Genomic DNA, 60,948 nt, shown 5'->3' with positions numbered 1-60,948 from the left:
AGAAAAAATAGCAATCACTGACCGGTGAACGGTCAGATGAGCTCCGTCCCCAACCGGCTGGCAAAAGCATTGATCTCGTTCTGGACGACAGCCGTCCAGAACGTACTGTTAAGGTTGGGACGGTAGCTCATGCTACCTTGGGTGCAAGCTTGCACCTTCTGCTGAAGGAATTCAAAGACATTTTTGCCTTTGAAGTGGAGGAGATGCCAGGCGTCAGCCCGGATCTTGCTGTCCACAAACTTGCCGTGGACCCCAAAAAGAAGCCCATCCGGCAAAAGAAAAGAAATCACGGCGAGGAAAGAAGTCAGGCGGCAGTTGCCGAAGTTAAAAAGCTGCTAGACGCCAGGTTCATCCGGCCCTGTAATTTTCCCGACTGGGTGGCCAATGTGGTCCTTGTTAAGAAACCGAATGGGACCTGGCGCATGTGTGTTGGTTATACATACCTCAACAAGGCGTGTCCAAAGGACAGTTATCCGCTTCCAAAGATCGACAGTCTGGTCGATTCTACAGCCGGTCACGCCTTGATGAGCTTTATGGATGCCTACTCCGGCTTCCATCAGATACCTTTGTGGAAGAAAGATCAAGAGAAGACGGCCTTCGTCACTGATCAGGGGCTATTTTGTTATACTGTGATGCCGTTTGGCTTGAAAAATGCGCCTGCCACTTTCCAACGGATGATTAATACGGTCTTCATTAATCAGATTGGGAGGAATGTGGAGGCGTACATTGATGACATGATAGTTAAATCCAAACAGCAGACGGATCACCTTACTGATCTCCGAGAAACATTCACCACCCTCAGACGGCATAAGGTTATGTTAAATCCTAAGAAATGCGTCTTTGGTGTTGAGTCTGGGAAGTTTCTCGGATTCCTGATTGATCAAAGGGGGATAGAGGCTAACCCTGAAAAGATACAGGCGGTGATAGACATGAAGTCACCCCGTTCTGTCAAGGAAGTCCAGAGACTCACTGGTTGCCTGGCCTCCTTGGGGAGGTTCCTCAGCCGGTCAGGCGACAAATGTCTCTACTTCTTCCAAGCAATCAGGAAGAAGACCAGATTTGAATGGGGGGATGATGCTGAGGCGGCGTTCTAGAGGTTGAAAGAGCATTTGCACTCTCTGCCTAGGTTGGTCAGTCCTTTGCCTAGGGAGACGTTGTACATGTACTTAGCCGTCTCAGACCATGCCCTCAGTGCCGTTCTCCTTACTGGGCGAGACGGCGTGCAGCTCCCGGTTTACTTCATTAGCCATGTTCTTAAAAATGCTGAACTCCGGTACCCCATGGTTGAAAGATTTGGCCTTGCTTTGTATATGGAATTCAAAAAATTGAAGCCTTACTTTTTGGCACATCCGGTGGTGATCTACACGGACCAGCCACTCAAGCGGCCGATGTCTACCTTGGACTCATCCGGGAGAATGTTGAAATGGGCTATTGAAATGCAAAGCCTTGAAATCACTTACGAACCAAGAAAGGCAGTGAAAGGCCAGGCGTTTGCCGACTTCATTGTAGAAATGACTCGTCCGGTGGCTCCGGATAACCTTGATCAGGTTTGGAAAGTGTATGTAGATGGGAGCTCTACAAAGTCCGGCTGTGGTGCAGGCGTAATTTATGAGTCTCCTGAAGGAGACAGATTTGAATATGCACTACGCTTCAAGTTTCAGGCCTCTAACAATGAGGCGGAATATGAAGCCCTGCTAGCCTGCATACGCATGTGTAAGGCGATAGGGGCCATGAAAATTGACGCCTACTCTGATTCTCAATTGGTTGTTAGCCAGTATGAGGGAAGTTATGAGGCTACCCATCCGGCTATGATTAAATATCTTCAGGCAGTCAAAGAAGAGACCAAGGCACTTGAGGAATTCCGGCTGAATCAGGTGCCTAGGTCGGAAAACAACCAGGCGGATGCATTGTCAAAGCTGGCATCTTCCGCCTGCCATGATACGCTTCGGTCAGTCTTCTGGGAAGTTCTTGAAAAAAGAAGCATCTATGAGGATCCCGTTGGAATTCTGGACCGAAGCTCTACCTGGATGGATGGCATCCGGGCCTATCTCTCATACGGCACACTTCCTGATTCGCCACAGGAAGCAGCCGTCCTGAAAAAGCAAGCTGCAAGATTCGAGTTGAAAAAAGGAGAACTCTTCAAGGCGGGGTTTCTGAAGCCTTTGTTGAAGTGTGTCACCCCAGAAAAGGGGAAAGAAGTTCTCGAAGACTTGCACTCGGGATTCTGCGCCTCTCACATAGGCGGCAGGTCCCTAGCCGTCAGAGCCAAACGACATTACTTTTGGCCCACTCTTGAGGCAGACGCCAAGGAATTGGTGAAAAAATGTGACAAGTGCCAAAAGTTTGGAAAACTTATTCATCGTCCGGCTACTGATCTGAAGGCCATCCACAGCCCAATCCCGTTTGCAAAGTGGGGGATGGACATTCTAGGTCCTTACACGCCTGCCCCAGGCGGAAAACGCTATATCTTAGTGGCTGTGGATTATTTCACCAAGTGGGTTGAGGCTGAGGCGGTTAAAAACATCAAGACCTCAGACGTCATTTCCTTCATCTGGAAGAATGTTATCACCCGGTACGGGGTACCCATGTCTATGGTATTTGATAATGGTCCTCAGTTTGAGACGCCTCAGCTAAAAACTTGGTTGGGAGATCAGGGGATCTCAAGTTATTTTGCATCTGTTGGCCGGCCCCAAGCAAACGACCAAGTTGAAGCTTTTAACAAACTCATCTCAGACGGCATTAAAAAGAAAATAGAAAGAGCCGGTGGCTTTTGGGCAGAAGAATTAATCCATGTCCTATGGGCCATCCGGACAACAGCGAAAGGGGCAACCGGTGAAACCCCATTTCTCATGGTTTACGGTGCTGAAGCCGTCTTGCCCATCGAACACTACGAGCCGACTCTCAGAGTCATGCTGTATGATGAAGAGGCAAACTGGGAAGCAATGCGCTTGGCATTGGATTCACTCCCAGAACGCCGGGGCAATGCCGCCTTGCGTCATGAAATTTACCGCCTGAGAATGACTAGAGCCTACAACAAAAAAGTACACAAGCGTCCTTTGAAAGTTGACGACTTAGTGTTACGAAAAATGGAGGCAACCGGTAGGGCCAATGAATTGGGAAAGCTAACACCAAATTGGGAAGGTCCCTACCGGATCTATGAAGAAGTAAGGGACGGCACCTACCGCCTGGAAACCCCAAACGGCAGGCGCCTGCCTAGAACTTGGAATGTAGACAATCTAAAAAAGTACTACTTCTGAGAAGGTAACTTTTTGTAAACAATGAGTCAATTATTGAAGATTAAGTCTTTGTTTGCAAATTTGAGTTATCGTTTGACTATCCATCCGGGTAATATTCAGGCGGATTCCCCATCTACCTAACTAAGTTCGATACTTAGTGAAGGTTACATTTGTTTATCCGCCTGGATAATGCTCGGATCCCTTGTTTATTTAAGTTGGATACTTTGTTTATTCAACTGCTTGACTATCCGCCTGGGTAATACTCAGACGGATTCTCCAATTTAAGTTGGATACTTTTTTTATTCAACTGCTTGACTATCCGCCTGGGTAATACTCAGACGGATTCTCCAATTTAAGTTGGATACTTTGTTTATTCAACTGTTTGACTATCCGCCTGGGTAATACTCAGACGGATTCTCCATTTATCTAACTAAGTTTGATACTTAGCATGATCAAATATTTGCCTGTCCATCTGGGTAATACCCAGACAGACTCGTTTGCTTAAAAAACTAAGTTCGATACTTAGTGTAAATTCAACACTGATTAAGAAACTAAGCACAAAAACGTTTAGTGGCTACACAACCGGTCTCAAACAAGACCAGAGGATAAAATGGCCGGATGGTTGCTCTTTTTATAAAATCGCCTGTCCCAACATGGACAAAGGCGTCCGGCGACACCCCTCCGGGTGCAATCGTCGCAGAGAACAGATTATCTGTCGGTTCTACGTATCCATGCAGACGGCAAAAATTGAACGACCAAATTGGTCAACTCATAGCCGTCTGACCAAAATAACCTACGAAGAACGAATAAGTTCCTAAATACCGGATGCCCATAGGCATCAGTCGGTCACCGGCTGAAGTTCTCACTTAGGTTATTTATTCCAAAAATTGCACCTCACCCCAATGGGGGCAAGAGTTCAATGGCTATAAAATCTCTACCAAGACGGACATAAGCCATCTGGATAGTGACCGAAACGCCTGTTAGTGTACGGCTGTGCACTTGGTTTGGGGCAATCACTACTATGATTGATTGACTTACAAACATATCATGCTCTTTGCAGCATCAGACGTTTTCAAGTCAATCAACCAGCTCCAATTGAAACCAATCACACAGCCGTCTAGGGGCAAGGACAGCCAGACTATTGACTAGTTAGGCAAAGAATCGCCGCATGCTTTTCATAAGATAGGCAAAAATTAAAAATTCAAATGCAAAATAATCAAAACCGACTTAGTCGGTGCAATTCATAAAAGTCCATCCAACCAAATGGTTGTAATGGATCAAATGTTAACCGGACCCCGTCCGGAAGAAAGAAATTGTTAATTAACACGGCTCCACAGCCGGTAAATACAAGAATACTCGGCACGCAGGCCGGAAAAAGCAAGTTTTGGCATACAACCGCTGAATAAAAAGAATTAAAAAAGCAAAGACTGGCATACTGCCGCTGAGGGGTCACTTCTGGCCTGCAGACGGAGCCTCTTGGTTCTCCCCCTTCTCCTCATCATCTGAGAGAATTTGGTGCGCTTCGCCGGGACCAGGAAGCTCAGGCGCGGTCGGCTCATTGTTGCTGAGCCAGGCTTCAAAAGAGGCAGGCTCTGGCTCGCCTTGCTCTCTCAAGTACACCACGTACTCGGCATAGCTGTGTGCCATTGTCCAGATGCTATAATCAGCGTCTGGATACAAGGCAGCCCAAGCAATCTTCATACGGGCGTCGTTGTCAGCATCACTCTCAGCAACAAGGCGGTTTTGCTCCGCCTCCAGGGTTGTTGCAAAGTTTTTCTGAGCTTGAGCAGCATCCTTCTCCAGCCTCTCAACCTTGGGATTCAGTTTGCCAAGGTCCGCCTGGGTCTTCTTGAGCGCCTCTTCAGCCTGTTTGGCGCTCTTGTCTGCTTTCTTCTAGGCCTCCTCCGCCCCCTTCTTGGCCGTCTCAGCATCCGTTACTCGCTGGTCGGCCGCCTTCAGATCTAGCTCCAGCTGCTGGATTTTAGACGCTTGTGTCATAATTATTGCTTTAGTTTCAAGTTCATTTACGATAGTTGAGTGGAAAGCAATATTATCAGCGTCTATGGCGGACTTTTTGGCCCTTTTTACCTCTTCCCGTTTGCGGGAATAAGGACGTTTGAGCCCGTCCACCCGCAGCATGGCCTGCAAAAAGCAGGCGGTATAAGAATTATAGGCGGGATAATTACTTGGAAAAAATAACATTGAATTGACAAGTTTCTTACCTCAGCCAGAAGGGATAGAATGCGTTCAAGATTGAACGTCTCTATCCCAGGGATATTGTCCTTATCCCTCTTCCGGACGGCATCCAGCATGGCCTTAGCGTGCTTCTGGACGTCTGGCCAGCGGGGAGATTGATCTGCACCACAATCAATACGTGATGAATGCGAAACTAAGGCAGCACCTATCTGTTGCCGACCGTCTGAGGATGACGTCTGTTGGGAGTGAGATTTCACCCGTAAAGGCCACCCCAGCTCAAGCGGGGATTCAAAAGGGTTCTTACCTTCAGAGCCGGCCAAGCGGGAACCGCTTGCAGGCGTGGTGAACCCCGCGGCTGCTGAGGGGTTGACAAGATCAAGGCACAGGCTGCCGCCTACCTTCTCGAGTCGCCCCGCTATCCGCATCGTCTTAGCCCCGGCTGAGGCGCCAGGAGTTGACGTAGAGGCGGACTTTTTTATCTTGTTAAGAATGGCTGGGGCCTCCTCTCTAGCCCGTTTGAGGTTCTTCTCAAACGATTTCCCAACTTATCCCCCCTGTGAAAATAAACAAGTCAAGGTTAGTATCCGGGCAAGACAGTTTATAAAATAAACTTAAGAAAGGGTCAGACGCTCATTACCTTGGCCCTGAGCTCGGCCGCTGCTTTCTCCGCAAGATCTTTGCGGATGGTCGCAGAAGACCGCTTGGGGGTTTTCTCCGACTGCAACATGTTTAGCGCTTCTTCTGCAAAAAGAAAGAAATTGGTCAGAATCATAAATCAATTCCGATAGAAAAATACTACAGACGGTGTGAACCCAGGCGCATACGTTTATTAAACATGTGCCCTAGCCCGCAGGCGGCTAGGAAACATTCATCCCTGAACCAGGCGCTCTTGGGAATCCAATTCTTAGGGACTTTTATTGTTTCCCCGGTTGACAGAGTTGCGTCTGTGAGGCCGAAAAAGTCTGCTTCGATTATTTTGTCAAAGTCTTCCTCTGGGATCCGGGGAAGAGCGCATTTCCTGCCCAACAAGTCAGGCTTCTTATTATACAGACGGAATTCATAATTTTCCCGTCTGGTTGGGGCTGACATCAGGTAGAACCTGTGCTTCCAGCCATCAAACTTTGAGACCTTGTCCAAGGTCATCATGTATTGCGGCTGTGTGGTTAGAGTATACCACGCTCTCCAGCCGCCTGGGCTTCTGCTGAGGTAATGCATGCTTGCAAAAGCCTCCCAGCCGGGGTTAAGCCCTTGGAACTCGCAGGTGGCAACATACCCCAGAATGTTGGTCCAGGAGTTGGGGGTAAGTTGCCAGAGCCCAAGGCCGTAGCCTCTCAAAATTGCCTTCACCGCCTGGTGAAGGGGGAAGTGAAGGCCGGCTTTGAACGCCGCCTCATAACAGCCAAAATAGCTGTTGGCGTTCTCTTGATCATCCCCCCAAGCAATGGTGCCCAGCTCAGGCGGCACCCGGATCTTATACCCGTCTCCAAGCGGGTGCATTTTCTTAAAGTTCTCTAAGTTCTCCCCCATCTGGATTCGGTCCTTGGAGGAGACGTGGATGCTGAAAGGATCGTCCTTCTCACTCCACTTTTTCCTTTCTTCCTCCTCGCTATCCGGAAAAGGGGGCAAGTCATCGCTGCTCTCGGAGGTAGAGGCGGAGCTGTCGCTCTCCGTCTCCCCCTCGCTTTGGTCTATGGGGGCAGAGGCGGCCTCGTCGCCGCCTTGGTCGCACTCTTCCAAAAAAGAGTCTGCAGGGGTTGAAGGGGCGCGCGGAGGGGATCTCTCCAGAGCCGTCTGGTTTCCCTGACCAGACGTTTCTCCCTCAGGCGTTTGGCCGCCTGAGCCTTCGCTTCTGTAATTCGGGTTCGTGGCCGTCTGCATTGTCCGAGCCATGGTGTCCTGCATAGACACATAACTGGTCGGAATCCATGGCAAAGGGTGGTCCCAACACCCCGAGCCGGCACTCCCAGTCCTAGACTCAGCCGACCCTGGTGACCGGCTGGACTCTAACCTAGGTCGTGCCGTGTGTATTGGTGATGCATCCATTTATTGCAAGAAATATGTAAAAGCGGTGAAAAAAGAAAAGAGTTGAGAGAGACAGAGACGGTACCTTTCGATTTGGTATCTGAATGTAGGCGGGACCGGCTGTATTGCTGAAGAACAAGCTTTCTTGCTCACGTCTGACTCAAACAAGTGACTTCTGCTTTCTCAAAGTTTTTCTCTCTTGGAAATTTTTGTAAACGTACAAAATTATGAGGGTAAAACAACTATATATAGAGGGTAAATTTGGGGGCATTTCCGTAATTTACCCAGAAGGTGAACAGTTACTTTGTAACGGTAAAATTACCGCCAACCGGAGCGTGACATGTGTCACAGATGCCACGTGGCGTGCCACGTCACATCTGTGAGGGGCAAATGTTTAGGGTAATTTTACCCCGCCACGTGGTCCAATCAGAGGATGACACGTGTCAGCCTCAGGATGGCCCAAAGTGGACCAATCCCTGCTCGACACGTGTCACTCCAGAAAAGAAGGGAAAAAAGTCGGCCTTCAGGCCCAAATCCCGAGAATGCCGCAAAACGGCGCAGCCCACCAATGATTAGGGTTCAGTGACCTAATCAGGGGCACAACTCCCAAAGACCGTATAAATAGGGAGATACCCCTCACTTTGAGGACAGAACGTTTTATCATTTAATACACCTGCCTTCTCTTACATCAGAGAAACACCTGAGCTTGGAATCCGAGCAGATACCCACCTAAATTTCCGTACTCTTTATTCCTTTTCAAGTTACTAACTTGATCGTCGGAGGCGGAGCACCACCCAACAGGTGTCTCCGTTTGTTTTGCAGGTACAGCTCATCCCGGATCAGTCTTCATGTTGTAACTCTCCCGAGGGACAAAAACACCCAAAACAGAATTCAAGACTAGTACTCACACACTCAACTCTCATTTATGTGGCGAGTATAAGATGTACTCGATCGCTCTTCATCCCAACCCCTTTAATGTGAACAATGCCCTCCCAAACTCACAACACTCATGTGTTTAAAAAGACATACACTCAACTTAATAGTCGACACAGAATATGTCAAGTCATTCCTTGCATTGATAGGCAACTACTTTCACATTCACACAACTCTATGCACAAAGGTCGGAAGGTCTTTAAAGCTTGTAATGTAAGGCTAGCACTAGTGGAAAAAACATCATCCGTAACGGGCAAAAAGGGGTCATCCGTAACGGGCAGCGTCCGTTACGTATGCGGCCGTTACGGATGGTCATTGTTATTCGTAACGGGCACTGTCTGTTACGAATAATGAGTTATTCGTAACGAACATTTCAAATGTCCGTTATGAATAACTCATTATTCGTAACGGACATTTCATATGTCCGTTACGAATAACCCCTTATTCGTAACGGACATTTCATATGTCCGTTACGAATAACTCATTATTCGTAACGGACATTTCATATGTCCGTTACGAATAACCCCTTATTCGTAACTAACATTTCAAATATCTGTTACGAATATTGGGTTATTCGTAACGGACATTTGAAATGTTAGTTACGAATAAGGGGTTATTCGTAACGGACATATGAAATGTCCGTTACGAATAAATCCTTTTTTGTATTAAAATAAGTCCTTATTCGTAACGGACACCTAAAACGCCCGTTATGAATAAGTGATTATTCGTAACTGACATCTTAAATGTCCGTTACGAATAAAGTTTTATTGTATATAATTTAACACTTATTTGTAACGGGCAACAAAAATGTCCGTTACGAATAACTGGTTATTTGTAACTGACAATTCTGCTGCCCGTTACAAATAATTATTAAATTAAATTTTCATTTTATTTAATTTTGACAGCATGTATTTATATATAATTAATATATATTAATTAAAACATGTTATAATAAACCTGTTCCTGTAAATAAGCAATTATACCGAACAATCTTTCGTAAAAATTAATACGACATAATATAAAAACCGAAGTAGTAACACATTACAAATAAAAACTTGTATAAATTTATCCAACATATACAACAACACTAAAAATATTACGTTGTCCTACCTAAGCTAATAGTTATGCATTCAATAAATATTTACTTCTAAAGTATTACGCCCATTGTTCTCGAACCACATTCAACTCGTCAACATCATACGGGGCGGTCCTCGGACAAAAATCCTATTGAAAAAAAAAACATATGAAAGAAGGTTTCAAATTAAAATAAAAACAATCCATAATAAAAACAATCATTAGAATAAATGTGATGAACCAAATTATAGAAATAAAACTCATAATATAGAAACAAAACACATAACATCCTTAATTGACTTATATTTTGATTTCTATGAGTTGAAATCAATAAAAAGTGAACATTTACTCACTTTTGGGAGCGTATAGAGCCAAAAAGGCTTCAAAATTGCCTAAGGGACTTCTACCTTTCCCATCTTTCATGTATTGATTCAAATTAACACAATATAATACTAAACATCCTTAATTACCTTATATTTTGGTTTTTATGAATTGGAATCAATGAAAATTGACCACTATCTCACTCTTGGGAGCGTATAGAGCCAAAAACGCTTCAAAATTGTCTAAGGGATTTCTACCTTTCCCATCTTTTAAGTATTTGTTAAAATTAACACAATATAACACATAACATCCTTAATTACCTTATATTTTGGTTTCTATGAATTGAAATCAATTAAAAGTGACCATTTATTCACTTTTGGGAGCGTATAGAGCCAAAAAGGCTTGAAACTTGCCTAAGGGACTTTTATCTCTCCCATCTTTCATGTATTGGTTTAAATTAACACAATAAAACACATAAAATCTTTAATTAACTTATATTATGGTGTATATGAATTGAAATCAATGAAAAGTGACTATTTACTCACTTTTGGGAGCGTATGGAGCAAAAAAGGCTTGAAACTTGCCTAAGGGACTTTTATCTTTCCCATCTTTCATGTATTGGTTTAAATTAACACAATAAAACACATAGCATCATTAATTCTCTTATATTTTAGTTTCTATGAATTGAAATCAATGAAAAGTGACCATTTACTCACTTTTGGGAGCGTATAGAGCCAAAAAGGCTTCAAAATTGCCTAAGGGACTTCTATCTTTCCCATCTTTCATGTATTGGTTCAAATTAACACAATGTAACACATAGCATCCTTAATTAACTTATATTTTGATTTCTATAAATTGAAATCAATGAAATATGACCATTTACTCACTTTTGAGAGCATTTAGAGCAAAAAAGGCTTCAAAATTGAATAAGGGACTTCTATCTTTCCTCTCTTTAATTTCATTTATTGGTCCAAATTATAGAAATAAAACACATAGCATCCTTAATTAACTTATATTTTGGTTTCTTTGAATTGAAATCAATGAAAAGGGAGCATTTACTCTCTTTTGGGAGCATTTAGAGCCAAAAAGGCTTCAAAATTGCCTAAGGGACTTCTATCTTTCCCATATTTCATGTATTAATCCAAATTATAGAAATAAAACACATAACATCCATAATTAACATATATTTTGTTTTCTATGAATTGAAATCAATGAAATATGACCATTTACTCACTTTTGAGAGCATTTAGAGCCAAAAAGGCTTTAAATTGCTTAAGGGACTTCTATCTTTCCCATCTTTCATCTATTGGTCCAAATTATAGAAATAAAACACTTAGCATCCTTAATTAACTTATATTTTGGTTTCTTAGAATTTAAATTAATGAAAAGTGACAATTTACTCACTTTTTGGAGCATTTAGAGCCAAAAAGGCTTCAAAATTGCCTTAGGGACTTCTATCTTTCCCATCTTTCATGTATTAGTCTAAATTATAGAAATAAAACACATAACATCTATAATTAACTTATATTTTGGTTTCTATGAATTGAAATCAATGAAATATGACCATTTACTATAAAAATGCTTCAAAATTGCCTGAGGGACTTCTATCTTTCCCATCTTTCATGTATTGGTCCAAATTATAGAAATAAAACTCATAATTTATAGCAATATGGGGTGAGTAGTGTATTGACCTCCGATCCATTTGTATGAATTTCAATTTTTGCCTAGCTATGTGATCATTTTCCCCTTAGATATGATACAATGGATCAATGTTAAACAGCAGAAAGTAACAAGCTTCCACCATAAGCTTTAGAGTGATAAATGCAAAATGACGTAAATTGAGGCACTTACTAATATAATGCAACGAGGACAGGAGCAGCAGAATAAGTACTGTTCTTTTAGAGCCTTATGTCGAGTCATGGTGTTTCCAGTAGTTTCTATGCAACATATTAGTACCTTCAAGAGCACCAAAAGATAACAATCAGAGAAACACCAAGATGTTAACCTATACTAATTTCTTTGATATGCAAAGTTTAATAATTTCTTTGATTCACCCAATTAAAAACCTATACTTCAAAGATTCTTTGTTACAAAAAAATAAATAAATAAATAAATAAAATAAAATAAAAAAGAAGAAGAAAGGGAAAATCCATTGATATCTTCATTTAAAAATAACATAATAGAAAGATCCTAAAGCAAGACTAAGCTATTTCCCAAAACTGTGAAACACCAAGATTATAATATGTTAGCAAATCACTAATGTGACGAATCTTTTAGACTCTTGAAGTCCCAAGGTTCCTTTCAAATAATCGCCACAATAAGTATATCTGCAACACGCTCGCACCAACTAGAGCAAATGATTCCATAACGGCTTTATGGATTGCTCTCTTGCTCATAGCTTTATTCACTGCATTGTCATACAGATAAGAGACAGTCAACACGATAACAGTTTATACCGACACTTAGAGATATTACTACTTGTGGCAGACCATTGTTAGGCCCACTAACAGATGAATTCAACGTCGTGTAGAAGTGACCACAAGGAATGTAGGTATTAGAAAGTACTCTAAAATTCAAGAAGGCATCTGAAATGGTTGATTTCTAAATTCAAGAGGAGATTAATAAAGTACCTAGTGCTTTTCGATTAGTCTGTGCCTCTAGCCAATGCTGTTCAAACTGAATATTGTAAAGACATTGACCGAGCTTTTCAATCTGGTCTACCAAAGGTTTCACATGCTCTGCAAACATGAACCGAAATTTGACAAACAACCATCTCACCTTATATCAGTATATTAGAAACCTCTTATGAAGCTAAAATAGGGAAAGCTGTTGTCTTACCATCCTTTGCATGTTGGTCATAGTATGTAAAATGTCCGACTTGTACATCGAAATCAATGGTTTCATGATAAGGTGACTTATTGGTGAAGCAGAAACTGAAAGGTCCTTTTTTATGAGCAGTAAAGTCGAATTTTTCACTGATCTTATCATGGGTGTCAAGGATCTGATCGCCTTCAGGTCCCTTCAGCTGCAAAACAAAACAATAAAAATGTTCCATTCATAAAAATCATATTATATGGGTATTTATCACATAATAATCAGAGTAATAAACCGAACCCCTAGTACAATTCAACCAATGGAACCACTAGAGAGTTCCATGTTCCACGTTCCAGTAAACTTATAGATCAGTCAAAGACTTTCATTGTCATTTGTTAATAAATTAATCAAACAATAATTAAAACAATAAGTAAAAATAAAAATTAATCAAACAATAATCGGATTAATACGCAACACATCTTAAACAATAATTAAAAATAAAAATTGCATCAATTTCATTGTCATTTGTTCATAAATTAATCAAACAAACATAAACCCAACTTCATCGGAATTACCACAAATTATCAGTATTTGTTAAAAAAGAAATTGATCAAATCGAAACAAAAATAGGAAAAGTTACAGACTTCATAGCAAACAAACACTCAAAATGATCATATCAACACAAAAAATCAAGCAAAAACTAGCAGAAAAAAACAACGAAATTCGAATATTAACCCCAATTTGACGAAGAAACTGAATTCACAAAATCGATTGAACATGCAAAAAAAAAAATAAAATTGACAACTGACAGTACAATCTAAACACTAATACAGAAAAAATAACGCATCAATGAAGATCTTACTTCTTCCCATGGCGGCGAAACTTGAAGAAAATCTGAGCTTCGAAAAACAAAAACCCTAAGAACGGGAACAAGAAGAAGGGGAAATTAAAAGTTAGGGTTTACTTTGAAATCACTCTCCTGATAAATCAAATTCAACATATAAAAAAACCCTAATTTCAAATTGAATATGAACAATGGAAAAGAGAGAGGAGATTACAGTTTTGGAGCGGCAGGGTTTGCCACAGGAAGAGTAGATGAGATTAAGAACAGGCTCATTAGATTCAGAGAAATTGGAGAGAGAAGTGAGCTCCGCATGTTGTTGAGCTTCTGCTACGGATTTCAAAAGAGCTCCACAATCTTCGCACTGCAACGATACGCCTGACATCCTCGTTACTCAATAGAGAGAGAGAAAAAATGGAGCTTGAGCTGAGGAGTTGAGGGATGACGATGAGCGAACGATGACCGAGCTGCTTTAATATTGGAGAGAGAAAAGGGAAACAATATTTTGAGAGAGAGAGAAAGGGGAAATTAAAAGTTAGGGTTTACTTTGAAACCTATTCGTAACGGGCAAGACTTGTTGGTTACGACTAGTTGGTTATTTGTAACGGGCAAGATTTGTTGGTTACGATTAGTTGGTTATTCGTAACGGGCAAGACTTGTTGGTTACGACTAGTTAGTTATTCGTAACGGGCAAGACTTGTTGGTTACGACTAGTTGGTTATTCGTAACGGACATTGAATTTGCCCGTTACAAATGATGTAATTGTAACGGGAAATCATATGCCCGTTACGAATAGCTTGTTACAAATAAGATTTTTTCCACTAGTGTAGGGTAAAGGGTGGAAAATATTTGGGAAAATGTGAGAAAAAAGCAATGCTTAAAGGGAGCCAAAATCCTAATAAAATCAAGGTAAAAAATAAATAATGACCAAACATCTCCAACATACTCAACTCCACCAAAAATTCACCAAATATAACGCCAATAATAATAATAATAAATCCCAATACTTACAATTTCACTCATAAAAATATAACAATGTAAAATTGAGTGAATAACAAATTTTATTTTCCAAACTTGATTTTTTTTTTTTTCCATTGAAACTCATTTTTTTTCTTTCTTTCTTTTGATCAACCTTCACTTAGAACATTTGAACTTTCAACAATTTTTTCCTTTTTGCTCTTTTTTCCTCTTTTGAAGTTCACTTATTTTTATCACTTTTTTTCCTTCTTGAAATTCTCTTTTTTTTTTTTTTTTTTTTTTTTTTTTCATATCATCATACCTTATTTTTTCAAGAAAATTAAACTTTCAAATTCATCAAAAATAGACCATGATAAAGAACAAAATAACTCCTCAAAACCCACTCAAATTGTGCAAATAATAAGCACACTACAAACTCCCTCACCTCACTCACTAATAGCTCCCCCAAGCCAAGCTTGGGACTAGTAACCAATGGGGCAAAATAGGTTTGTAATGTGGCTTATAAACAATAAATAGTCAAGGCAACAACATGGGTAGCAAGAAGGGAACAAATGTATATAGCAAGAACAATTGCCTTCGTCCTCCACAATGTGCATAATAATGAGTCATACAAACATTACTCAAAGTTGCAAACCAATAATCAAATTCATTAACATACAAGGAACTAACACACATTCCTAACCAAATCAACTAGTCAAGCACTATATTCACAAGTAGTTGGACAAAATTGATGCATGTTAAGGTATCTAAGCAATTAAGCTTCAAATAATGGCTAACCTATCCATAATGCTCATCATCATATACCAAGAATCAAAACAATTTTCAAGTATGGGGCACAGGGAAGCATGATTTACAATTCATTGGAACGTATTTTTAGATTTTTGATTTTTCAATTTGTTTTGTATTTTTCATTTTTATCAAAGCAATAAAACTAAACTAAAAGGCAACTAAACTAAACTAAAAAGCAATAAACCTATACTAAAACACTCCAAAAATAAAAGAAAGAGAAGAAGAAAGATACCAAATCCAAAAATCTCCCCAAGCCAAGATCAGACAATGTCCTCATTGGCTCGGGAACTAGCCCAACATGGCTAATCCTCATCATCCTCATCCATTGAGCCGAATCCTCCACCACTGCCACCTGCACCAGAAAATCTACCACCAAAATAGTTAGGCTGAAAACCCCCCAGTCGGTCCCCCAAAAGGTATGTCCTGGCCGTACCCATGGAAAGATGAATAGTTAGTATAAATACCACGGGTGGTGGGATCTCTATCTTATCCTTGGGGTAGGGGCTGAAACCAATCAGGGTAAATAGAATCATTGGAAATATTACCCCGACGAGCATAATCATCGTACATGGGATACATGACTTTACCCTGGTTCCTCTCTAGGTACCCTAATTGTTGGTCGAGGGAGCCAACCATCCTTCTAAGGTCACCCTGTGAATTCTCTATACATCCTAAGGCCTGACCTATACTCTATAGGTCCCAAACCATCTTAGAGTCAGTCCTAGGAGGAGATGGAGGCATGTGAGGCATACGTGGTGGTGATGGTGCTATCACGGGTTTAGGCTGGGGTGGTGGTACTGGTTGTGCTTGCTGATATATCCAATTTATATAGTGTTTTGGCTCCTTAGAGCCACTTTTATTACTAATTTGTGTTTTCTGGTGTTTTTGTAGTTTTAGTTGTATTTTACAGGAAATTGCACTTTTGGAGCATTTTCCCGGGTTTTCATGGATCAACTACGGAAGCTAGAAGGACACGACCACTCTTGAAGCCCAGGATCGGTGAGAGCCGATGATTAAGGGCTCGGTATGAGATACCGGGGCTATTGGATCGATTAATCAAGACCCGAAGAGGAAACTTAGATTGGGCCGAGGAATTGAGCCCAATCGAAATCCAAGCCTCGAAGAAGAAGACCGGGCCTGATCAGGCAAGCATACGCCCGATCGGGCGGCTGCGCGCATAAGAACTCTCAAGGAAGAGGCGCGCCCGATCAGGTGAGCGTAAGCTCGATCGGGCGCGGCACACCAGCAGCGGGCAAGGCAAAAAGGCGGGCCCGATCGGGCGCTTGTTTTTCTCAGAGCTGATTAGATTAGTTTTAATTTTTGTTTTGAGGAATGTTTAAGTACGAATTATGTACGTAATTTTGAATTACCTTCTTCTTTAGATTTTCTCTCTCTACTTAGGATATTTCTCTCTCTTAAATTCTCTCTCAACTTTTGTTCTTAATTACTTTTCATTAATCCAGATTTCTTTTGGTAACAATTCCTTCTCTTTTAATTTCAGCTATTTTATTTACTTCTTTGATTATGTTTTGTTTTATTTATTTGATTAGTTTAGTTATAATGATGCTTGAGTAGTTTTATTTCTAGGGTTTATGGGGATCTAATAAATGATATGAAGGGGTAATTTTGTGATTGTTAATTATCAATGCTTGGTTGATTTCCTATTGATTGATTAAATGCTATGCAATTAGGTTTGGCCAGATTTAATTGTATGAGTTTAGCAATATTAATTCGAGATTCGACATATGAGAATTGATGTTTAGGCTTAGTTTCAATAGGCGGACTAATTTATAAATGGTTAAGTCGAGATTCGACAGATGAGATTTAATACCGGTAAATTAACTATGTGATTATAATACGTAGCGAAAGCCCTTTATAATCTGATTAATCAATGCTTGATGATTGCTTATTATGATTTGCCCTGGAATATTGTTTATTAGTGAACCTATGCCCTAGGTCTTTTAATAATTAATTTCTCCCTATTTATTTCTTCCGACCTTATTCTTCGTAGCATAGAATTTATTCCCAAAAATATTGGTTACTTAGATAATTTAGATTATAATAATTAATTAGGAGTAGAAAGACTTGTTTCCCTATGGAGTTCGACCCTACTTCCCTATCTACTTTAGTTAGAGGACTTAGGTATTTACTTTTGATTAGGGGATACGACTTTACCCTGTCAAAATTTTGGCGCCGTTGCCGGGGAAACGGTTTTATTTTTATTTTTTTTAGTCTAGATTATCCCCTTTTGTCTCAGAGAACGATAGTTCTTTGAGGTAATTCTCATATTTGTCTTTTAGTTCCTTGTTTATGCCCAGGTGTTCCAGATCAGGTTACATCCCATTCGATCCTGAGATCGAGCGCTCTTTTCATAGGCAAAGGAAAATCTATAGACAAATTCTGGGGGGTTCCGAGGAGGACAACAGTCGAAGAGATCCTCCCTCTGATTCTAGTGACACATATATTCCTTCAGATTCCGAATCAGAGATGATGGCCCAGAAGAAACTCAATGACTACTCGCAGTCGAAGCTCACAGATTTCCCGCACCTTACTCCCACTCCGGCACTAGAAGGAGTTCAGTTCGAAATCAAGCCCCAATTTATCACTATGATAGAGAGGAAGCAATTTAGTGGAGCTAAGGGTGAAGATCCTAATCTTCACATCGCAGATTTCTGCCAATATTGTAACACCATTAGACAAGCCGGGGTCATGCAAGACCAAATCAGGGGGATTCTTTTTCCTTTTTCATTATGTGGCAAAGCTAAATTATGGTTTAATGGTTTGAATAGAACTGCACTTGGTATTACTGACTGGGAAACTCTTGCTTTGAATTTTTATAATAAATACTATCCTGCAGAGAGAACAGCGGTACTAAGGAGTGCTATTCAGAACTTCCCTCGAGAGGCCGACGAAACACTATATGAGACTTGGGAGAGGTTCAAAGATCTACAGAGAGAGTGCCCCCCACCACAATCTAGCACAATGGCAATTGATCCACGCATTCTATAATGGACTTGGAAATTCTTCTAGATTAGTGCTAGATTCTGCAGCTAGTGGGAGGTTCATGAATTTAAATGTGGACGATGCAGGACAGGTTATTGAAGACATGGCAATACACAATTCCCAATATGGGAATCCGAGAGGGTTTGCAAAGAAAGGAAAACATAATTTCGATTCCGTATCCTTTTTGCAAGCTCAATTAACGTCTATTTGTCAAAAATTAGATAATCTTACTGTTGCTCCTAACTCTGTAGCTAATGTTTCTGCTGTTGCTAACAATGAAGCTTTTTGTGAAAATTGTGGAATTGTAGGGCATTTGGAGCAAGATTGTAGGAGCTCTATGGAACAAGTTAATGCCTTTCAAACCTATAGGCAGAATAACCCATATTCCAATCCCTACAATGCCGGTTATAGGAACCATCCATATCTTTCATACCGGAGCACTAATGTACAAAACCCTCCACCTCCACAACAACCACAACAGCAAACCCCACCACAGCAAAAATATTATCATCCTAATTCCGACCAGAAAAGCCAAGCACCACCCTCATCATCTTCCGACCCTTCCATGACAGAAATTAGAGCAATGATTACCAATATGCAAAAGCATATGGAGAGTAGGGATGCACAAATTGATTCTATCCTAGCCCATAATAAAATCATGGACAATCAAATTGCACAACTTTCATCTACCCTACAATCCCGTCAGCAGGGAGCTCTACCATCACAACCTATCTATCCTACAGATCATGCCAATGCAATCACTCTAAGGAGTGGTTCACATTATGATGGACCTCCTATGCCAAAGGAAGATAGACCAGTTCCTGATCTAGATTCCTCTATACCAAACGCTAATCTTGCTAGCCCTGCAGGGCTACAAATAGATACTAACTCTACTAATGTTTCTATGCAGGGTAAATCGCAGGATAAGGGAGGAGATGTGCAGAGCCCGGTTATCAAACTTCCATTCCCTAATAGACAACTGAAGAGTAAGTTTGATAAACAATTCGGTAAGTTTTTAGAGGTTGTGAAAAACCTGCAGGTAAAAGTTCCTTTCACTGACTTAATCACTCAAGTTCCTGCTTATGCTAAATTTATGAAAGACATTCTGACTAGGAAAAGGGCGTTTAATGAAGTAGAAACTGTAGCTTTCATAGAGGAGTGTAGCGCTCTATTGCAAAACAAATCCCCTCCTAAATTAAAGGATCCCAGTAGTTTTTCTATCCCTTGTCATATAGGGAATGTTGTTATTGATAAATCTTTGTGTGATTTGGGTGCTAGTGTCAGTGTCATGCCATCGTCTGTCTGTGCTAAACTTAATATGGGATAATTAAAAGTTACTAATGTATAGGGTAGCTCCCGTTGAACTATCGCCCAGCCCCCAGGGTGCGCACTCACTGCCGAGTAAGCAACTAAAGAAGGGCTCATAAGCCTGGCAGAGCCAGCCCGCAGGGCTGACCAGGCTAAACTCTCCACGAAGGAGATAGTACGCCTATAAATAGAGGGTAAAGTACAACGGAAAGGAGGTTAGATACTAAAGTTATTGCACTCTCTACATCTTTCTAAGTACACTTTCTCTCTCTAAACACTTTCTGACTTAAGCTTCGGAGGGGGGTTCCTCGAGCCACCCCCGAGGGCAGTTTACGTGTGCTGCCTTGTGTAGGTAGTTGACGGGACCCAACTCACCCAGCAGAACCCTTGTATCCACACCTGGATCAACTAATATAACTTTGCAAATGGCAGATCGTTCGGTAAAATACCCCTTAGGTATTTTAAAGGACGTCCCTGTCAGAGTTGGTAATTTTTTTTTTCCTGTTGATTTTGTTGTGTTAGACATGTCAGAGGATACACAAATACCCATTATATTAGGTAGGCCTTTTCTCCATACTGAAGGAGCAATTATAGATGTTAAAAATGGTAAACTAATCCTTTCTTTAGGTGACGACAATGTTACTTTTAATTTAGGGAAGGTTTTGAAAGGGCCTATGCTAGAGGAGAATTGTTGCTATATTGATGATATTTGTGATGATAGCTTGCCACAAGTTCTTGCGAGGGATCCCCTAGAGGAAGTTCTCTGCGGGAATTTATCTAGAGACAATGCAAGCGTTTGGGGTAATGAGGTACAAGATATTGAAAAGGCTCTTTCCTTAAAAGAGTTAAGCCCCAAGGAAACAATGAAGGTAGTAAATTTAGTCCAGGAATCAAAATCTGCAGAGGTGAAGAAACCTGAGCTAAAACCTCTCCCTTCTCATTTAAAATATATTTTCCTTGATGAACAGGAACTATACCCCGTGATCATCAGTATTGCACTTACTGACCTACAAACTTCCCAACTTCTAGGGGTTCTCAAAACCCATAAGAAAGCTATTGGGTATAGTATTGATGATCTCAAGGGTATTAGCCCTGACTTTTGTATGCACAGGATACATCTAGAGGACAACTATAAGCCCTGTATTCAACCTCAATGAAGATTAAATCCCAACATGCAGGAAGTAGTCAAGAAGGAGGTTATGAAATTACTTTATGCAGGTATTATCTATCCTATTTCTGACTCCAAATGGGTAAGTCATGTGCAGGTAAAGCCAAAAAAGGGTGGGATGACTGTGATAACAAATGAAAAAAATGAATTAATTCCCACTAGAACTGTCACAGGGTGGCGTATGTGTATTGATTATCGTAGATTAAATATCGCCACTAAAAAGGACCACTTCCCTCTTGCCTTTATAGATCAAATGCTTGAGAGGTTAGCTAATCATAAATTCTTTTGCTATTTCCAAATTCCGATTCACCCTGAAGATCAGGAAAAGACTACTTTTACATGCCCTTATGACACTTTTGCATATCGTAGAATGCCCTTTGGTTTATGTAATGCACCCGCTACCTTTCAACGTCGTATGATGAGCATTTTTTCTGATTTCATAGAGTCTATTATGGAAGTCTTTATGGATGATTTTAGCGTGTATGGTTCCTCATTTGATTCATGCTTAATTAATCTCGCTAAAATTTTGAAAAGATGTGAAGAGTGCAATTTAGTTCTAAATTGGGAAAAATGTCACTTTATGGTGACAGAGGGAGTAGTTCTAGGTCATATTGTATCTGATAAGGGCATACAAGTAGACAAAGCTAAGATATCAGTGATTGAGCAATTACCTCCCCCAATTAATGTTAAGGGAGTTAGAAGTTTCTTGGGTCATGCGGGGTTTTATCGCCGTTTTATCAAAGATTTTTCTAAAATTGCTAAACCACTGACTCAGCTTTTGATCAAGGATTCTCCTTTTATTTTTACTGACGAGTGTCTTGAGGCTTTCAACAGGATTAAGCAGGATTTGATATCGGCACCCATCATATGTGCTCCCGATTGGAATCTTCCTTTCGAGATCATGTGTGATGCAAGTGACTTTGCGCTAGGAGCCGTGCTTGGATAGAGAAAAGACAAGGTTTTGCATGCTATTTATTATGCAAGCAAAACTTTGGATGAAGCCCAGGTCAACTATGCCACTACGGAAAAGGAGTTTCTTGCTGTTATTTATGCTTTAGAAAAATTTAGATCATATCTTGTTGGTTCTAAAGTCATTGTTTTTACTGACCATGCAGCATTTAAGTACTTGATAGCTAAGGCGGAATCAAAGCCAAGGCTACTCCGATGGGTTCTCTTGCTCCAAGACTTCAACATAGAAATAAAAGATAAAAAGGGAGCAGAGAACGTAGTGGCAGACCACTTGTCACGTATCAGGTATGATGAGGGTAAGGATTCTCTACCTATAGATGATTCTTTCCCTGATGACAACCTTTATGCAGTTGTAGAACAACACCCATGGTATGCGGATTTTGCTAATTATTTAGTGGGTGGTACTCTACCTCCTGACCTTTCCTACCAACAAAAAAGAAATTCCTTTATGATGTTAAACATTATTTTTGGGATGATCCTTTTTTGTTTCGTGAGTGTGCAGATGGATTGTTTCGCAGGTGTGTTCCCGAATGGGAAGTCCACGGTGTGCTTACTAGTTGCCACACCTCACCATATGGAGGACATCATGGCCCCACTAAAACGGTGGCCAAGATTAATGAGTCGGGATTCTATTGGCCTATAATGTTTAAGGATGCTAACATTTTTGTGCAGACTTGTGACTCTTGCCAAAGGATTGGCAACATCTCGCGGAGGCATGAGATGCCCCAAACAGGAATTTTAGAAGTTGAAATTTTTGACGTTTGGGGTGTTGATTACATGGGACCGTTCCCTTCTTCAAAAGGGAACCGTTATATTCTTGTCGCCGTCGACTATGTATCCAAGTGGGTTGAGGCCATCGCCACTCCTACCAATGATGCCAAGGTGGTCCACAGACTTTTCAAGAAGACCATCTTTCCAAGATTTGGCGTACCTAGAGCAATAATAAGTGACGGAGGATCTCACTTTCATGAACGGAAGTTAGATACCCTCCTCAAAAAGTATGGTGTCCACCATAGGACAGGTTTAGCCTACCACCCCCAAACTAGTGGCCAAGTTGAGGTTTCTAACCGTGAGATCAAGGCCATTCTAGAGAAGGTGGTGGCAAAGTCAAGGAAAGATTGGAGCGACAAGTTGGACGACACCCTTTGGGCGTACAGAACTGCATTCAAGACCTCTATAAGTACTACTCCGTATAGACTCGTGTACGACAAAGCATGTCATCTCCCGGTCGAGTTGGAATATAAGGCATATTGGGCTATTAAGGAGCTCAATTTAGATGCCAAACTAGCGGGAGAAAAGAGGTTACTTCAACTTAACCAACTCGATGAGTTTAGGTTGACGGCCCATGATAGTGCTCGAGTCTACAAGGAGAAGACAAAGAGGTGGCACGACAAGATGATCCTTCCGAGAGAATTCAAGGAGGGTGATAAAGTGTTACTATTCAACTCTCGACTTAAGCTTTTCCCAGGAAAGTTAAAGTCAAGGTGGTCGGTTCCTTTTATTGTAAAGAGGGCCAATAAATTCGGTTTTGTGAAGGTTTTCGACGAACATGGTAACGAGTTTAAGGTTAATGGCCAAAGACTCAAGCTATATCATCAGGGGGCTACGATTGGTGCAGTTGAATTACTTCTCCTAAGCGGTTCCGATTCACTTTGAGTTTCACTGTGGTAAGAGGGTCATGCGGGACCTAGATAAACTAGCGCTTTGCGGGAGGCAACCCGTATTTCCTGCTTTCTAGACTAATATTTTTATTTATTTTTATTTCTACTTTTCCTTAGAGAGGTGAGGAGAGTGAATTTTACCTTTCATGAATGTTTTGTACAGGTTTTAGATCACAAAGTACAGAGGTTTTCAAGAGAACAAGGCGAAGAAAGAGAAGCTCCAGATCTGGGTACGGGCCCGATCGGGCTAGGCACGCCTGATCGGGTGCGCACCTAAGGTCCAAAGTTCGAGTTTATTTCGCCCGATTGGGCGAGGAGTCCCGATCGGGCGTGCACCTGCAGTCAGATTTGAGCAAAACTTCGCCCGATCGGGCAACGAGGCCTGATTAGGCGCGCAATATCGATTTTGTCGAAGCATAATTTCGCCCGATCGGGCAGGGAGTCCCGATCGGGCGCGCAAGTCAGCGAAGAAATTGAGGAAATTTTCGCCCGATCGGGCGGATTTTTGGAGAAATTGAGTGTCATAAAAGAAATATCGGGCGAAGCTCGCCCGATTGGGCGGGCGAAATGGCGATTCCAAGGTTCGTGTTTGCGCCCGATCGGGCGGAGGTTGCCCGATCGGGCGCGCACTTTGCAAATCCGCATAAGCCACCTTCGCCCGATCGGGCGTGCCTATTTCTATCCGGGGTTTTAACCCCCCTCCTCCCTTCCTCTTTTATTTTTCTTTCTTACTTCTTCTTTCTCCTTCACACTTTCTCTCTCTAAAACCTTAATTTTCAAACCTTCAACTACACCTTCAATCCAAGATCTCCTCAAATTCACCCATCAAAACCTCAAATTTCTTACATATTCTTAATCCTCACACCTTCCTCTACATTTTCCACCCATTTTCTCCCACTTTCTTTCATACTTCCTTCAAACCCTTAGAGAGAGAAAGCTCCAAATACCCAATTTTCCACATACAATGGCTTCAAAGCGTTCAAGGACACAAAGGGGTGAAAGTTCGAGGGCACAACAACCAACGGTCAACCTGGAGCTTTAAATACCGGGATGGGAGGAGGTTGTCATCACCTCGGAGGAGCAACGGGCTAGGATGCTAAACCTCATTGATCGACAGGTAATCTCAACCCGCTTTGTTCATCATCCCACACTAGCTAGATTAGGTCTAGATAAATATGTGGAAAAATTATTTAAAGGTATGGGCATGAGTGGTTTCTTTCAAATGTGCCATGATACATATGACTATTTAACATTAGAATTTATCTCAAGTTTTAATGTTATTAAAATGAATGCATTAATCACTCATGTGCAATTCCGATTATTGAACTACGATGTGAGATTAACTCTTAAAGAATTTGGAAAGTTGTTTGATTTGAAATCGGATAAACCAATTGAACCCTCTCAAGACCACACTGCCGTGGTCTACAAGGGGATAACTGGGGAGGATTTGGCTAACCTCCAACACGCCAAAGGGATGTGGATTCAACATCCCATCCCAAAATTTTGGCAAAGATTTGCCGGCCTCACTATTTTTGGGAGGCATGAACCGGCAAATGTGAGGAGGGATGAATTGGAACTATTGGCATCCTATGTAATTCCTAACGCTGAAAAATTGAACATACCCCATAGGATAGCCAATCACTTCCAAAGGGCGGCCAATGCGGCCGAAGCGAGTAGGTCTAGGGCACCTATTTATTTTGGGGGGTTAGTGACCCATATTGCCAAAAAACACCTAGGTTGGAACCCGGATGGGCATAGAAAATTTGTAGGCTTAAACCTCATGGACCTAGCCTATTTAGGGAGTCTAAACTGGGTGCAACCCGTGGGGGGTGTGTAGACACCTAAAAATGTCTCCCCAAAACCAAACTCGATGATGATTAACCTTTCACCGCTATTATTGGCCGGGTTGAGTATTTAATTTTTGGAGTGCTTAAATCCATATTTCCATTTCATAAACCAACCCAATTCCTAGCCAATTTCCCCAAACCATAACTTATTTTCCTCTTTTCGTGTCTTTAAACCCAAAATAATTCATTTCGTGTCCTTTAAAATCAATCATTTCGTGTCCTTTTTATAAAAACGTTTAATCCAGTTTATTTTGGTCCATAATCTGGGTTCAATGATTGAATAGTTTTATGGGGCTTTAAAAGAGCTTTCCAATGATATATTATAGGCCCAAATCCGAGTTATAACGAATAAGTTATGGCCAAAATATTAAATTGAGCCCAAACCGAACCTAAGCCCACCTTACCTACGACCCAATGATCATGTGGAGGGTCCAAATGATTTATTCCAATTCCTAAACCAATTAGGATTAATTAGAAGCTTCTATAAGTTTCTAAAAGATCTTAATTATCCTTTTTTAAAAGATAAGATTAAAGAGTTTGAAATTGAATAAAACTTTTCTTTTTGAAAATCTTATTTCTAACCGAATTGAAAGATGTTCAAAGATAGACAGATATTATTTTTGTGCCTCATATTTTTTATCCAAATTTTATATGGTTGTATAGCCCTTGAAATTATCTTTCCAATGATATATTATAATATCAATTCCGAGCTATAACGGAAAAGATATGAATAAAATGTCAAACTCTATCTAAAACTGATACCGTCCCACTATTTCGTCCATATATTTTATTATATAAAATACTTTAATCTGATTCTAATTGGATTAGAAAGTAGACTTCAATAGCTTTCCAACAATATCTTATTAATCTTATTCCGATTTCTGGATCAAAAGATATGATAAAAACAAAAACCGCAAAAACTGCTGTCTATCGCAAGAGTTTTATCCGATTCGAATTCTTATCTTTTCTTGATTCGACCCCTCTTTTTTCCTTATAAATAGAGGTCATATCTTCCCTTTTTCAATGGTTAACAAGCTTGATCACAAAATAATTCTTTTCTCCCTCTTTAGCCTAATCACTAGCCTCCCTATTCTTCCAAAATACTTCCCTTAAGCACTCCAAGGAGTTCATACTTAACCCAAAGTTCTATACTTAAACCAAAGGTGTGAAAGGTATATTTTACTGAGGGTTTGGACCAAATCAAATCTACATTTATTTAATTTAATTTCCATTTGATTTATATTTTAAGTGAAGTTACTAACAGTTTATTCATGATGTAGCAATTCAAGGAAACGCGAAAAGTGAATAATTAATCACTTAATTTTTCTTATTTTATTCTTGTTGCTAGTATCATGATTAGGTTTATTATTTGATTTGACTAACATAATTATTGTTAAATTGCTTCCAATATTAATGTTTATTCTATTATATTTTTTATTGATCACCATATTGCATGTTTAAAGGGAATATGTAATTGAAAATCACGCCTAATAAGATAATTTGGACAACCGGTTTAGGTTCCTTTTTAATCTTGTTATTTAATTCAAGTGATCACAATATTTTAGAATTATGTGTTGCATTAATATTAAACCAATTTAGTTTAATAATAGTTTGGAGCAAATTGAATTTTATTTGTATGCCTTTGAGATCACATGAATCATTTTTCACTACAAGAATCGAGTAGAGGCCAATACGGGTGAATGTGACTCCATGACTCACTTCGTACCATCATCCCCGATCCTCCTTTCGTGGTTCCGAACCATATGGAGTTAGTAATCTCATGGATTATGAATGGGGTGTAACCTTCACGGGTCAATCGTTGTTGCCTATCGTTGTCCCTTATCGTGGTTGCCTTTTTTTTATGATCCGTGAACGGTTTACAAGTTCCTTAAAAACTTGTTGGCGGCTCCCTAATTTCCTTGTCCCTAATCGTATTATGTCAATTCCCACTTCTTATGAGTGCCAAGCATATTCACACATGCTTTAACGTAGGCGCACTTCGAACGACGCCTACAAGGATTATTACTTTATCATTTCACATTAAATTTGTTGCAATATATTGCATAAACATGTCACAACGACAAACAAACAAATTCATAAAAACAAGTCAAATAAAAAACCCCAAAATTTGGGGTTTAACGGTTCAAAAATTGCCCAAATTCAGCAAAGAATGAACGAATTATGGCAAATATGAATAAGGGACGAGATCTACTTCCTTTAGCTTCGAAAAACAAGAAAATCCGAGCTTCCTAGAGAAAAAAAGGGGCGAAAATGGCGAAGGAAGGAGAAAGAAAGAGCGAAATGAAAATCGCGCTCAGCGATTTCATTTTACTGACATAAATGTCGCGAGCAACTGAATCTGTTGCGCGTGACATACCAACGCAACTCAGAACGATGCGTGCGCCTGGCCAACGTGACCTACTGAGTTGCGTGCGGATAATGGTCACCAAAAGACCGGGATTTTGATTTTGATCATTTTTTTAACGACTTTTGCTTGTTATTAGACGTAATGGCACGCAAATCATCAAAATCTTTTTAATTGCTTTGCATATTGTAGTTTATTTTCTTTTTTTTTAGTTTTTTGCATCATATTGCATGCACATTGTGCTTTGTGCCTTCCCCAAGCATACATTTTGAGCGTTTTTTGTAAGAGTGCCTTAAGACGTTCCGTGGTGGTGCTTTATGTAAGAGCACCCATAGACAGGTTTGTCATTTTACTTTACTGACGTTACAAATGTCCGGGTTTTCTTATTTTTTCACGTCCGAAGCTAAAAGGAAGGCGTTTTCATGCAGCGTAAAAATGCAAATGACGTATCGTACGACGCAAAATTGTATGGTGTAGGTGATGCGTAAAATTTCACTCAGCCTAAGATTTGCTAGATCTACCTATTGGAACTAATAGGTAGAGAATTACTGTAGGCATTAGCTCAACGAGTCGACAGGCGCGCCGAATTTTCAGGAACAAGCACTTCTTGAATGAGAGCAAATACGGTAGTTAGTGCGCTTACTAACTTACCGGACAATTAGGGTGTCGAATCCATCCTCTATATAAAGAAGCGATGAGACGATGTCGCGCCTATGTAGTCACGTGCCCCTAGTCCTGAGACACGTGTACTCATCTTAAGGACAAAACTGATGAGAGAGTTGCTGAATTTCTTCCCTCTCACTGAATTTGGATATATGCCTCCAGTCCTGAGACATGTATTTCTATCTTGTGAACGTCCGGCTCGAATACCGGACCATTTCGGCTCGAATACCGAAAACCCCTTTTTTCGTCTTTTACTTTGTTAAACTCAGGCTAAAGTTTCAATGACATATTGAGGGACTTTAGACCAACGATGACACGATTGAGAAAAAATCCTCCCCTTTTATTCTTTTAAAACCGATATCTTCTCATGAACTGACATCACCCAGAATACTTTTACTTGTAAGAGCGTTCTACAATTGCAAAGGATCAATCTAGATTCTTTAGCGCGTTAAGACTAGGAAGGACTTTTTCTAGCCTTAATAGCTACTTGTTTCAAATACCCAGTGAACCAAGGATTGTTTCGACATCCTTAAACATTACTGAAAGATTCTCTATCCTTAGAGAACTTCGCAAAATGAGTCTCGGATTTATTTCCTTGACTACATTGATCATTGTCTATTATAGACTCGATTAAAGTGGGGGCTAACTGTAGACATCTACTTTTGGCCTCTTGTCCCGACAGGAAGTGCAATGACGATAAATAAAGCCATCTTCGTGTTAGGTCAAAGTGAAGAATTCTTATGGATAACTGGTTAAGCCACAAAACACAAAAGACTAGCCCAAATTAAAGAAAAGTCAAAACAAAGGTCAAATTAACTAAACCCAATCATAATTAGGCTTAAGCTCGTGCTTAAACCCTAATAATGACGGATTTAGGAGCGCCTAGGTTAAAACTTAGTGCTGCCACAGAAAAAGTCGCGCGCATCTTAAAAAGTCGCGCTAGGCTGCCGCGTGCAACTATTTCAGTTGCGTGCGACACCTAGAGTTGCGCTGCAGAAGATTTGTAATCATTCGGAAATTATACCGAAAATATAAAATCGAATCTTACCATAAAGCCGCGCGCAAGACCAATAGTTGCGCTGCACATATCAGCGCAACTCTATAACTTGCGCTGGGTTGCCGCGTGCAACTTCATCTGTTGCGCGCGACACCTGCTGCGGCAGAAAGCTCGAAACCCTAAACCTAATCCTTCTCTATAAATACGAGCTTAAACCGAGGCTTCAAGAGACAGAAATTAACCTAAAACTCTGGCGAAATAACTTGTGAACTTGTGCAACCTAGCCTTCTTGTCCTAAACACTCACCCTTTCGATACATTGTTACTACGGTGGAGGTTCCCCAACAAGAAGGTTTCCATAAGTGTTCTAAACGGAGATCTAGCAAAGAGAAGTGGTAAATTCCCGAGCACTAATTAAATCACCTTTATTTTTCTTGTTTAAAATGACTTTAAATAATTAATTAGTGTTGTTTGATCACTTTTAAAATAATTAATTAATCAATTCCACATAGTATCTCGCGTTAAATAAAGACTAGAATTGAATTAAATAATTGTTGGTTGATCACCTAAGCCAAGGCGAATTGATGAGTGACATCTATGTCACTCTTAGGGAGTAGTTTTAGAGTCATTTTCGTGTTTATTTTATCTTATTTTCTCTTTCTTTCTCTTGTTTTCTCTTTAATAAAGTTTCTTGTTTATTTGGTAGTTTTGGAGCGTTTTAGTTTATTTTCTTTATTTTATTAGCTTTAGTTTATTTTCGCATTTTATTTTACTTTATTTGCTTGTATAGTTTTATTTAATTTTTATTAGTTTAGTGTTATTTATCTTATTTTATTTTACTTTATTTTACCTTTATTTTATTTTATTTTATTTATCTCTTAGTAATACCCTCGTGTTTTTGGTTGTAGGTGTCCCGGGTTTCAAGGTCATGTTCGTGTTCGGAGGTCCAAGGTTCGAGGCGCAAACTTGAGCTAACCCAAGCTGCTGCCTCCTATCCTTCACCCCATCTCTTTCTTAAGCTCCACCACACCAACCTTTCCCCTGATGCCTCCCTCAACCAACACCAACAGCAACACAACCTGACCACACCACAACAGCCCCTGCTTCACCCCGCAGCAGCACCAACACAAACAAACCACACCTAGCAGCCACCTAGCAGCGGCAACCACACATCACAGCAGCTCCCTCGACCAGCCACACCCCTCACAGATGCCGCAACCAATACACAACCTGACCACCTTCCCTTGACACCACCAGCAGCGCAACAATCAACCCGCAATTGCCCAAACCACCCACAATCAACCACTAATTACCACCAGCCGCACCTGACCACCGCAATCACCCCGCAACACCACCGCGCAACAGAGCAGCCACCACCGGCATCAATTACAGCAAAAATCAGAACAAATTGAAAATCAATCAAGTTCGAGCAAACCCATTGAGATGTTCGACCGAACTTCGAGTCAGAGACTTTGGGGGTTTTGTTATTCGAAGAGGAGTGGTCGAACATACCCATGGTTCGACCGAACCAACCCCGTAGTTCGGCCGCACCAACCCATGGTTCGACCGAACCGCTTCACGAGACTCGCACATGGTTTTTAAAGAGGGTCGAACGGCCTCGATTTGATGATGATGGTTGATGAACGGTGGTGATGGTGGTGCGTTTCAATGGAGTTTAGAGCAGCCAATTGATATCGAAGAAGAAGCTTGAGGAAGGCTGATATTTTTAGGAATTTTGGGATTTATTTTTCTTTTTTCTTTTATTTTTATTTCCTTTGCTTTTCCTTTTCTTATTTTCTTTTCTCTTTTATTTCTTTTCTCTTTTATTTTCTTTTTATTTCCTTTTCTTTCTTTATTTTATTTCCTTCTTTTATTTTTCTATTTTTCCTAGTTTTATTAGCTTAGTATAAATACCCAATTTTGGGGTAATTAGAAAAACATTGAATAACTATCTATTCTCCTCTCTAATTAGTTTTTAGTTTTAGGTTAGGTTAGGATTAGTCTTCATTGGTAGAGAGAGAAAATGTGGTTTTCTTCATTAATGAACTTGGATCTTGAAGAAGGAGCTTGTTCAATCCTTTGTAGACCTTCATCTTCAATTAATGAGCAATCTCTTACTCTTTCTCTTTACCTTTGTTCTTGATTTTGTTTATTTGCTTTTATTTTTCTTCTTTGCTTATTAATCATGTTGATGCTTATTGATTTGATGATTGATATTGTTTTCAACATGATTTGTGAGTAGTCACCTAGCCAAGGGTATGGGGATGGTGTAGTTGCTAATTGTTCATGCTTTTAATGTTGGGGTTATGTTAATGGTGATTAAAGTCTTTGCATGCTTGATATTCTTTGGTCTTTCTTGCAAGTGCACATTGTTAGTTGATCAAAGATGAGTCTTTACTAACAAGTAACGGAAGTTGACTTAGTTGAGATTCATTACTATCGATTGTTATTTAATAGTACCTCCTAGTATATGGTTCTAATGTGGAAACATAGAGGCTATGTTAGGAGAAGCCAATTGACCCCGGAAGGCGGCTAGATTGAACCCTTTACTTCGATATTCATGCATGTTTAGTTTACCATTGATATGCTACTTTGTTATTGTATGGTCAAGCGTCAACTTCACCTACCCATTTCCCTTGGTGCCTTAATGTTTTATTTCTTGTTTTAGCATTTTTAGACTTTAGTTTATTTATCTCCTATTCCGGACTAGCTTAATTGTCGATAACATTTGGTGGTGTTTACCGTTCTCTGTGGTTCGACCCCTATGCTTGCCTTATACTCGTATTAGGTTTGTTTAGGTTGTATAAATTGTATTTGATCTAGGGATAGACAATTGACGACGCGTTTATTCCCTTGTCAAATTGGCGCCGTTGCCGGGGAACGGCTTCCATTACCGTTATGTTATCTTATTGAGACTAGTCTATTGTATATATTTTTCTTTTGATTTGTTTTTGTTCTCTTTGCTTTATTTGAGAAAAAATGGCTTATATTTCTATTCCTCAATTTGATAATGAACCGTTTTGGGTGTATTTCAATAGACTTGAGGATTTCCTAGATGGTGTTAAAGGTTTAACCAAGGGTGATTATTGTGAAATCATCAATTTGGGATTAAATGAGAATTTTAGAGGAGTAGTTGATAATATGTTAAATGGTAAATTTCATAACATGTCTTCGGATGAAGCTTGGGATTTCTATTCATGGTTAGCTAGGGATAATTATGATTGGGAGAGGGCCAATCATGAGACTTATGTTTGGGATTCTCATGCTTTTAATGTTGATGCTAATTGTCATGATTTGTCTAATATGAATTCCCATGATGTGCTTGATGCTCCCCATAGTGACCATGTAATGCATGATTTCAACTCCCCTCCCTCTATAGCTCAATGTAATGAGGTACATTCTAATGATGATGAAGTGCATGCTCTTTCTCATATTGCATCCGATTTTTGCATGAATTCTAAAGGTGTGCCCCATAGTCCCCTAGATGATTCCAATGAGCAAGCTTTTGACTCGTCTATTCATGATGATTTGGACTCATTTGAGATTATGGCCCAAATATTTCTTGAGTTTCAAACGGTAGCCCATAACCTTATGAGTGAGTTCATTGATAAAGCTACATTAGAAAGAGATGAGTTTGAGAGAAATTTACCCCCATTCACTCTTTATTTTGAGATAGTAGAAGGAAAGGTTGTTTATTGTGGTGAAAAGGAGGATAAGGTTGATTACCTTGGAGTTTTTGAGCTTGAGGGAGATGTAGAACATGAGGGTTCTTCATTTGAGGATTCCATGATTGATTTTCATTCCCTCATTAGTGATGTGAGATCTTGTGATGAGGGATTAGCTACCCCTTTTTGCCTTTCTCATACACCTTTTTCCCAAAGGTTTAACCATATCTCCTACTATCCTATGTTCCTCCCCTCTTTTCTCAAAGAACCTCTTAGGGATCCTCTTCCTATTCATGCTTCCGAAGCCCCTAACTCTTTCATTGTTGATGAGGAAAAGAGTTATAACGCCAACCAAAAAGATTTTTGTGAGGATTTTTCTTTTTCTTCTTATTTTCTTGATTTTCTTTTGATTCTTTTACTTTTTCTTTTCTCCCTTCTCTCAAGCATAAAGTCTCCTTGTACTTTATGTTTGCTTGTCATATGAGCATCGTGTATGCTCTATTTCTTGATATGTTTGCCGGTGCATATGACAAGCTATTGCGTTCTTTGTCGGGTTATTTACTAGATTGGTCATGCTTGGACGTTAAGCAAGCCTTTGCGGGAAGTAATCCGTGTTTTATTGCTTTCTTTTTCTTTCTTTTGTATTTCTCATTTTTGTTTACTCTCTTGTCTATGTGTATAGGTACTCGATGCATATACTCATGTGCAAGGATCTTGGATTGAGCTCCTTGAGAAGAAGCACACCAATGATTGCTTGCATTTGGAAAAGCAACAAAGACGAGGAATTAGATGAAATTGTGGACAATGTGCTCAATTGTGGGTTTCAACACCCACCTCACATTTGGTTTACTCTTTCCTTCTTCCCTCATCTTGGATTTGCTTTCTTAATTGCATTTGGATCGAATGAATATGATTTTTTGTGTGAATGTGTTTTCTTTCTTCCCCTCCCACCGACCCTTTGTGCCTTTATTTTGAGCATTGAGGACAATGCGCCATTCTAGCTTGGGGGAGTAGATATTCGCTAGCTTGGGGGGGTTATCTATATCTCTTGGTGGTTTCTTAATCTATAGTCTCATGATTGCTTGATTTATTTCTCTCATACTTTCCAAAGTCTATTATTGAGATTGGTTTTCTATGTTTGGATGGCCATGAGCGCCTTATTGAGTTGACTTTTGGTATATGTAGTTTTGATTGATCATGCTTTCATATTGCACTATTGTATATGCATTCTTGAGTATTGTTGGTTTTGTGAATATTTGTCTGTATAGTGTCTTTCCATGGCATTCAAGGCAAGTTTCAAAATGTTTTGTTTTAAACTTGGACATAATTGGGCTTTAGCACCTAGAATACCCTCTTTGCTAGTTGTTAGAGGTTTTCGTGCACTCGAATGTCGAGGTTGGTTCACACATATAACATTGCCAAGGTAGTAGAACTTAAGGGCTATGAGACCTTAGCTCACTTGGTTTGTGGTAAGATGGTTGCCGCTCTCTAGCTAGTTGAAGCTTTAAAGGTGATTTTTGCTACTCCACTACCGTCATTTTTGTGAGGATGTGTCTATTTTGTTCTAGCCTTCTACATTTCTTGCATGTGTGGCGTTTGGATCCTTGGCATTGCTAGCTTATATCGAGAATTTGGCTTAATCTACCCAAGATCGAGACTGAACCAACCTAGGGGAAGACGAAGGCAATTAGGATTTTTGTTTTGTTTTATTATTTTCTATTCTTTTATTTTTCTTTTGCATTTTCTCATTTAGTAACCCAATTTGAGCCATTTTCCCTTCTTTGGCATAACCACATTACAAACCAATGGACCTTTGCCTTATTTTCACCTTTATTAGTTTTTGTGAAGCATTCTTGGGACTTGATTTATATTTTTGGTTAATGAAAGTGAGAAAAAGAATGAAAAAGAAGTGAAAAACTCAAATTTTGGTACTTGTGATTATATTTGTTATGTTGAATGGTTTGAGTAAATGAGAAGAAAATAAAGGAAATGAAAGAAAAAGCCGCTCAAAGTTAAAAGAGGTGAGAGCAAAGAATAAAAAGAAATGAAAAAAAAAAGAAGAAAATATTGAGAAAATACAAAAATATTTGTTGTTTGGTTGAAAAAGAATAAGCTTGGGGGAGGAGTTGCTAGAATTTTTGATTTGAAAGTTGGTAGTTTATTGAGTTTGAATTGAGGAATGATCAACCTTGCTTCACTTCTAAGTTTACCACCAATTTCAAAATTTATTTCCACACCCTTTACCCTAGCCTAAACGTTTCAACCCTTTCAAGACCTTTTGACCTTAGTGAGGTTTAGTTACTACCGATGGAGGGTAATCAAGCCAAGCCTATTGAGCGAGCTATCAATGCCAAGATGTCGGGTAGCCTAAATGTTTTTCATTGATTATTTCTTCCGATTCCTTCGAGGAATCTCGAGATATCACCTTAAAAGTGGATGCAAAACTAGTGAGGATGCGGGAGTTTGGTTGGAGACAAGGAGGAGTGTAAGTCCCTCTAAGTTCTCTACCCTTTGCATGCTTTATGTGTGCATCAACCTTAGCTATTATTTTGCTTGGCTACCTTTAATGTCTAGAAAGGATTGTATTCTTGTGCATTTAGCTCATTGTTTGTGTTTGGTTTGAAATATCAAAACTCGAGTTTTCTTGATTTCACCTTTGCCTTGAATGTTATGTGTTGCCAAGAGTTGTGGGTTAAACCTCTTAGGAAACCCTCACGAGAGCTTACTCGTCCTCTTTGGCGACATAGGGGTTTAAAGGGCTTGATGCATACGCTAAATGCATCCGTGATTCCTACGACAGTGAGTTAGTGTACATTCTTTCTCTTTGTTTCTATTTTGTTTCTTTTGCCTTTAATAATTCCATCTTGTTCTCTTTTGCCTTAGCTTTGCTCGAGGACGAGCAAAGGTTTAGCTTGGGGGAATTTGATGAGTGACATCTATGTCACTCTTAGGGAGTAGTTTTAGAGTCATTTTCGTGTTTATTTTATCTTATTTTCTATTTCTTTCTCTTGTTTTCTCTTTAATAAAGTTTCTTGTTTATTTGGTAGTTTTGGAGCGTTTTAGTTTATTTTCTTTATTTTATTAGCTTTAGTTTATTTTCGTATTTTATTTTACTTTATTTGCTTGTATAGTTTTATTTAATTGTTATTAGTTTAGTGTTATTTATCTTATTTTATTTTACTTTATTTTACCTTTATTTTATTTTATTTTATTTTATCTCTTAGTAATACCCTCGTGTTTTTGGTTATAGGTGTCCCGGGTTTCAAGGTCATGTTCATGTTCGGAGGTCCAAGGTTCGAGGCGCAAACTTGAGCCAACCCAAGCTGCTGCCTCCTATCCTTCACCCCATCTTTTTCTTAACCTCCACCACACCAACCTTTCCCCTGATGCCTTCCTCAACCAACACCAACAGCAACACAACCAGACCACACCACAACAGCCCCTGCTTCACCCCGCAGTAGCACCAACACAAACAAACCACACCTAGCAGTGCCAACCACACATCACAGCAGCTCCCTCGACCAACCACACCCCTCACAGCTGCCGCAACCAATACACCACCTGACCACCTTCCCTTGACACCACCAGCAGCGCAACAATCAACCCGCAATTGCCCAAACCACCCACAATCAACCACCAATTACCACCAGCCGCACCTGGCCACCGCAATCACCCCGCAACACCACCGCGCAACAGAGCAGCCACCACCAGCATCAATTACAGCAAAAATCAGAACAAATTGAAAATCAATCAAGTTCGAGCAAACCCATTGAGATGTTCGGCCGAACTTCGAGTCAGAGACTTTGGGGGTTTTGTTATTCGAAGAGGAGTGGTCGAACATACCCATGGTTCGACCGAACCAACCCCGTAGTTCGGCCGCACCAACCCATGGTTCGACCGAACCGCTTCACGAGACTCGCACATGGTTTTTAAAGAGGGTCGAACGGCCTCGATTTGATGATGATGGTTGATGAACGGTGGTGATGGTGGTGCGTTTCAATGGAGTTTAGAGCAGCCAATTGATATCGAAGAAGAAGCTTGAGGAAGGCTGATGTTTTTAGGAATTTTGGGATTTATTTTTCTTTTTTCTTTTATTTTTATTTCCTTTGCTTTTCCTTTTCTTATTTTCTTTTCTCTTTTATTTCTTTTCTCTTTTATTTTCTTTTTATTTCCTTTTATTTCTTTATTTTATTTCCTTCTTTTATTTTTCTATTTTTCCTAGTTTTATTAGCTTAGTATAAATACCCAATTTTGGGGTAATTAGAAAAACATTGAATAACTATCTATTCTCCTCTCTAATTAGTTTTTAGTTTTAGGTTAGGTTAGGATTAGTCTTCATTGGTAGAGAGAGAAAATGTGGTTTTCTTCATTAATGAACTTGGATCTTGAAGAAGGAGCTTGTTCAATCCTTTGTAGACCTTCATCTTCAATTAATGAGCAATCTCTTACTCTTTCTCTTTACCTTTGTTCTTGATTTTGTTTATTTGCTTTTATTTTTCTTCTTTGCTTATTAATCATGTTGATGCTTATTGATTTGATGATTGATATTGTTTTCAACATGATTTGTGAGTAGTCACCTAGCCAAGGGTATGGGGATGGTGTAGTTGCTAATTGTTCATGCTTTTAATGTTGGGGTTATGTTAATGGTGATTAAAGTCTTTGCATGCTTGATATTCTTTGGTCTTTCTTGCAAGTGCACATTGTTAGTTGATCAAAGATGAGTCTTTACTAACAAGTAACGGAAGTTGACTTAGTTGAGATTCATTACTATCGATTGTTATTTAATAGTACCTCCTAGTATATGGTTCTAATGTGGAAACATAGAGGCTATGTTAGGAGAAGCCAATTGACCCCGGAAGGCGGCTAGATTGAACCCTTTACTTCGATATTCATGCATGTTTAGTTTACCATTGATATGCTACTTTGTTATTGTATGGTCAAGCGTCAACTTCACCTACCCATTTCCCTTGGTGCCTTAATGTTTTATTTCTTGTTTTAGCATTTTTAGACTTTAGTTTATTTATCTCCTATTCCGGACTAGCTTAATTGTCGATAACATTTGGTGGTGTTTACCGTTCTCTGTGGTTCGACCCCTATGCTTGCCTTATACTCGTATTAGGTTTGTTTAGGTTGTATAAATTGTATTTGATCTAGGGATAGACAATTGACGACGCGTTTATTCCCTTGTCACGAATCTTGTTTAATAATTGTTCTTTCACAAATATTATTAAATAAGAATAACGACTTTGCAATGTAATTCGTACATGAATTAATTCTTGTAAATAAAATCAACTAACATAGTTTTAGGTATCGCGTTGCATATATTGTTTGGTGATGAAATTGTGAAAAAGGAAGAGCTAGTAGACGCCGTACTAGGGATAGGATGATTATTCCCCTCTAAAAGGAACGTTATCTTAGTACCCTCACTCCCGAACTCATTTCTGGTTTATAGACCAATTTGGGCATGGGTAAACTTATGATTTGTGCTAATTATTCCATGAACTCCACATGGAAGAAAGGCATGAATGAGGTTTATGAGTTTTTCCTAAAACTCATTGGCAACTCCTACTTGTTTCTTATTAAAAAGCGTGATGATGGAATCAATTCTAATTCAAGGTCCCCCAAACAGTCAGAAATTCAAATCCTACTACACCTTAACAAGTGTAAAGTCCTAGGCTTTTAAGTGGCCAAGGGCATTTAAGGAGAGTACCCCTTACGATGGGATCACCCTCCTTACACCTGGACTTTGCATTTTATTGTTTTACGAATATTTTATTTGACGATTGTTATTATTCTTCCATTGCGTCCGACTTCTTGACTCGGATAATAATGTAAAAAAATTAGGAATCTATTGTAATTTTTATTTAAGGGGAAAATAAATATGCTTTTATTATTAAAATAAATGTGACTACAATTATTGACATCACGCGCCTTATTTAAAAATTAAAAATTTAAATCATATAGGCAAAGCAATATTGATCGTTATAATCCTTATTCACTTTAGGAATCTTCTTCTCTTTTTCAACTAGGTCAGCCTTCACCATTAATGTGTCTTTTGTAGCCCGAACCGTCACACCTCTAGTTGAACTTTCACTCCTTTCATCTTTCTTAGAATTCTTAGGTTGCTTCTCTCTATGAACCATCTTTTCCTTACCCTTTCCTTTCACATAATTCTTCTTTTTAGGAATTATAGGAGTCTTAAACTCAATTCCTTATGTTTTCGGACCTAGACGATCTTTAGGAGGCGCCTTCTTACTTCCAAGACGTCCCTTCACATCAAAGTTGCGTGATCCGACTCGATCCCTTCTACTTCTAGGATTCAACCATGCCTTTTATGCCCTAGATAAGGGAGGAGGAGCTTGGTTACTCGCAGAAACGGTCCACAAAGGCCTTCCAATCCAATAAGTCTCGTACTTGTGAACATTACTTTCATGCAACGATACTTCACGAGGACTATCGTTATAGTGTGGAACTACTTGTTCAAGTCCATATTGTCGCATCAAACGGGAAGGACAACAAAAAGTCAACTTTAAAATAGTAGGAACGCAACAATACGGAGTATCATTCGTGCCAACCATCCTAGTAAGCCTCCACCAAGGCACCACCTACCGAATGGAAAATTCTCTCTTTGCATAGAAGACCTTCTAATCATCATACGACACGTTTGCAGAGTAATTCTTCTTCCTACGGACTAGATCGTTGGGACCATATTTTTCAATATCGTTGGGGGCTTCAAAGAGTTCTAAATGCTCCATCAACCAAATCTGCAAAAGAAAAAAAAAAAAAGTGCAGAAAGCACCATGACACGGCAGAATGCACCGTGTCGCGACAAACATGTACCGTGACACGGTTTTTCCTATGTGTCATGGGGGGTAATCAGGTCACGTTTTTACCTGCAACAGTACTAGAGAGCCCTTCCTGATGGCTTTCCGGTCAGCTTTTACTTCGTCAAGGCCACGCAAAGTTTCTCCATAGCAAGTAGGCATTAGAGATCTTCCAGATTCAACATGTTCAAGCACAGACGCTAAACAAGCATACCCTACCCTACCGTTTGCAAATAAATGCTTGCTAAACATGTAAAAAGTATAAGCCCTTCTACGGTATACATGATAAGACTTAGAGACCGGACGATTGAAATACAAATTTGCAAGCTTTTCTAGATCAACTTCATTACCATACACAATTTTATTTAAATCTGGATCTGTCAGATTCAGATGACGTTCAAAGTCTTGGTAATAATACTCACGTAGGGTAGGCATTGCAATGAGATTTCTAGCAGGAAAACCAAAGTTGATGGCACCGAATTCCTCCGGCAAGGGATTGATTATATCATAATCAAATTTGAAACAATGTGTTTTTGGACTCCAATAATCTAAAGCTGCCCTAAGAAAATCATGTTCAATTGCTACATGCCTTAAGGCTAATAAGCCTCTGACATGAAACAATTCCAGCTCTCTTTTGTCCGCATTGGACAAAGAATAGGACTAGTCACTTAATGTATTATCAATGTTCTGAGACATTATTATTGAAATATGAAATTCTAATTATTTTATGTTTCGTAATTATGCATATCACGAATAATCTGGTCCTATTTTATAGCCAAAACGCTCGTAAACACTCAAAATCTATCTTTCTATGCGCGCAAACTACATCGCTACAGAATACGCGCACCGTGACACGGGAAATCCCACCGTGCAACGGGAATTTGTGTTGCGACACGACATGTTTTGCCGTGACACGGTATATACTGCCGTGTCGCGGTGCCCACGCGTTTTCATATTTTTACCCTTTACTTATTTTTATCTGGATTTTTATTGTTTTTCCTTCACCGTTTATCTTCCAATCTTGTTTTTTGAGAGTTTTATTCCTACTAAAATTCTCCATTTATTTTATTTTGTATTTATTTTATTTTATCTTTATTTTTATTTTATTTTTATTTTTGGGAAGTTGTAAAACTTGTCCCATTTTCATTTTTATTTCTTTTACTTTTGGGGAAATTGCAAAATTTGTCCCATTTTTATTTTGGGGAAGTTGTAAAACTTGTCCCATTTTCATTTTTATTTTTTTTCTTTTTGGGGAAATTGCAAAATTTGTCCCATTTTTCATTTTCTTTTTCTTTTGGGGAAGGTCGGTACCCTCCACTTACGATTTTTTTTTCGCGTCATTAATAAATACACAATCACACACAATGAGACTCAAGCACACACTAAAACACACACTAATAAATGCATAAAGTATGAATAAAAAATACAAAGTGATTCATGATGCATAAATAGTGTCAAGTGTCATCAATCAAAGTGCATAATAAAAATCCTCTTTCAATACCCTCTAGAACCAGAAGACCTAGGATAAGTGTCATCTCGAGCCTGCGATTACGGGAACGGCGGACCAAAGGGTCCCTCCATCATTCGGGTACGAGGAGTAGTATCCCTACTAGTCCCTATACCTCCAGTAGAAGACAAACTCAAAGCAGGACCTATCCAGCTGGCAAATGGCGTAGGCTAACTCCAAGAGGTAGGAAGCGTTGGTGGAGGCATCGTCCCAGACAATGGAACTGAAAATAAGCCTTGCACCGGTGGAGGCAGCGCCCAAGACAATGGAACTGAGTATAAACCCTAGTCCACAGGAGTAATGACTGGCCTAAACTCAGGCTGTGAAGGCTGGAATGGCTGGGAAGAAGAAGGTCGCTGCCACTTGCCTTGAAAGTGCTGGAATGGTTGAGAATACTAAGGTTGCTGCCACCGAGCCTCCTGAGACGGTTGAGAAGGCCGAGGATGCCGCTGAGACTGAGAATGCCGGCGAACCTCAAGAGATCGTCTGCGGTGACTAGGCTCCCCCTCGTCCGAGTCTCTATGACTCGAGCGTGAGCGAGATCTCCGTCGCTCCTGAAAGATACAAAATGAAAAGATGTCAATAGTGCAAGATAGAATAAATGGTAAATATGGGAAAATAGGTGAATATACCTCGAGAACATCGCCAGAACCGCCCCGACAACTCGCGCCATGTCGAAGCTTGATGATGCTGTACTTCAAAGCGTCAAACAACTTCATAAATCCCATCATGTCCAAGTGCGTAGGCTGAGAACAAAGAAAAATTAGTTACAAGCTGTAGAAACCCATTTGTGTCTCCCCAAAACTAAACACAGTGATGAGTACCTTTCACGTCGAATCATAATCGAATGAAGTGAAAGTGTGGAAAGTCTAGTGTTGCGGTTAGTTTTAATTCTTTTCTTTCTCTTTGTTTTTGAAAACCTATTTTAATAAAATAGTCAATCTAGTTTAGTTTGGTCCATGGCAAGGTTCCAATAACGGTGTAGTTGGATGGGGCTTGAAAAGACCTTTCCAACGATATATAATAAGCCCAATTTTGATGAATAATGAGGAAGTTATGGCCAAATTACTAAACTGGGCCCGGTTTGATTTTTTTATGCGGCCTAATGATCTTGAAGAGGGCCTATTATTGATTAATCATTCCTAATGCGATTAGGATTGATTATAGTCTTCTAGAAGGTTCTTTTGAATCCTAATTTAATCAGCATTGATAAATTGACTTTTAAGAGTTTTAATTAGAATAAAAGAAGTGTTTTTAAGGAAATTACAGTTTTACCCTCTCGTACGCTTAAATTTTATCAAAATATAAAAACGCGTGGAAAGACTGATTGCAGCGCCGTACGACACGCTAGCGACAGACCTGGCGTCTGGCGACATCGTCGTGTTTTATTCTTTTCGAAACTCTGATTCGTTTTTTTTATCATATCCGGCTGATTTTCTTTATAAGTAGCATCCTAAAACCTCCGTTTTTAATCACCAACTCTCATCAAGAAATTCTTGATTACTCTCTCTCTCTCTTTTTTCTAAACTAGCCTTTACAAACAAAATTCCGCATTCACAAGATCTAGACACACCTAGCCAATTTCGAAGTTGCCTTTGCCCTAGACGTGAAAGGTTTAATTTATGAGGGTTTGGTCCCAAATCTCTATTTCAATTATTTAATTTAATTGTTTTGATTTTATATTTTCCATGAAGTTACTAACGTGTGTATTTTGTTATTAGAAAGAAATACGAGGCATCCGAGTAAGTGCTTTAACTGTTTTATTTGATATTTTGATGTAGAAATCATGTTTAGGTTGTTATTTTGATTCCTAGTATCATGTTAGGATGCTTTCTTTAGTATGATGTTTAGGGTAAAGAATAAGTTTCTTAATTATATCAATTATGATTTCTATGATGCTTCCTATTGTCTTTCTTAATTTCATGTTAGTATCATGTTAGGGTTAAAGCTTTGATTTTAAATGCTTAGTGACATGCTAGGGTTTGTTATTAATCTTGTTAGTATCATGCTTAGGATCTTGCTATTATTATGCTTTAACATGACTACCACTACTACCACCACCACTACTACTACTACTACTACGACTACTACTACTACTACTACTACGACTACTACTACGACTACTACTACTACTACTACTACTACTACTACTACTACTACTACTACTACTACTACTACTACTACTACCACCACCACTACTACTACTACCACCACTACTACTACTACTACTACCACTACTACTACCACTACTACTACCACTACCACTACTACCACTACTACCACTACCACTACTACCACTACTACCATTACCACCACTACTACCACTACTACCACCACTACCACTACTACCACCACTACCACTACTACCACCACTACTACTACTACCACTACTACCACTACCACCACTACTACCACTACCACTACTACTACCACTCTACTACTACTACTACTACTACTACTACTACTACTACTACTACTACTACTACTCCGCCAATAAAAGATTTGTTTGTGCATTAATATTCAACCAACATAGATTAAACAGGTTTAGGGTAAATCTTTTGATTTCATGTTAGTCAGAAAGCGCACATGAATACGAGAAGAATAAAGTAGAGGCTTATTATTAGGGCAGGTTCAATCTCTTTTAGGTTGGATTTGTACCTTCATCCCCGAACTTCCAGTCTTGGTTCTAGACCTATTGTAGTTAACGATCTCCTAGATCCCTAAGAAGTGTAATCTTCACCCTGTGAACGGTTTACAAGTTCCTAAAACTTGTTGGTGACTCTTTTGCTCTAGCTTCTTTCCCTTTGGACACCACCATGCTTAAGTGTATGATCACAGTGGGGTTCAAGTTTGAAGTAATGCTTGAAATATTCTCTACTGGCAACTCCACTGGGGAGGATTTCTATTTTAATTCCTGAAATTTATTTCAGCAATGATTTAGAATGAGTAGATGAGACTCAAAAAGTTCTAAGTATTTCATGTGCGTAATTTTGATTAACATTATTTTCATATGCATAAAAAAGATATCATTGGAAAGACCATCCGTAATGAGTTAAAACATAAGATTTTTACACTTAGGAAATTTGAGGAATATCTTTCACAACTAGGATCGAAAAAATGTTGCGAAAAACTGGAAAATTTTATCGAACACAAAAAGCTGATGAGGCATGTAGGAACTGTCGTCTAGAAAACAGAGCCTGTCGCCGATGATATGGCTCTTTCGCCAGGCAATAGAGTTATCTTGCGGCGACGGACTCTAATGGCTGGCGCTGCGTTCTTCCAATACCGAGCCAGAAATATGAGTTCTAATTTTGACCAGTTCTAGCACTGTTGGCTCGATCCTACTTCATGATTGAGTTTTTCTCACTTTTTTGAAACCCATATGTGTTCTACATATGGACATAACCCTCTGAGAATTCATGCTCCATCTACCTGATTGAACGCTCTATGCAACAAAGGGTACATCCGAGAATGTTAAATTCACCAAACCATGGAAGCGAGTTTTTAACTCGCGGGGTCCCATCCACTCGCGCCAACCCTTCAAAAGGTAAGGTTTCCGCGCGGTGCATCCGGACTCATAACCTTGGACCCTTTTTGACTAACCCATATCCCGAACTTTAGAGAACTAGAGCCATGGTTAGGTTGCAAACTCATTGCATCATATTGTGCCTACTTGCCTAATTGTGCATTATTTGTTGTGTATACTCTATGTGTTTTTCCTAACCATTTGTTTGACTTGTGTTGAAGACTAAAATTAATTGATTAATGACTAAAAGGACTTTGCCTAATTAATTAATTAATTGGAATAATTAAAGTCTAATAATTTAATCAGAATTGACTTAGTATGACTTTAGGCATGTCCCGTAGAGTTAAAATACTGAAAGTAGTCCGAGATTAATGCTCCAGTAATGGCGCCACAATTTGGGCTGCAACGTCACACGCTTCTGTGCAACGCCGGGCGACAACTCTGTCGTCTGGTACTGCACTGCAGAGTGCGGCGACAATCCTGTTGCTTTGGCGACAGTTCAGCTTTTTACTCGAGTCATCACGACGAGTCTAATTAAACAGTTTGCTAATCAGTTCGATTATTTTGTTAATAACGGTACCTTTGTTAAGTCCTTAATTGAGTATAGACACTAAGTCCCATGGTCTTACACAAGAGTTAAAGCATGTCACTTGCACTCACAAATAAAGCACACACTAATATGTATGTACACTTTGACCATGTCTAAGAGAGTCTTGTATGCGCGTGTTTTCCGTCATTTTTTTAGGGGGGTAAGTCGGATATTAATCCTCCAATTAAACCACTTGTTTGAACCTTATACTTGATTCCCAAAAATATACACCCTATTTGTTAGTTGAGACGATTAATACAAGAGGGGGGGGGGTGAATTGTATCAAGTTCCTAAAGTCTACTTTTGCGGAATAATAAAACAATGCATATAGGAACTTGCAAGAACACACAGATTTTACGAGGAAACCTTCCAAGGCCCAACTGGAAGTAAAACCTCGACCCTACCTTAGGGATTTCAAACACAAACCACTTCACTATAATAGGGAAAACACCAAGTTACAATCTATTAACACAAACCTTTAATCACAAGTTCCACACTTGCTACTTGATAGGACCCTATCCTACCCAATCTAAGTACCACACTTAGATTCACTCGTACTGCCAAAGTACAAAACTCTCAGCTTCACACTAGAAGCTTACACAACCTGTATGCGATGTAAAAAGATAACAAACTCACCCAAATAACCCGACCAATACAAATGTATGACACCTAGTATATGATTGGCAAGCTATGCACGAAATCCGAAACTAATATGACAAGTTAGAAGCTTGGTTAACTTACTCTATTAATGCTAAGTGATTTCTCCACGCATAAACTCGCAAAAACCTTAAAACATTTTGATCTCTACTATTGATACAAGTAGGACTTGTATAGTAAGTAGGTTTTCTAAAAGATGAATAAGTTAACTTAACTTATCTTTAAAACACGATTTTATGAAAATCGTATTTGAAGAAAATCTTTTCTGGAAAAATAAGATAGAAAGATATTGTTAAAAAGAATCATATCTTTTAGCAAACTGATTTTAAGAAATAAAACCTTTTAGAAAATCTTTTCTAAAATCTATCTTTTATATTTTCCTTATTAATTTATTTACCAAGAAAACTTGCCACGCTTCTAATAAATATCGTGCATTAACCTACTTAACATATTAACAATAATCTAGAAGATATAAACCATAGCTAAATTAAATTGTTGCGCCGCGCTTCTGTACAGGTAGGTTACTTGGGCTCCACGCAGACTAAGTTCCTTCAGGGACCTTAGCTTGCTGACTTCAAGTTCCTGTTAGGGAACTCAGTTCTTGTTAGGGAACTCAGTTCTTGTTAGAGAACTCTTCTTCTTTTTTGTTTAACTTTTTGTATAAAGATCTCCTCATGTCTTCTTAGTTCCAGTTACTTCTTCCATCACCACGATCAACTTCACCTAAACTAATCAAACACTTGAAAACCTTTATTAGATGAGTTTGCTTTTGTTTTAGTTCCTCATCATAAAAACTTTTAAGCTTCCACAATATTCCCCTTTTTGATGATGACAAACTTAAGCAAACTCTTGAGAAAAGTTAAACAAAATAGAAGGTCGTATTTTTGTGTTTTTTGATTTATTGACAGAAAGTAAACACACAACTAAAATAAAAACAAAAACAAAAAGCAAAAATAAACAAGACAGAAAGTAAAGTAAACTATCAGAATCATAATCAGAAGAAATTTCTAATACTTTCTCAACTGGAACCCAGAAAAACTTCAACCTCCAAGTTTGCTTCTTCTATTCCCCCTTTTGGCATTATCAAAAAGTCCTGTTTTTTCAAGTTTATTAAGCATCTAGCTACAGCCCCACAAGTAATTCATCAAGTGTGGGAAACTAAAGGCAACGCTGCTAACTTCCCTTAAGTAAGTTCCATTTTCTTGCAACAATTTTCATAATGCACAAATACACACATGTATAGGCAGCTCCAAAAGCATTCATTAAAACCAAAATAAACATCCTGCTGAACAACTTTTTACGAAAACAAAATAAAATTGTTCGGAAACCTAAAAACATAAACTAAAAATTTTCATGACTGAAAAAGAAAGGCTGGGATAGGCTAAATAGGCTAGGTTGGGAATAAAGTAGATCAGGTCTGAAGGAGTTCAAGAATCTTCTTGTTGTCCTCCCTAATTTGTTGTGCAGAGGCCTCTAGCTTGTCTTCTAGATGCTTGATAACCATCTGGAACTCCTCCTTCTGAGATCTGAGATTGCTCTCAAGTTTCTGCACAGTTTTCTTCAACTGCTGCACCTTCCCAGTGACAGCCTTGATCTCCCCCGTGGCTACCTTAAGCTGCTTCTCAGCAGTTTCAACTCGATAAGTAAGCTCTGCCACATGCCCAACCAGAACCTTATCTTCTTCAGTGTCAAGCTCCAGAGGTTCATCCATGCTTGTCTTAGGAATTGAGTTGGCAGACAGTCTCCTGCTCTTCCTCACATGCTGCTCTGGAACCTCTTTCCCTTTTCTTTTTCCTCCTGCACTCTTTTTCTCTTCTACTCTCCTCACCTTTCCATTCACTACCTCCAAACTAATTCCCTATAGTGTCTCACCATTTATCACATTCTTAGGATTTTCTTCCAAACTTTCATAGACCCCTTTCAATTTTACACCAAGTGACTCAAAAACGGTTGACAAAACAGCTCCATAGCCCACTTTGTTCTTTCCTGGAACACAATGTGCTAGATGTTGATACATTAGTGAAGGAAAGCTCACTTTGATTTTTCTAGAGAGACAGAAGATGATAGCCATATCCATCAAACATGCTTCACTCTTCTTTTGAGTTCTAGGTAGAATTGTTTTTCGAACCAAGTTGAACAACAGCTTATGCAAAGGGCTAAGATTGTTGTGGCTCATGATATTCTTCCCCCCTTTTCCTCCTAGGGCTTTAGCAATATCACCCCCTAAATACTCACCTACTTTCACAGTACCCTTTCCTTTTAAGGTACATCTCATAACCCTCAGTTGTTACTTTAAAAAATTTTCCCAATTTTGCGACATCAAACTCAATTTTTATTTTGTTAACTAAACTAGATATTTTTCCTTGTTTTGATTGGAATTTTACACACAATTCAGTCATTGCAGCAGGATACATAACATTATTTGAAGCATTAGTTAACAAGTACTCCCACCCTTGAAATTTGATTAAATCAAGAAATTCCAAAAACCTAGACTTCTTGCACTAAGATGAATCAAGTCTATGGCCAACAACATACCTCGTAGCATTGACATTTAGTTCCGATTGCTCATCATCATCTTTTTCCTCAGCCTCCTCTCTGTCCTCTAATTCATTCTATTCCTCTCCTCCTTCCTCTTCTCCATCGTCTTCATCATCATTCGACTTAGCCTCTCTAGCCAAATCATCAACCTCTGCCATTTTTTCCTCGAGTGTTTTTCCTCTCAACTTCTTTTCTTTCCATTCTTTAATCCTCTCAAAAATAGAGGATTCCTCTTGTTCGTTCTTGCTTTCCACCTATTCGTTGAGTTTAGGGTTTGACATTGAGGGTTTTGGGTTTTCCGAGTCTTTGATTGATGTTGGAGAAGCTTTTTAGTTTACAATGGCTAAGGGAGAGGTTTCTTCTTTGATTGTTATTTTGGAGTTGTGTGAGTTTTCTGATGAAACAATCTTGGCAATAATAACCATGGTTTTTGAATGGTGGTTTTGAGCTTTGATGGTTTTTACTGAAGGAAGGTTAAAGTGATTTGACAGTGAGGTGAAATTGGTGGGTGAAAGATGCTTTTATAATTAATGAAACGGTGTGATGGAAATTAATGGGCTCACTGTTCAGCCATTTAATTGAACATGTTCAACTAATTTTGTAAAATCATTTAGGCAGGATGAATTTACCAAAAGTCTTTACTTTCCCAATTCAAATAATAAAAAAAACTTTCTGAAAATAAAACGCGCAATTGGAACACGCTTTCTACACATATGCAATGTACATTACTACTAATTATTAAAGTTAAGCATTGAATGAGCTTACCTCTAATAATTAACAACAGTGACACTTCAGCTATTTTTAGCACACCAAGATTGTGCTAAATGCTCTATTTTCATTATTTTTGACTTTGCCATATCTTGGAACTTCAGAAGCAATCAATTCAGCTTGATCATCCCAAGTTCCATCCCAATTTCTCAAATCCTACTCAAGGGCTTGGTTAGAATATCTACAATTTGATTTTCTGTATGACAAAATTCTAACTTAATATTCCCTTGCTCCACATTATCTTTTAAAAAGTGATGCCTAATGTGGATATGTTTGACCTTTGAGTGTTGAACTGGATCCTTAGAAATACATATAGCACTGGTATTGTCACAGTAAATAGGCACACATTAAAAATAATACCAAAATCTCTGACCTGTTGCTTTATCCAAAGTACTTGTGAACAACATGCTGCAGCTACCACATACTCAGCCTCAGCTGTAGATATTGCAACTGTGTTTTGCTTCTTGGAACCCCAAGAAACTAAACAAGGTCCTAAAAACTGTACCATACCTGAAGTGTTTTTTCTATTGACTAAATCACCTGCATAGTCAGCATCAGTAAAGCCATTTGAATCAAAGAAGTCACTTCTAGTATAGAAGAGACTCAAATCATCAGTTCCTTTCAGGTATCTAAGGATTCTCTTCACTGCTTTCAAGTGAGACTCCTTTGGGTTTGCTTGGAACCTGACACACAAACCTACACTAAAAGATATGTCAGGTCTACTAGCTGTTAGATAAAGTAAAGAACCTATCATACCTCTATACATAGATTGATCAACATAAGTTCTAGTTGGATCTTCATCCAATCTGGTTGCTATACCCATTGGAGTGTTATTAGTCTTAGCATTATCTAGCTTGTATTTCTTGACTAGTTCCTTGATATATTTTTGTTGATGGATCATGATTCCTTCTTCAGTTTGCTTGATTTGCAATCCGAGGAAGAAGTTTAATTCTCCCATCATGCTCATTTCAAATTCTTTACTCATAAGGTTAGCAAAATACTTGCACAAAGATTCATTAGTTGGACCAAAAATTAAAAATCAACATAAATTTGTACAACTAATATGTCAGTTCCATTGGATTTGTAAAACAAAGTTTTATCTATTTTACCACGTTTAAAACCATTTTGCAATAGGAACTTAGACAATCTTTCATACCATGCTCTAGGAGCTTGCTTCAGCCTATAAAGAGCTTTGTTAAGCTTATAGACATGGTTTAGGAACTCTAGATTTTCAAATCCAGGAGGTTGTTCCACATAGACTTCTTCATTTAAAAGTCCATTTATAAATGCGCATTGTACATCCATTTGGAACAACGTGAATCCCATATAAGCAGCAAAAGCAATAAGTAAACGAATAGCCTCTAACTTGGCCACTGGTGCAAATTAAATGTTTCTTCATAATCTATTCCTTCTTGTTGATTGAAACCTTGAACAACAAGTCTTGCTTTGTTCCTGACAATAATACCATGCTCATCTAGCTTGTTCCTAAACACCCACTTTAGACCTATAGTCTTCTTATCCTTGGGTCTAGGTTCTAAATGCCAAACTTTATTTCTTTTAAACTCATTTAATTCAGCTTGCATAGCATTAATCTAGTCTGCATCAGTTAAAGCTTCAACATAGTTCTTAGGTTCCATAGAAGAAAGGAATGCATAGAATGCACAAAAGTTTCTAAGCTGAGATCTAGTTTGAGTTCCTTTTGTAATGTCACTCAAGATTGTATCCACAGGATGTGATTTATGATATTTCCATCGTTTTGGTGTAAAGTCCTTGACTGGATACAACCTTTCCTGATTGTTGTTGACTGGTTCTTTTGTAGGAACTTCGTCTTGAGTCTCAGTTGGAATTTCAACAGGATATTCCTCAATCTGATCTTGATTTTGTTCTTGATGTGGAGTTCCTGGTGCATTCTCCATTTCAGGTTCTACATTTGCTTCTGATTCGTTTCTTCTACATTTTCAACTTGCTGCTTTTGCAATGATGTTGATTCATCATCTGGATCTGGCTTGCGCACAAGTCCAATTTCAAAATCATCATCACAATCCTGTACATCATTTAGCTGTTCAGTTTCATCAAATATAATATGTACAGATTCCTCAACACACATTGTTCTCTTATTATAAACTCTATAGGCTTTACTATTTGAGGCATATCCTAAGAATACTTCCTCATCACTAAGTTCATCAAACTTTCCCAAGTTCCTTTTACCATTGTTATGAACAAAGCATCTACATCCAAAAGATCTAAAATAAGAAATATTAGGCTTTCTCCCTTTGTTTAGCTCATAAGGAGTTTTTTTGGTGATAGCTCTAACAGATACTCTGTAAAGAATGTAGCAAGCTGTATTCACTGCTTCTGCCTAGAAGTTCCTAGGCAGTCCACTTGAGATCAGCATTATTCTGGCCATATCTTCAAGGCTTCTATTCTTGCGTTCCACAACTCCATTCTGTTGTGGAGTCCTTGGTACAGAGAAGTTGTGATCCATTCCATGCTCAGTGCAAAATTCATCAAACTTTGAGTTTTTGAATTCTGTTCCATGATCTGATCTGAGGTGAATCAATGGATTACATGTTCTTCTCTGTTCTTTCTTTACAAAGGCTACAAATTCATCAAATGTCTCATCTTTGCTAACAAGAAAGAAAACCCAAGTAAACCTTGAAAAGTCATCAACAATAACCATTACATATCTCTTACCACTTCTAATTTGGATTCTCATAGGACCACATAGATCCATATGAATAAGTTCCAAAGGTCTTTTGGTACTTACAATTTTCTTGGACTTGAAATAAATTTGAGTCTACTTTCCTCTAACACAAGCATCACACACTTTGTCATACATGAACTTAATGAAAGAAAGTCCTTCCACTAGTTCCTTAGATCTAAGCTTATCGAGTAAAGTAAAGCTTGCATGGCCAAATCTCTTGTGCCATAATAGAGGATCATCCTCAATAACCCTGAGACATGTTAAACTGCTGTTAGGAACCTCGTTAAGATCAACAACACATGTGTTCCCTTTACGAGTTCCTTCTAAAATAGTGTTCCCAGTGTCATTGTAAATTATTCTGCATTTATTGGAAGTAAAGCTTACAGAGTTACCTTTGTCACAAAATTGTGAAATACTTAACAAGTTGTGTTTGAGACCCTCGACCAAAAATACATTATCAATAGCATGGGAACTTGACCTTCCTACCTTGCCAATAGCAACTATATCTCCTTTTATGTTATCACCAAAGGTCACAGTTCCCCCATAGTAGGCATCCTGTGAGGAAAATCTAGATTTGTATCCAGTCATGTGCTTAGAACAACCACTGTCGAGGTACCAAGTGTTGTTCCCCCTCACTGCAACCTGCAAGAGAAATCATACGTTAGTGTCCGGAACCCAGGTTTCCTTGGATTCCTGTGTAACAGAAGCAGGTTCATTCTTCTTGATCCAGATCTGTTCTACATGTTTTTCATTTTTTTGTGTACTCTTTTCTTTCTTAGGACACTTTACCTGTTTATGTCTTGTATTGCCATAGAAATAACAAACAATACTACTAGGCAGGTCAACATACTTCTTTTCCTTTTGGAACTTCTTTTTAAAACCCAAACCTTCAGTTCTTTTGGTTTGAGCTTTGGTGATCCAATTTGGAACTCTGTACTCTATAGGTTGTTTGCCTTTCCTGGATTTCTCAAGTTCCCCCTCAAGTCGTGCCTTATCCGATCTTAGATTTTCCAAATTAGATTTTAGTTTTTCAAAATTTGGATATTGAGCAAGTGGAGGAACTTCAGAATTAGGAGCATCAAGATAGAGTTTCATCAAGGACAATTCCACATTTAACATTATATTATCATGTTTCAACCTGTCTATAGTTTCTTTCAAATAATTATTGTCATCAAATAGACTAAAGAACCTGTATTGAATATCAAATTTCGTATTATCAACCCACTCACTGTTTTCTTTAAAATTTACCAAAGCTTCATCACTTTGCTGTTTAGCTCTATGTAATTCTTTCAATTCTTCTTGCATTTCCAAAACAGCATATATCAAGTTATCTTTAGAGAAAAGTCTTAGGTCTTTTTGAGAAAAACATACCTCATATTCTAGCTCCTTTAGGTTTGGTTTTTCATCTGATTTTGCCATCAAACACAGATGGGCAGTTTCCTCTACTGGTTGGTCTTCTTCTTCCTCTGAATTTGAATCTCCCTAGGCAACTAGCATAGATTTCTTCACATTGTCTTTGGTGAAGTAAGGTTTATAGACTCTTGACTCCTTGGATTGCTCCTTGCCTTTTGTCTTTCCTTTATCACCATCCGGTACTGGACAATCCTTAATGAAATGATCTTTGGACCCACACTTGAAACAAGTTGTGTTCCTGGAACTTGTGTACTTCTTGTTCCTATCGAACTTCTTGTTGTTCATCATCCTTTTAAATCTTCTTACTAGAATTGCCATCTCATCCTCATCAACTTCTGATTCCTCTAAGTTCTGAGCCTTAAGAGCAAGACTCTTGTTCTTGAACTCTCGGTGTTAGAACTCAAGTGAAGTTTATGAGTCATCAATGATCCAGCTAGCTGTTCCATGTTGAACTTGGTGAAGTCTTTAGCTTCTTGCATGGCAGTAACCTTGGATCTCCAGTGTTCATCTTGTGGTAGGCTCCTTAAGATCTTCCCTGCCTGTTCATCAATAGGAATGTGTCTGCCAAGGGAATTCAATTCATTAATAATATCATTGAACCTAGTAAACATTTCCTCTATAGATTCATTAGATTGCATTTCAAACCTTTCATATCTAGACATCAATAAGTCAATCTTAGAACGTTTTACCTCATTAGTACCTTCATGAGTTACCTCTAGTAGATCCCAAATCTGTTTAGCAGACTTGCATCCCATAATACGATTATGTTCATGAGGTCCAAGTCCACAACGTAAATACTTTATAGCTAAAGCATTTAATTTAAGTTTCTGATAATCTTCTTTATCATAATCAGATATAAGTTTAGGAGCTACCTCGTTCTTTTCATTGGTTGAGGTTATTTCAAAATCACCAGATTCAATTACACGCCAAACCTGGTAATTTTCAGCCTTGATGAAGATCTCCATCATGTTCTTCCAGTAGGTGTAAAACTTACCATTGAACATAGGTGGACGACCCTTCTTTAAGTTTCTCCTTGTAATTCATCTCTCTAGGAAATTACTCAGCAAAGTTATTTGCTTACACGTGAGAACCTTACTCTGATACCAATTGTTAGTTGAGACGATTAATACAAGAGGGGGGGTGAATTGTATCGAGTTCCTAAAGTCTACTTTTGCGGAATAATAAAACAATGCATATAGGAACTTGCAAGAACACACAGATTTTACAAGGAAACCTTCCAGGGCCCAACTGGAAGTAATACCTCGACCCTACCTTAGGGATTTCAAACACAAACCACTTCACTATAATAGGGAAAACACCAAGTTATAACCTATTAACACAAACCTTTAATCACAAGTTCCACACTTGCTACTTGATAGGACCCTATCCTACCCAATCTAAGTACCACACTTAGATTCACTCGTACTGCCAAAGTACAAAACTCTAAGCTTCACACTAGAAGCTTACACAACCTGTATGCAATGTAAAAAGATAACAAACTCACCCAAATAACCCAACCAATACAAATGTATGACACCTAGTATATGATAGGCAAGCTATGCACGAAATCCGAAACTAATATGACAAGTTAGAAGCTTGGTAAACTTACTCTATTAATGCTCAGTGATTTCTCCACGCATAAACTCGCAAAAACCTTAAACCATTTTGATCTCTACTATTTATACAAGTAGGAATTGTATAGCAAGTAGGTTTTCTAAAAGATAAATAAGTTAACTTAACTTATCTTTAAAACACGGTTTTATGAAAATCATATTTGAAGAAAATCTTTTTCGGAAAAATAAGATAGAAAGATATTGTTAAAAAGAATCATATCTTTTAACAAACTGATTTTAAGAAATAAAACCTTTTAGAAAATCTTTTCTAAAATTTATCTTTTATAGTTTCCTTATTAATTTATTTACCAAGCAAACTTGCCACGCTTCTAATAAATCTCGTGCATTAACCTACTTAACATATTAACAATAATCTAGAAGATAAAAACCTTAGCTAAATAAAATTGTTGCGCTGCGCTTCTATACAGGTAGGTTACTTGGGCTCCACGCAGACTAAGTTCCTTCAGGGACCTTAGCTTGCTGACTTCAAGTTCCTGTAAGGGAACGTTCCTGTTAGGGAACTCAGTTCTTGTTAGAGAACTCTTCTTATTTTTTGTTTAACTTTTTGTATAAAGATCTCCTCATGTCTTCTTAGTTCCAGTTACTTCTTCCATCACCACGATCAACTTCACCTAAACTAATCAAACACTTGAAAACATTTATTAGATGAGTTTGCTATATTTTAAGTTCCTCATCATCAAAACTTTTAAGCTTCAACACTATTTTTGCCTTTTCTTTTTCTTTATAAACCCGTAAAGTCAAAGTCAATTTGAGTCAAGTCATTAAAATAAAAATGGTTTAATTTACAGCTGTAGACACCCATTTGTGTCTCCCCAAAACCAAACCCGGTGATGAGTACCTTTCACGTCGAATCATAATCGAATGAAGTGAAAGTGTGGAAAGTTTAGTGTTGCGGATAGTTTTTAATTTCTTTTCTTTTCTCTTTGTTTTTGAAAACCTATTTTAAGAAAACAGTCAATCCAGTTTGTTTGGTCCATGATATGGCTCCAATAATAGTATAGTTGGATGGGGTTTGAAAAGAGCTTTCCAACGATATATTATAATCCCAATTCCGATGAATAATGAGGAAGTTATGGCCAAATTACTAAACTGGGTCCGGTTTGAGCCTCAAATGCGGCCCAATGATCTAGAGGAGGGCCTAATATGGATTTATCATTCCTAATGTAATTAGGAATGGATTTAGTCTTCTAGATTCTTCTAGAAGGTTCTTTTCATTCCTACTTCAATTAGCATTGATAAATTTACTTTTGTTGACTTTTTCGAATTTTAATCAGAATAAAAGAGTGTTTTTGAGGAAAATACGATTTTATCCTCCTGTACGGTTAAATTTTATCTGAATTTAGAAAATGCGTAAAAATTTTAATTAGCGCCTAACACCAACATTAGCGCCTGACGCTAAGCCTGGCGCCAAGCGCTAGCGTTAGCGTCTGGCGCTAGTGTCAGCGTCTGGCGCTAACTTCGTTTTTTCGCGTCAGACTTCTGGTTTGTTTTTCTATCTTTTTTGCTGATTTTCTCTATAAATAGCCTCCTAAAAACTCCGTTTTCAATCATCTACAATCATCAACTCAGTAATTCTCTTTTCTCTCTATGCTAAAGCTTTCTTTTTTTCTCTTTTCTAAGCCAACCTTCATACAAAATTCCGCATTCACAAGACCTAGAGACATCTAGCGTTATTCGAAGTTGCCTTTGCCCTAGATGTGAAAGGTTTGATATTTCTGAGGGTTTGGTCCCTAGTCTTTATTTCAATTATTTAATTTGATTGTTTGATTATTATTTTCCTTGAAGTAATTAACGTGTGTATTTTGTTATTATAAAGAGATACGAGGCATCCAAGTTAGTGCTTTAATTGTTTAATTGATTTTATGATATAGAAATCATGTTTAGATTGTTATTATGATTCCTAGTATCATGTTAGTATGTTTTTCTCAATTTGATGTTTAGGGTGACAACAATAAATTCTTAGTATCATGTTTAGGGTAAAGAATATAATGTCAATTATGATTTCTATGATGCCTTTTATTGTCTTTCCTAATAGTATCATGTTAGGGCTAAGGCTTTGATTTTTATTGTTTAGTGACATGCTAGGGTTTGTTATTAATCTTGTTAGTATCATGCCTAGGATCTTGCTATTAATATTATGCCTTAACATGATTATTTTTATAATTGTTATGATTATTGTTTTAATTATGATTATTATAATTATTTATTATGATGATTATGATGTTGCTTGATATTTATTGTTATTGCTTGATCACGCCTTTTACGCATGTTTAAAGGGAATTTGTACTTGTAATCACGCTTAATAAGATAATTAATAATCTTGTTAGGGTTAATCATGAATATAATTCAAGTGATCGTCAATAATAGTTTTATTTGTGCATTAATATTCAACCAACATAGATAAACAGGTTTAAGGTTAATCCTATTGATTGCATGTAAGTCAGAAAGCGAACATGAATACGATCAGAATAAAGTAGAGGCCTATTATTAGGGCAGGTTTAATATCTTTAGGTTGGATTTGTACCTTCATCCTCGAACTACCAGTCATGGTTCAAGACCTATTGGAGTTGACGATCTCCTGGATCGTTAAGGGGTGTAACCTTCACCCTGTGAACAGTTTACAAGTTCCTAAAACTTGTTGGCGACTCTTTTGCTCTATCTTCTTTCCCTTTGGACTCCACCGTACTTTAGTGTATGATCATAGTGGGGTTCAAGTTAGGGGTAATGCTTGAAATATTCCCTACAGTTTTTGGCGACTCCACTGGGGAGGATTTCTATTTTAATTCCTAAAATTTATTTTGGCAATGATTTAGAATGAGTGGATGAGACTCGAAAAGTTCTAAGCATTTGATGTGCGTAAATTTGATTAACATTATTGTCATACGCATAAAAAAGATCTCATTGGAAAGACCATCTGTAATAAGTTAAAAACATAGGATTTTTACACGTAAGAAATTTGAGGAATATCTTTCACAACTAGGATCGAAATAATGCTGCGCAAAACTGGAAAATTTTATCGAGCACAGAAAGGTGCTGAGGCATGTAGGAACTAGCGTCAGCGAACAAAGACTAGCGCCAACTTTTGATGTTAGCGCCAGGCGACAACTTCTGTCGCCAGGCGCTAAAGCCAAAAAGTGGCGCTGGACTCTGTTTACTGGCGCCAAGTTCTTCCAATACTGAGTCAGAAATATGTGTTCTAATTTTTACCAGTTTTTAGCACTGTTTTCTCGATCCTACTTCCTGATTGAGTTTTTCTCACTTTTCTGAAACCCATATGTGTTTTACATATGGACATAACCCTATGGGAATTCATGCTCCATCTACCTGATTGAACGCTCTGAGCAACAAAGGGTACATCCGAGAATGTTGAATTCACCAAACCATGGAAGCGAGTTTTTCTAAACTCGCGGTATCCCATCCACTCGCGCCAACCCTTCACGGTTAGGCTTCCGCGCGGTGCATTCGGACAATTAACCATGGACCCTCTATTGACTAACCCATATCCCGAACTTTAGAGAACTAGAGCCATGGTTAGGTTGCAAACTCATTGCATCATGTTGTGCCTACTTGACTAATTGTGCATTATTGGTTGTGCATACTCTATGTGTTTTTCCTAACCGTTTGTTTGACTTGTGCTAAGATTAAAAATTGATTTATGACTAAAAGAACTTTGCCTAACTAATTAATTAATTAATTAATTTGAGTAAATAAAGTTTAATATTTAATCAGAGTTGACTTTAGTACGACTTTAGGCACACCCTGTAGAGTAATAATACCAAAAACAGTTTCAGATCGACGCTCCAGCAATGGCGCCAAATTTTGAACTGTAGCGCCACTCTGTGGAGTGTAGCGCCTGGCGACACTCCTGTCGTTTGGCGCTACACTACAAAGAGAGGCGCCAGTACTGTCGTTTTGGCGACAGTTCGGTTTATCGCTCGAGTCATCACTTTATGTCTAATTGAGCAGTTTTCTTGTCAATTCGGTTAATTTTTACTAGTAATTATACCTTGTCAAGTCATTAATCGAGTCTAAGCACTAAGTCCCATGGTCTTACACAAGAGTCAAAGCATGTCACTTACACTCACCATATAAAGCACACACTAATGTACACTTTGACCATGTCTAAGGGAGTCTTGTATGCGCATATTTTCCGTCATTTTTTTTAGGGGGTAAGTCAGATATTAATCCTCCAAATAAATCAACTTGTTTAAACCCTATACCTTATCTCCCAAAAATATATACGTTATTTTTGCCAAAAATATGCACCTATTTTTGCCTTTTCTCTTTCAAACCGTAAAGTCAAGGTCAATTTGAGTCAAATAATTAAAACAAAAATGGTGTAATTTACAGCACGTGGTCAAGAAAGGAAGGGCGTTTAATCAAAGACAACCTTTTTATCCAAGTCCAACTTTTCGACAAACCCATCGCTCGTAAGAGCAAAGCTAAGACAATAATGGCAACTCAAGAGGAAGTCAATGAGCTCAGGAACCAACTGATTACTGTGACTGAGGCATTAAGGGTTCTAACCCTCAAGATTGATGATCCCGTGAAACAACAACAAATGGACCTCATGCAAGAGAGTCTGAGCAAACTGTCTAGTGACTACAAGTTTCAAGGGATTAGCTCACAAGGGGTCTCGGTGGACAAGGATCTTCTTCCGCAAAAGTTCAATGCCAACGACATCCCGAAATTCAAAGCAAATGACAACCCTTACTTTCATTTAAGAGCCTTCGAAACAATAATGAGTATTAAGGGTATCGACAAGAAGGTATTTCCCTCTTTGTTCTCACTATATCTCGAAATCGTTTGCCAACAATGGTTCTTTTCTCTTGAGAAAGAAAGAACCTCTACTTGGGAGTCCATAGTAAACGCTTTTATTGATAGATACAAATGCAATATTCAAGTTGAGACTGACTATAGGGAACTTGAAATCCTCAAGCAGAAAGAGAATGAAGGTTTCACCTCTTTCTTTAACAAATAGAGAGAAACCTTAGCTAAGATGATTGAGGTGCCAAGTGAAAAAGAGTCTGTAAGGTTATTCATCAAAAACCTTCAAGAGAAGTACTCCAAGCATCTCAAATACAAGAATAATATCCATGCCTTCAAGGCCGTCTATGACATTGGAATTAATATTGAAGACGACTCGGCTAAGTTGAAAGCTGCTAACAATAACTCCAATAGTGGCTGGAAAGGCAAGAAGAACGACAATCCTTCTTCTTCCAAAACCACCCACTCAAATAATGTTGGTACCTTTAACTTAAGTGAAGTCCTTGCTATGAATAATCAAGGACAAAAGAAACCATTTAGGAGGAACTTTACTCCTATTGGTATGAGTTATGACACCGCATTTGATCGATTAAATGCAAAAGGTCTTATAACTCCTCTTGGACCATTTGGGGACCCACCAGTCAAGAAGAGGACGACTAATTGGAACCCCAATGCACATTGCAAGTATCACCAAGGTAGGGGCCATCTTACCGAGAACTGTTGGAAGCTCAAGGAAGCTATCTAAGACTTAATCGACAATAACAAGCTACCATTGCCTCCTGCCAGTAAGAAGCCAAGTATTGAAAATGCGCCTCTCACTCACTCCTTGGCCATCTCTGATGAGGAAAACGAGGTTGATCCCTCATCTCTTATCAAACCTATCAAAGAAATCCATGCTATCGAAGAAGAGGAGGAGATCTTTTTCGATGCCATGGATAACCTTCCAGAATTAGCAAGTAAAGAGGACATATAATTGCTTACACTGTCCATGTTGGAAGGATCAAACTTGCTACGTGAAGCCCTCGAAGTTGTGAAGGAACTTCAGAAAAAGTATGACGAGGTTCCACCCTCGAAAAATAAACCTAGGAAAGAGTTCACACCCTTGGGAATGACCTATAATGCGAAACACTTTTCTTTGCAAGTAATCGATTAACCCAAGAAGAGTAATAGAC

The 60,948-nt window shown here is 38.8% G+C and overlaps 1 protein-coding gene across 1 annotated transcript; it reads right to left on the bottom strand.

Annotated features, from left to right (window-relative positions):
• Positions 1–12,055: 12,055 nt before the first annotated feature.
• LOC145627911 (transmembrane emp24 domain-containing protein p24beta2-like) lies at positions 12,056–13,946 on the bottom strand. Its single transcript, XM_081680251.1, has 5 exons — positions 13,655–13,946; positions 13,459–13,513; positions 12,621–12,807; positions 12,413–12,520; positions 12,056–12,189 (listed from the first exon to the last, which is right to left on the bottom strand). Exons 1-5 carry the CDS (start codon positions 13,750–13,752, stop codon positions 12,056–12,058), a joined length of 582 nt encoding a protein of 193 aa, XP_081536377.1. The 5' UTR covers positions 13,753–13,946.
• Between the last annotated feature and the right edge of the window lie 47,002 nt (positions 13,947–60,948).

This window comes from Chenopodium album, chromosome 4 (genome assembly GCF_948465745.1).
Source record: "Chenopodium album chromosome 4, dcCheAlbu1.1, whole genome shotgun sequence".
NCBI classification, from domain to species: domain Eukaryota; kingdom Viridiplantae; phylum Streptophyta; class Magnoliopsida; order Caryophyllales; family Amaranthaceae; genus Chenopodium; species Chenopodium album.
This window is presented reverse-complemented; position numbering and strand designations above follow the sequence as displayed.

Excerpts from the sequence above, each read along its gene's own strand:
- LOC145627911 (XM_081680251.1), bottom strand. The coding sequence starts at position 13,752 with ATGCGGAGCTCACTTCTCTCTCCAATTTCTCTGAATCTAATGAGCCTG. Across the intron at positions 12,521-12,620 it reads TGACCAACATGCAAAGGATG|AGCATGTGAAACCTTTGGTA; the intron begins GTAAGACAACAG and ends TCATGTTTGCAG. Across the intron at positions 12,190-12,412 it reads GACTAATCGAAAAGCACTAG|TGAATAAAGCTATGAGCAAG; the intron begins GTACTTTATTAA and ends ATGACAATGCAG.